Source organism: Silene latifolia, chromosome 5, assembly GCF_048544455.1.
Source record: "Silene latifolia isolate original U9 population chromosome 5, ASM4854445v1, whole genome shotgun sequence".
NCBI lineage: Eukaryota > Viridiplantae > Streptophyta > Magnoliopsida > Caryophyllales > Caryophyllaceae > Silene > Silene latifolia.
In genome coordinates, this window is record NC_133530.1 from 4,625,511 (window position 1) to 4,697,599 (window position 72,089).

Below are 72,089 nucleotides of genomic sequence, written 5' to 3' on the forward strand. Positions count from 1 at the left end.
CCTAATAATAATATAATAATATCTCTAATATAATATCTTATATATTCTCTAATATATAGTTCGATCTACTTGTTTCTACTTTCTTGTTTTCCTAGATTCTTGCCTTTGCTTAAAATATACTATATGTCCACTACCAGCTCCTAGTGTTTTCTTTTTTGGTTGTTTTTTGTTTTTGTTTTTGTTTTGCCGAGGAACAAATGCTAATAAACTAGTGTATTATTGTCTAACGTCTCCTACAATTGTGTCTCCCCAACTTGGTCCACTAGGCATAATTTTTTCCTAGTGATAATAATAAATATTAGTCCATAGTATGGATCGGAATACTTTTTATGAGTGCTCAAATAAAGTATGAGCCCCTTGGCTATATGACGGTGATTAGTAATCATGTTTCTTTTATGTCATTTTTTTTATCGAATATCCGATTTTTTCCACGATATTTTAATACACACTTTAGAGTTAACTACTTCATACAAAGTACTCCCTCAATTTTTCTATTTTCATCCAATTTGCTTTATGGTGAACTTTGCCTGTAAATAAGGAGAATAAAAACAATTTATTTATAAAACTAAAACATTTACGATTAATATCAAGAAATCTATTAAGAAAAAAATTCTACAAAAAAAAAAGTAATATATAGATGTCGAAAAAGACGGTCAATAAAGCAAATGGGGTAAAAATAGAAAAATGGAAGGAGTATTAAATTTAAGCTATTTTTCAAGTTTCAGCCACCGTTTTGATTTTAAATTTAGTAAAACAAAGCCAATTTAAGTCTGAATTCTCATAGGAATTAAGAAATAGAGACTAGGGAGTACATGATTACATGAAGTTTCATTGTATAAAATTACACTTCTTAAGAATAACAGTGGTAAGTAAAGTATAGCAAGCAATATTAATTATTATCACCAAATATATTGAAAATGATTACATGACTAACCGGTTCATCACTTACAACCATAAAACCGGTTCATCACTTAAACACCATGATGGCGGAAACACTCAAACACCATAAAACCGGTTCATTACTTACCGGAAATTTAAATGAAATAATTATATATACAAGTTGGAATGTAGATACCCAATCACAAATTTTCGACTCTTTCCGACTTTGCCCATCTCATGTCACACACACAACCAACACAAAATTAAATCTAACTCAAATCTCAACCCCGACCGACCACCCCCTCCTCCATGAATCCCGTGAATGGCCAGGAGGGAGTAACAAGGATTCGTTTTGTAGAGAAAATTACAAGTATAGTAATCTACTTGATTGTCTTCTCTTCGTCTTTCGCAATTATGATCTCCATTTCCTATCAAAAGAGTAAATTAATTAATTATAATTTCCAATATCTTCCAAAGATTATGGCATAACACAATGTATAAATATATGTAATAAGTGATCTAATGACTAGGATTACTGAAGAAGAGAAGAGATTGAAATTATAAAGATTATATAATTACAGAAGAATGATATAAAAGTGAAAGAATGGGCTAAATGAGTTACCTCTTCGTTCGCTGGTGTTTGATATTGCTTTTCCGGACTTATACCAGGAATTAATTTGGAAATCACCCAATGTAATATGGACTTGTTTACCGCGATTCCAATGAGTGAACACATGACGAAGATAACTATGGCCGCCCATAAGGAACTGTGTTGTATTACCGTGTAGATGCCGGTCATAAAAGCTAACAAGGTGGCATATAAGGACTGCATTAGTATGTACATACTACGATCAATCAATACTCGAGCCACGTTAGGATTATTAGAATCCATAACCATAGACCATATCAAGCAAAAGAGGACTAATATGGAAGTACACATTGCATATACATCAGCCAGTAAAAATACTAAGAAAGATACTTTCTTTGCGAGAACTGCTTCCCCGGTATCACTGTTGATGCCACCAGGAAGAGTGAATCCTGCCGCGAATGTAATTGTTGCTAAAAGTGCAGCAACAACTGAAAGGGTGTTTCTCATTTGGTCCAAATTAGTCCCTTGTTGAAGAAATTTTGTATTCAGGTTTGGATCCACATTAATTAGCTTGCACATTTTAGCCTACAAGTTGTATCAAACATCGTCATTTTCCTATCAATAATATAGTATATTTATGATATGTAATCCGATAATAGCCCATGGCGCATTTTAAGGTTTTTGGACAAGTTTTAAATCGTAGCATTTAAAAGAAACTTTTAGTTTTGAACTTCAAAACTTAATCACAAATCCAATTTTTGGACAAGTTTTAAATCGTAACCAATTTTTTTTCATCAAAAAGTGAACACAGAAAATAAGTTGTTAAAACATACCCAATCTTCATTTTCCTTGCAAAGCGAGGCGAGTAAATTCATGGCAGTTTTGCCATTATTGTCTTTGATTGTCCGCTGGACTTCATCGTCAAGTAAAAGTGCCTTAGCGAAATTCATATCCTTTCTCTGTAGTGCACGGTGTAATGGTGTTGCACCGTCAATATCAATGTTGTTCTTAAGCTCTGCTATCGACGAATTTTCAAGAAAAGAACGGTAAGCATTGATAGTAGGCAGCTTAATGTGGTGTAACGGGGTATCACTTGCATCGCGACATAGAATTTGTAGGTTTTGACAGTGATCAACAAAGGTAAGAACAGCATCGACTTCCTCTCTTTTACATGCATTAATCCAATCGAAGTCTTCTTTTTCTATGACAGAAGGGTCGCTCAACATATTAATTAGCCAAGGAACGTCATTGCGTTTGGCATATTCAAGGGCCGTCTTTCCTTCATTATCTTTCAAGTTGAGAATCCACCAGTATTTGTTAAGCAACATTCGGCATGTTTTCTCTGCGCTCGTGATAAACTTATATCAGTTCTTTTTCCAAACAAAGCAAGAAGGCCAGCTGGCCAGGTACATGAACCATTTTTATACTCCCTCCCATCCGGACCAAAGGTAACATGGACTCACTTTTCTTCTCACAAAAAGTAAGTCAATGTTACCTTTGGTCTTGATGGGAGGGAGTACACGCTAATGTATAAAAGTAAACAAACGTACCTGGAACAGCAGATAAATAATGAAGCACAGTGGTTCCGTCATTGCGACGAAGCATCTTGAACCGAGGCTCATCAATTTTCAAGATCTCATCCAAAACTCTTGGACATCCAAACATGACAGAAAGAAAGAAGGGACTTTCATTCTTATTGTTAAAGACCTGACACAACATTGGATCGATTGACAGGATATCTAATGCAAGTTCTTCATATTTTGCATATAAGGAACAATGTAACGGTGTGTTTCCGCGAATGTTCTTTATTGTCCAAGGAGGGCACTCTGCAGCAGCTACATCGTCTTGGTTTATCTCCTTCACTAAGTTCAATTGTTGCTGATAGCCGCGTATCAAGATTTCCCCTAGTTTCGATTCCTTCTTCCTCGCGGCTAGGTGCAATGGAGTGTCGGCCTTCTTGTTTTCTTTCAAAAAAATCATTTCCTTAAAGATTTTGGTCTTCCCGTCAGCAACATCATCATCTCCGTCTAATAGTATTTTACACGGCTCATCCTTCCCATGCTCGGCCCATATATGAAGTATTGTGAATCCTCTTTCATCAATCTTGTCCAACCATTTTCCAAACTTTTTGAATAGCAACCTCACTACATTCTCTGTTATTACATAATAACAAATGTTAAGAGACTTGGACATGTAGGAATCCCACATTTTTAAAAATGATTGGCTAATGAGGAACTATAAATACTGATATAGAATTCATTTACACTTTTTCCCCTCTATTTTCGTACTTTCCGACTCTATTTGAGTCGGTTTTATATGTCCTTGCTTGCATTTTTGTGCCCCGAGCCCCTTGACTATGACATTGTGCCCTCCTTGTAGGAATTGAGGCGGGAACGGCAGAATTGAAGCAAGAAGACGGGTTGATTAGATTAAGTATGAAAGAAGGAGGAAAATGAGCTGAGTTATAGTCCCAGCCAATAGGGCGGCAGCCGGTCAACCGGCTGGGAGCCCAAATGTATACAACTCAACTCATTTTGGTGAAGTTACAAAAGACTCCCAGCCGGTCATAAGACCGGCAGCCGGCTACCCTGCTGGGAAAACGAGAGATGTGAAGAAATGATGCAGAGTTACAGGAACTTCTCAGCCGGTCATAAGACCAGCAGCCGGGCACTCGGCTGGGAGCACCCATGAAGGCTTGGAAGTCAACAAGAAGAAGAGGAAGTCAATGCACTCTCAGTCGGTCATAAGACCGTGAGTTGTTACTGGCTGGGAGTACGTTTCCGCGTTTTGAAACCCATTTGTAACTTCACCCTAATTATGGTGCAACCTATAAAATACCCCATCCCTTAACCATTTGTAGACACAACCCTAGACTTATAATTTCCTTACCAAGTTTGAATCTCTCCTAACTAGTTTACTAATTTTTCCCTATTTAGAACAAGATAATTATATCATTATTAGTGCTAGTATTTGGGTTGTAAGAAGATTGAAGATTTCTCCTTTCTTATTTCAATCCAAGTTCCTTTCTTTGCTATTGAATTGGTATAATTTCTCTCCTTAGTTTCATTTGTTTACCTTTGTTTTCTCTTAAAGTTTTGTTTAGTTGTTTAGGCTAGAATTCTTCTTTTTGTTGTTTTTCTCTCTCTTGTTGATCTTTTCCTTGTTCACCATTGTTGTTTACACCCAAAGATTGAATCTTTGAGTTTCTTGTGTTAAAGATTGAGTCTTTGGGTTTCTTGTGTTAAAGTTTATGTCTTTTGGTTCAATCCTTATCCATCTTAGATTAATTTGTCTTTCCTCATAATTTTTGTTGGTTTATTGCATGATTAATACTCCCTCCAATCCAATCCAAACTACCCACTTGCTTTTGGGTGGTCTTTGAGGCGCACTTTGACTTGCGTTTTTCTTTCTTTGTAAATAATTTTTTTTTTTTTTGCAAAAAATATAATTTATGAAGATATTTTCATAATACAACTAAATATGTAAATTTTATCGTTCAAAGTTTTATATTTTTCTATGAATTAACTGTCAAACTTTTCAAAGTTTGACCTCTAAAAAGCAAGTGGGTAATTTGGATTGGATTGGAGGTAGTAGTAGAATTTATTCTCCCATCATGTTTATGCTTAAAGAATCTATCTTTACTAATTATTTTGTCTTAATAACCATGATTAGTGAGTAGTCTTTTAACTAGGACTCGATTATCCCCGACATGAGTTTCCTACTTGGTTAAGACCCATTTAATTGGTCATTTTAGGTGGTGGTAAAGGAAAATTAAGAGGATTGAATTGAGTTATTGACTTGTTGGAATTTTCTTCTTGTCCTTGACCTTGACCATTGGTGAGAATCAATTAGGTGGAGGATGGTGTGATTTTGGCATGTCTTTTGTTAACCTTGGTTGAGACCGAAAGGGAGAACACCCCTAATTTTGGGTTTGAAATCGATCCTCGAGAGAGGCAGTGGGATGACTCGGATTTGAGACGGGAGCATAATGAATCTAAGTCTAGTTTTAGCCACCCTTGATATAATGCATGATTTTGGGGGAGTCGAAACTCGGAATTAGGTACCCGACCTTCGAACCCTATAGGGGGGTTTTGAAACGTTTACTAGTGTCCACTCACGAGACCGAAAGGAAGGTGTTTGGCGAATTAGAGCCGTCATCCTCTTTAACACTACCTAATCGACCACTTAGTGGAAAATTAACCTTGTAGGAGCAATTGTTGGAGGAGAAGTCGGGTCCTAGACTTTCCTTAATATTGATTGCATCATTTTCATTCACTTGCTTAATTTCCATTTTTAGTTCATTTGCATTTTATTTTATTTAGTTTAGTTGTTTAGTCAAAAACCCTTCTCATTTATTATCGACTTAGCTAAACAAGAGACTAAAAACAATTAGTAATCTTCCTAGCTCCTCGTGGGATCGACCCTCAATTTTGCACGACGACAACCGTGCACCTGCGAGGTTGAATTTGAAACCATCAAATACTCCTCGGATTTTTTTCCGATTTCTTTTAAATATAGATTTTTTATTATTTACTAGGATCCACGATAACGAACGCTCCCGGAGCGATTGGTAAGTTTCTTGTTCCACTTCGGATAATAGACAAAGGTAGATGTAATAATGTTCATAGCAATATGTTTCTATAATTCTATTTCATTGTTCTACTAAACAACAACCCCACCATCACCACATTAAACTACTAATCATTTCCAACCACCACCACCTTCTTCCATCCCAATCACCACCCACAACCACGAACACGTCACCTGTCTAATCTTCACTTTCCGGCCACCACCATCCTCCCCTTACCAAGTAAGAACGCTTAACGTCGACCACACAAACACCACCCAAAACTCGGGCCCTACACCTAAACCACTGATCAACGACTACTAAACCACCATATGTACCCCGATTAATTACATCGGGCCCCGACAATTTTACAGAATAAGGGTTTAGGGTTCGATTTCTTGCCTGAGGTGAAATTAAGGTAGTAATTTTGGGAGCAATTTCTTGCATGAGGTGAGTTAAGGTAGTAATTTTAGTAAATTGTTTTAAAACGGAGTAAGTTTAGCAAAAACGTTCATGGCTTTCAACCTAGTGAAATAGTAGAGGGAACACCATTATACACCAACTTATAGAGTACACCGGTAAAACACAAAATCTTCTCATTGAAGAGCGATATCCGTAACAAGCTTGTGACGGATATCATTTTCTCTCACAAAATACCCACAAGAGGTGAGTGGGGAAGCACATGGGAACGTGGCACCTTGTCCCCTCTCCCTTTTTGTAAGAGGTTTTCAGCTTAATCCGATATTGGGTGCAAAATGTAAACTGAGCAATTATTTTGGGGGTAAAATATTAAAAAAATTTAACGTGGGAGTAAATGTAAAAAAGTGGATTAAGCGTGGGTGTAATTGATAATTTACTCTAAAATAAAATCACGAAAAAATTGAGGAGATCTAGAATTTAATGACCCTAGAACGTGCCTGCCATTGACTTTCACTGTTGAATAAATTGAGGAGATCTAGAATTTAATAATTTAGGATCTTAGATCTAAGTTAATCCAAAGCTACCTCCTTTTTTGCTGATCAAACATACATCACAAATTTTTGTTTAAACGACAATAATCGACTTAAATTTAAAATGAATCAAGTATGAAAGACGAGGCAAAATGAAGATTACTAAGGAAGAGAAGGTCACGCACCTGAGCAATTATTGGTAGCAAAACTGAATGGCGAGGTGTAATTTTCCAAGTTATCACTATAAATAGAATTGGCAGGGAGAGGAGCCATCAAGATTTTCTCCGAAACACGAGTATTGAAACCATTCTTGAGAGCATAGTAGAGCGGGGTGTGACCATAGTTATCAACCACGGTGCAGTTAACAAATTCCGGATCCGTTAACAATATCTCCATCGCACATTTCTCCTGCTCCTCAAATATCTCCTTAACGACTTTTATCAAGATCGTGTGCAATGCTGTCATTTTCTTGGAATTCAACCGCAACCACGGCTTCTCATCCTGCGATGACCACGAAACTGACTCGTACAATTCCCTAACAACCTTGACTAGCTCATAGTCTATATTCAAAGCCGCAATACCGAGCATGTTTTCATCATTATTTAGGTTGTCGGGCTGCAACAGGAGTTGTTTTACAACATCTCGAGGCACAATATTAATAGCTTCCCTCAAGAACTTGACTTTCTTGGCAATCACGCCATAGTAGAGGATGTTTCGACCACCGTCGGGTACAGTGACGAGGTAGTCGGGGGGGTTCACGGCGATTATTTTTTTAAGATACTCCACATTTCCAGCGATACCTGCATCCCTCATTTCCCGAAACATCCTCACCCTCAGCCTCTATCGATCAACTCCTCCTTTTTATTCGAAATTAAACTGGTGTTTAATTTGTTTGTTTGTCTGATTTTTTGTCAACTTTTTGCTTCATTTTCCTACAAGTCCTACACTAATATATACGAAGTACTGTATTATCACCACTTGCCTCTATCGATCAACTCCTCATTTGGTTGTCTATTATTAATTTTTAATAAAAATATATAATTACTTGCATTATTGTTTTTGTCAGGAAACAGCCAAGATGTTTTACTAGTCGTCTTTTTTCATTTATTTCCGGTCGTAATAAAAAAATATATTCATTGCTTGCAGCCTCGTATTTCTCATTCATCGTCATTCTTTAAAACATTTATACGTAATTGTTTTTCATTTAAAAAAAAAAACGTATATAACAAGTTTCCATAAGTCTCTCTTAAAATGAATATATTAATTTCAAAATTAAAACAGATCCTATAATATCTTATGTAGAAAGATAAGATAAATAGTTTGTGTAGTTTGATATGATAAAGGTATTCTACTTGTTTTTTTATATCTTATTTAGCCATCTTTCAATTTAAGAAGCCGAATATGCTCGTCCTAAACAATAATTTCTGAAGAATTTATTTGTCAACTCTTTGCTTCGTCGTTCTCCATTAAGTTACCGCTTGCCAACTACTACCTCCTCATTCATCGCTGTATTATTGATTTTGTCAGGAAACAACTTTAAGATGGTACTACTCTTCTACAGTTCTACCCATTCCTTTTATTTATTCCCGGTCGTAATAAAAAAAAATATCTTCTACACTTGTTAGTTGTTATACTCATTCATCCTCATTCTTTAATTATGTACGTAACTGTTTGGAATCCGGGCTCTGTAATAATTTATAGGGGCGAAGCCAGAATCTAATATATAGGGTAGCGAAGTTTTTATAACATTTCTTTAATTTATTGAAAGAAACGCAAATAAATACGAAGTATAATTTTTTTATAATAATCATAGTATATTCCAATTTGAGAAGACTACTTATTTTCGCGCTTATTGCTTTGAGGTGTTTTTTTTGCTGAGCCCTAGGGCCCTAGTAGTTTAGGACCTATTAATGAAGGATTCGTATACGATTAAGTGTTACTAACAGAAGTGACACAATTTGTAATTTTTAACCAAAAAAAATTTAAACGTCCTTATTATCCATCGTTTGTGAGTGATTGGCACTACTACAAAATGACTCTATTGCAATACGTCAAAAATGTTGCATAAGACTTCTAAAATGTTGCTTTATGGTTTAAGCAACAGTTTTAAGTATGCTGCTTAAAGTCTCGTTGCAATAGCTCATTGCAACATTTTTTGCAACATTTTCTACTCAAATGCAACATTTTTTGAAAATGTTGCTTTTATTTCCTTTATGCAACACTTATTTTGAGAAGCTATTGCAACACTTTCAATATATAAATGCAACACTTTTCTCATTCCCTCCAAAATTTCGCAACACTTATTCCAATCATAGCAACACTTTTTTTTTCCAAATGACCGAGTAAGGCAACATTATTTTGGTTGTATCGTAACACTTTTGTTTTTATCAAAGATGACACTATTCTAGACCTAATGCAACTTTTTTATTTATATTGAAAATACAAATATTTTTATACCACTTTTTAACACTACAAATATTATCTGCACAGACATGATTGAACCAAAAGAAATTATTAATTGATCCACCAAAACCATATGTTTTTTATAACATCCAAAAATCAATCCATGTTCCGTAATACAACAATACAAATTGTCATAAAGAAAACAAGCTAAATATTCAATATCCAACATAATTCAAAAAATATTTGAAAAAATATTGGGATATATAAAAGAACTAAACATTCTGCCAGTTTAAGCCTTCGTTGAATCCCAATTCCATCTTCAGTTGCATCCAAATTTCAAATGCTGCATTAATAGGTAATCCAAAATGAGACCTATGACAAAAGAAAGAATGTCTGTAAATCACCATTGAATATGACATAATTACCATACATGTTAAATATTTCTTAAAAGAAGTAAATGAGCATAAAAACAATGAAAAACACACTTGAATTTTTTATATGGACATAGTGGCTTACATTGAACAACAAAAGTCACGGTTTATGCCCCAAAAAAAGATGCCCATGAGACCGATAAATCAGTTAATCTCGATGAAAAGGCCTAAGGCAAGCTTTAACTTGAATTAACTATGGTCTCTATTTGGTTCTAAACGATTATGCTATAATAATTAACATCAAGCCAATTCAAAATAGCTTATATCAGAGTATGATACAATAATTAATCTAGCATAAATTACCAACTACTTTCATCTAACCAGAACTTCTTTAACTTCTTTTATCTTACCTGCTAAAGACACATTAGTACTAACTACTTTTAATGGACTCAAATTTAACTACAATGGTTCTAGAGAAGATGACACTATCAAGTACTATTAGAAGCACGGACCTTTGTACCCAGCAACTTTCACAAGTATCCAACAACATTTCCTACTACCAACTACCATAACATGTACAATGGGAGTAGAGAAGAAGAGTAAATTTTAGAATAACTTCCAATGCTAAACAACATAAGTAAAGGAAAGACATACCTTTCATATAAATATTGTTTTACGATTTCTGGAGGTAACTTCTCAAGAAGCTTATGCAAAATATCTTGGGTCATGTTTTCTCTCTCCGCATCAAGCTCTCTTTGATTTGTTTCTAACTCTGTCATCTTTTTTAAATGTTCTTCTTCCAACTGTTTATGCTTCTCATTAATTCTAGAATCCATATCTTCTCTTATATCCTTGATTAAACTAGCATTGAGTGACTCCACAATCTCTCCAGGAACCACATAAGATGTATTTCCATTCACCGCTTTCAACTTCTTATTGGAGACACCCCTCCCATATAATCTACAAAACCCGTCATACCCCTTGCCCATAACTCCGAAATAAGCATCTGAAGGGCCACTTCCATCTTCTAGGGCTACATAGTGTTTCATATCCTCCTACAATTAGAATTAAAATCAAAATAGGACTATAAAATATAGGGTCAATTCCATCTTTTGGGGCTACATAATGTTCCATATCCAATATCAGGCAAGCATGTACAACACTTTGCTCTATGAAAGTAGCCTATTAAAATATAGTAGATCACAACATCTACCCTAATGATGAGCTAGTAAGGTGAAAGTTTTTGATAAAGCTTGCATTCACTTTCAGAACTCGGAAGGTAAAAAAAAATAACAAAGTGTTGATGCTTGTATATTCACACCGCAACCTTTAGTACAATTTTCGCACAATGTGTTTGTTACAGTAAACAAATACAGACCAATCAATCATAAATGTCCCCCTAGTAATTAATTAGTAAGTGTGATATACTACTAAAATGGGATGGATTTTGAATGGATGTTTGTTGAATGTTGATGCTTGTATAAAACTACCCATAATGGTGGGACGACTAGTTGGATTTATAGTGGCCTGGAGACGAGGAGGCCGAAAACGATTCAAGAATGAGCAATGAACCTTAGCAATGGCGGTTAATGATGATCTTTGAAGATAATAGGGAGGAAGGGAAGAGTCAGAATGACTGATTAAGGGAGGAGGAAAGACTAAATGGACTTCAATATTACTTTATTAACATATTAACTTACAATTTTTTTGGCAGTATCATCATACGAATCATTATATTTCTTCCCCTCATTCCGCTTACGAGTTCGCTCGAACACTTCAGCTAGAGAAGGTGCCTCCTTAGTCGGATGTTCATTTCTCTGTGAATGCAAGTACCAATTAAATATCGCCCATAGATACTTCATTTTTTTGAGACAACAATTGTATTTTTAGTAAAAACATTTACCATTTTCTAACGTACAACTCCAAAGCTCTTCGCACCAATAGTGTGCATATTCCTTTGGGATAGGCGGTGGTCTTTGTTACGTGAGCAGGAAGATTTGCTTCTCTAAAACTACCAGAAAGATTCGCTTCTGGAACCATTTATTTCAAAAGTTTTATGAGGTCATCAAAAGCTACATTACTAATTCCATGAAGTGTCTTATATAAAAATAGTCGAATAATGAAAGAAAGTTTAGAAAAATTTTTGCATCCTGGGAACAGCTCTTGTTTACCATCCTCTACCAACCTATAAAATTTTTTAGCTTCATCATTTGGGCCATTTTGCCCGTTAGTCGAACCTTCAAAAATATTTCTAAATGTATCGGTTAATAACTCATCGGTACCATCGGGAAATCTTAACCCCTCATCTTCTGTTCGAGTAGTGAACTCATTTGTCAGTGGTTTCTCACCATGAAAGATCCACAAATAATAATCCTCGACAAAACCATATGCTTTAAGGTGGTCAAAAACTTCATGTCTTCTTAACCAAAATCGATTTTTACACCGCTTACATGGACACCTTATTTGACCCCTACAACGACCTTCGAAAATGATGCATTAAGGAATTCAACAACTCCAGATTCATACTTTGGTAATCGTCGAGGTAAATACATCCAACTTCTATTCGTTTCCATTTTCCGATCGCGAATTCTGGAATAAATTTATATTTGATTTGAAGAGAAATATGAAAAACCCATTATAAGAAACAATAATTTACAATTCGTCTATTATAGTAAATAACATGCAGTATATTTCTAATCCCAAGAACTGTTAAACAAAAGGACAATGAAAAGTGAAATAGAAGTAAATGAATCAAAACTAAATTATGTTATGACTTCCGACAAATCAATGTTACCTTTAGTTGAGTTTATTAATTAACTAAACATGCTTAACTAATTAAAACTACGTTAATTCACTTAGGACCTTGCGATTTTTTTTCAGCTATGTCTCTTGCACATAATAAAACAGGAGCAAGAGGGGTATCATTTTGTTAAGATAATATTTAGCCCATGACACAAGGTAGGCCAAGTGATCCCAAATCAAGCCAAAAAGAAATGGATTTCAGAAGCTCAGAACAGTTCTGAGAATTACATCAGAAATGGGGCAACTTCATTGCATCATATCTTGAGCTACACTAAGTCATTCTTTATGTTCTTTATATTTTTGGAAACCTTGGAATATTAGCGAAACCTGAGAGGTGGAATCATACTCATATCTTATGTGTATCTCGAGTTATGGCCTTTGCAAACAGACCCTGCAGGAGAATGCTATACGGCACAATTCTGACCTGAACTTACTCAAACCTAGATATCTCTCAATTCATGCCATGTTCTTGAATGGTTCCAATTGGAGAGTGTAGACAACTCATCTAGATTTGATTTGGCATATGGGTCACTTCCTGGTTCATATTTAGTAAAAAGTTATGGTGCCTTAAATTTGTCACTGCGTGCTGAAATGTACAGCAGAATTTCAGCCTGACCTATCAGCACTAAAATCAACATATCTATCAAACCAGGCAACATATCAGGGTAATTCTTTTTGGAGGTGGTAGCTAATTCATGTAGCTTTCATTTGGTACTAGTGGGGCATTCTAAATCATCCTAAGGAGCAAGTTATGGCGTTTGCAAGAAGGGTCTGATTCAAACATGCTACTGAACTAGTCTGTTTTGGCACTGTTTAGAGGAATGTCGTTTTTGTCTTCCTAAATGTTTTAAGTGGCCTGCTCATGAATGAATATTGTTAAAGTAGGGAAATGGGATAATCTAAATCAAGAGCAAGCATTCATATAGAGGCCTTACTCTACTCGACAATTGAAATACACAACTCAATGTTAAAGTAGTCTCTCAATTCACAAACTCTCAAATCAACATAAACACAAATTATGATGAATAGCAAACAACAAAAAATTTAATAGGAAATAATAATGAATAGCAAAAAAATAAGTCGACGAAACAGAAAAACGAAATGATCGGGATTGAATCATCATACCTGAGACAATTAGGAAGCTTGCAAAATCGAACAGAGCAGCACAATCAAAGGCGGTCGCTTCAGAGTGAGAATCGATAACAAATACTCCCTCCATTCAACTCCACTTTACATGTATTCCATTTCCGTCCATTCAACTCCACTTTACAGGTTTCCTTATTTGGCTAAAAAAATGACAATTCTATCCTTATTGAAAATCTTTATTTACAAAAAATGTCACCCAAACCCCACACTAACCCACCATAAAACCCCACCTTTATGTTTTTTTAATATTTTTAACCTCTTCTTTTTCTTTCCCCATGTACTTTTAATACTTTTTTTAATCCGCTCCTTAATATCCGTGTAAAAACCAAAGTTGTAAAGTGGAGTTGAATGGAGGGAGTAAGAATTAATATGGTAGTAGACGATTGTTGAAGATGAAGATGATTATCGATGACGATGATGATATAAAATTCTTTAGAATACTTTGAGGAAGCAAAAGGGTTTTGACGGTTGGTTTCTAAAAATTATTACTCCGTGATAAGTTTTTTTCCTCTAATTTCCATCAAGCCCTAATAATTTAGATTTGGTTCTAAATTTTTTATTTTTGATTTTTCACTAACCCGGCTAAAATTTCGTTTCTAAATATTTTGAATATACTAAAAATTTGTTTTTCTCTAATTTTTTTAAAAAACTTTTGTTATTACTTAGTCTAATTAATAACCTATGCGACATATATTAAAAAGTGTTGCTAATACATCCATTAAATGCAACACTTAAAAAATAATGTTGCTATATATAGTGATAAAATGCAACAATTATATAAAAGTGTTGCATATTAATGTAAAATGCAACATTTCTTTTATAAGTGTTGCTTGGTTGATATCTTTACAATAAATTGCAACAAAAAAAATATATGTTACATGCAAAATGTTGCAACAAAGCCATTTTGTAGTAGTGTGGAAAGGAAGTACTCCCTCCATACCACACCAATGGTAACATTGAGAATCTTGGCACTATTTATGGTCGTAGGGAATCTTCGATATTATTCTTAATCTATAAGACAAAATATAGTCATGTGAGATCTTGTTTGATTTATCGTCATGTATGCTATAAGAATATTAAATTTTTATAATTTTTAATAATGTGTAACTGAAGATATTCACGTTGCAAAACGTGTCTCGACAAGTGTGAAAAGTCTCAATGTTACCATTGGTGTGGTATGGAGGGAGTAATTAACAAGTACTATTTCTTCTTCCTTCAACTAAGTTTTTAATTGTTTTTTTTTTCAAGATAAAGCATGGAATAATAAATAAAATAAGTTAAGCTAAGAATGTTTTTATTCTAAACGCATCATCCAAAATAAGTAAAGGATCAAAACGTACAATACTTGCCTTGTTTTTCTCATCCAAAGTGATATTGTCCGAATCATCTTTCTCTTGAATCTGTAGAAATTAACATGTGACAACTTGACAATAAAGGATTAGCCATTAAACTGATAGATGAACCGACTCAACCAAAACCTTAAGGTGATGGTTGAGGCCGCACCGGTTCCCCCGTACCGTGTGCTGGGTTTCCACTTCGAGTTTTTGAGGAGTTTTGAGGTTGCCAGGATTTGGACCCGTGACATTTGGTCACACTGGCTCTGATACCATGATAGATGAACCAACTCAACCAAAACCTTAAGGTGATGGTTGAGGCCCAACTATTATAAATATTCCTATTATAAACCAGTTCAACTTGACTAGAGTAGGCTTGTGACGGATATGTCATGTTTTCAATGAGAATTTGTGTGTTCACTTTTATGTTAAGGTGTAAAGATGTGTTCGTTTTTGTGTGTGGTATAATTACTTTTGTCATAGGGAAGAGTGAGATGCATGCCACTTTCCTTTTTTTGCAGTCTTGTTATTGGGTGAGAGAATAGAAGTCCCACTAATATTCCTTGGAAAATTAAACAAGTCCCAGATGCAAGCTAGAACGTCAAATATAAAGAAAAAAGCAAAATTAAAATTTACTAGAACGACAAATAAAAAAAATGGAGGGAGTAGTAAATAGAAAAACATTTGATTGATATTAGGATTCTGAAATCCAAGCAAATAAAACCAGACTGTTATTTTTTAGTGAATATCTTATTTTTCTGCCAAGTCATGATTACTTAACGGGAAGTTAACAAGAGTTAAGTGTTGAGGTCCTTAACGGAAAATTCATATAGTTTAGGTCCTTGATGGACAAAAATATGATAGTTGAGGTCTTTGTCTTATACATTACTCACCCCCCAACTACTTACTTCACTGTGCATTTTACAGTGTTATTAGAATTTGTGTAAAATTTGGCTTAATTTGTCATACATTCGAACTGATCTAATCCATACACGATCTACATAAACGAATCGCAAACTAATGTTTTTATTATTACGATTAAGAAACAAAAAGTAGTGACTTTTAGACGATTTATACTTACTACGGGACTGAAACAAATTAGAAGTAAAAAATAGGTTCACGTAGGACAAACAACGACTAAACACCAAAGTCATTTGAGTGGCCGAGAAACTTACCGTGAACCAATTTTTGGCAAAAAAAAGACTTGGATAACGACTACAAATATTTTTGTTAGATTTTTTTTTTTAAAAAGATTGATTTATTTTTTTTGGGTTAGAAACAAACTTAAATTAGTAGCGTGTGAATTACAATTTTGTCCTTGACAGTTTATGGTAACATAAAAAAGGAAAAAGAGTGTTGTTTTTCTTCTTAAGTAAGACTAAGTTTACAATAGGTCTTGGTATAGACGGGTGGGGCGAACAGACGGGTAAAGACCTCTAATAAAATGGGTAGAGGGGACAAGGTGGGGCACCCCATGTGCTTCCCACTTTATGGCAAATGGGTATTTTGTGAGAAATGATATCCGTTTACATAGGTATAGACGGATAGTCCCTCTCTATAATGAGAATTTGTCTTTAATGGGGTACCAAGATGGGTACCACCGTACCAGCGACAGTAAAAAGCAAATTCTCAACTAAAAGTAGAGATAAAGGCAACTCTACTGTAGAAAAACCTTAAGACCTGTAAATAGTATTGTGTGTGTAAAAGTGGGTCCTATTTATTGTTGTTGAGATTTTTAATGAGTATGAAGGATAAAGTGGAAGAAATAAAAGAGTCTAAGTTGAGTCTTTAGGATAAAATAATATTATTTTCTTGTTCATAAGACTTATATTGAATATGTGGATAAACGTAGTCTAAGGCCATAGGTGAAGCTTTCACCTTGACAGTATTCATAAATGAATGGTACGTGTAGCTTTATTTGGAGAGTTAAGCAAAAGAATTGAAAAAACAAACAGTTACTGCAAAATGGATCCGGCGTTGAAGGAAGCAGCAATAAGCGGAGATGTGGAATTCCTGAAAGAAGCATTTTCCAAACAACCTTTGGAGTACTTCCTCACTCAAACTCCGAAAGGCCAAGACGAAGACACGATTTGTGGGAACATCTTCCACTTAGCCACATGGAACGACAAAGTAGAGTTTATCAGGGAAGCTATGACTTTACTACCCAAAGACATACAAAAACGGCTTCTTTTCCAAGCGGAGCTGGGGAGCTGGTTCCCGCTCCACGCTGCTGCTGCTGCTTGTAAGCGCAAGAGCAACGACATAGTCGTGCTTATGAAACAAATGTATGCATCATTTTCATTGTCGTACGAGGATGAAGATGGTCTCGTCAAGCCGTGGTTGGCGTTGACTGCAGACAAGAGGACGCCGTTGCACTTGGCTTTGGCATGTAAGAATAAGAAATGTGCGATGGAGATACTGACTATGGATACTGAGTTTGAGAGCTGCACCATTGTTGATAGTCACGGTAACACTCCGCTATACTATGCACTCAAGACTGGGTGCAGTCTTGTTGCTGAGACCATCTTGATGTCTCCCTTATATTATTGATCCACTTATATCCGAATCCAATCTGATCTAACTTTTTTTGAAAAATTTAGTCTTGAAATAATGTCAACTTTTAATTTTGAATGAATTCTGGATTATGCTGCCAAACTGCCAATCAGGTAAGGATAAGTTGCCAAATTTTGAATATGTCTATGCCTGTCTAACTGTTAAATTCCAACAACGGTTCTGGATCCACCGCAAACGGAGGAGAAAGAGTCCACAACGCAGCCAAGAGGGTTCCACTCTAAAACCAATTGGTAGTAGAGGGAGTAGCCCCTTGCCTTATAAAGTGGTAATTCTTCTCCTCTTTTATCAATGTGGGACTTTGGGTTTCTTCACACTCCCTCACTCACATGAGACACACTTTTCACACCAGTCTGGACAAATTCAACTGAGCAACTTTGTTGTAAACTTGGCCCAGTATCAACTCAGATCGGACAAATTCAACTGAGCAACTTTGCTCGTCCGTCTGCAAACTTTGGCCCATAAAACCCAGGTCTTTAGACATGGGCTCACGATACCATGTAAAATTAGAAGAACAGAGGAGGAAGTAGGCAATGTAATTGCTTATTATTCAACGTTAGGCTAGGGATTACATATATACATAGTTCGTATGATCTCGAATCTTCAATATTAGGAAAACTACCTCTAAGAATTATCCTACGCAATATTATGTACCACAATTACAAGATATGGAAATTATACTATATCATACAATATCTTGACAATATTCTTTCACTAACTAAATGAAGAATGTGAAAGATAGATGTTGTATTGAGGTTCTTTGTTCGAGAAATGTCACGATTGGTTGGACAAGATGTATGACGATGGATCCACTATACTTCATAAATGGGCAGAGGATGGGGAAGCAAGGCTATGTAAGCTAGTTTTAGAAGGCGGCCATGTTGGTGAAGCAAGAGCCAAAATCTTTAAACGTTTGGTTTTCGTTAAAGAAAATATGATGCAGAACACACCATTGCACATAGCTGCGAGGAAGAAGGATTCAGAACTAGCACAACTCATTATACGTGGTTATCAACAGCAACAAGTGAGTACAGGTGAGGATGAAATCCAAGAGTTAGTTTCTGTAGAATGCCCTCCTTGGAGATTACAGAACCGTCATGGAAACACGCCATTACATATCGCCTTGATTAAAACGTCAAAACATGAACAACTTGCACTAGAGATCCTTTCAGTTGATCCAACTTTGTGTAAGATTCGCAACAACCGTGGTGAAAGTCCCTTCTTTCTCCGCCACTTCAGGTTGTGCTCAAGTCGTGGATGCAATCATGAAAATTGAGGAGCCTCGTTTCCAAATGCTTCGGCGCAATGATGGAGCTACTGTGCTTCATGGTTTATCCTCATGTCCAGGTACAATTATATAACTTTAAAATGAAAACTAATAACCTAAAAGAGCGAAAATTTTTAGTGCAGATAAATACATTAGGTTGTGTATAAAAATGGTTCATCGGTATTGAACTATTGATGTTTCGTTTAGAATTGGGTGATTGTTTTCGTGGATTGAGTAAATTCTTCGGATTAAGATAATAAACTCATGATGAATGCAGAGGAAATCGGTCGAAGGTTGCTAGAAAAATACCGTGGATCATCAATTTGCGAGATGATTCGGGAAAGACGACCTTAGCCTATGCCAAACAAGCAAACGCACTTTGGCTAGTAAGTTTTTGAACAACCCTTCTCTTATACAAAAAGAAGAATTTGATTGGATTGAAGCTTGTAAACGAGAAGAGACCTATCTTTGTTCTTGCCTTCATCGACCACCATGGGGACCTACAACAGCTTGTCGCAAAGAAAATGACACCCCTCTTCACCACATCAAACTACCCACGTATAAATATTACGTTAACTTCCTCAAAATTCCATCGATAGCAGAGCTTAAGAACACAACTGATCATGAAGGTGCTACTCCTTTGCACCGTGCCCTGGAGAGAAAGGATATGCTTCTTGCAAAGGTACTACTACTTGATGATGAGGTCGAGCGCATCATTCCGCACCATTATGGCAGGACTAGTATGGACTTACTCGCCAGGCTTTGCAAGGAAAATGACGACTGGGTATGTTTAAACAACTTAATTTCTGTGATTTCTCGAGTAAAAAAAAAAGGCCCCATTAAACATGTTGTAGGCGGGTTTTAACGCTCTTGAAACGAATTGCAGGAGAAAATGTGCAAGCAAATAAAAGTGAATCCATATCTCAAAACATCATATATTCAACCGAGAACTAATTTAGATCAAATACGAAACACGCTCTTGTTGTTCTTTGCACTTTTAGCAACAATAACATTCGCAGCAGGATTCACTCTTCCTGGTGGACTTGTGATAACTCTGGAGAAGCAATTCTTGCAAAAAGAGCAGGTTTCTTAGTATTTTTACTGGCGGATGTATATGCAATGTGTACTTCCATGTTGGTCCTGTTTTGCTTGGTTTGGTCTATGGTTTCTGAACCCGACATGGCTAGATTATTGGTTGATCGTAGTGTGTACATACTAATGCAGTCTTTATATGCTACCTTGTTAGCGTTTATGACCGGCGTCTACATTGTAATAGCACACCGTTCCTTATGGGCAGCCATACTTGTCTTCGTCATGTGTTCAGTCATTGGAATTGCCAAAAATCGGACCATTTTACATAGTGTAATTGCCAAGTTAATTCCCTCGCAAATAGAGAAGAAAATCAAGATCAAATCCGGTTGCTCGAAGAGGTAAGAATTATGTTATTAAAATACATTTACTCTGTTTGAATTTCTAGAAAGCTTAAATTTATAAAGGTGAAACAATGATTTTTTTTAGTTTTCTTAATCGTATTTGTACTACTTTCGGGGAAGTGTTGATGTCCCTTTAATGTAAAGGAATGCATCAAGTATTGCAGAGTAAATCGATTTTGAGACGTTGATATCGTACTCCAAATCGATCTCGGCTTGATGAACTCGTCTACAAACCCTGGCAAACGGCAGTGGGAATCATTCAATTTATGTATTGAGTATGGTTTTTCGTCTTTAATTTAAGGCGGAAAATAAATATGACCGAGAAATACTATCAGACTTCGCGAATTAGAGCTTTTTTCTTAAGTCATAAAAGTCTTTTTGTTCATATTATTTCTCTTCTTTGGATCCATTTTATTAATATAATTCCTTACTTTTTTTTCTAGATATGCAATCATAATTTTGAACAACGTATAAATTGAAATGGAGTGAGCAAATGCTAGATAAAATCGCAAAGGTAACATTTTTATTTTCGAAAATGGCAATTTGTAATTTTTTCACATTTAAATTGACTCACCTAGAAAAAATGTTCAAGATCCGCCAGACTGCCACTGTTTGACTTGACACATACTTATGTATGAAACTAAATTATAAACTACTATTATTGAACAAAAAAAAGGAAATCATTATAATAATTTAATAAAAATTATAAAATGAAATTCATTAATTTTAAGAGCTAAAAAACATTTTCATCAACATAAATATCTCATGACATCTTCTATTAATTTGTTTTGAGATCAATTTTTTTCTCATACAATGATATAAAATACGAAAACTTACGGTGCCAATTTAAAAGTTTATAAGTAATACAATAAAATGTAAAACTTCTATATATACCGCGCATACGCGAGATCTACACCAGTATCATATCATTAGGAGTGGTAGACGTACAATACCAGCCTTTGTTTTTTTTTTTTTTTTTCAGTCAGATGCATTGTTGTCAGAATCGCGATTCGATCCAACGATTTTACGATTTTACGATCCAAAAATGCTTGACCGATCCTGGATTCTACGATTCTATCATAGTTGTAGAATCTTACGATCCTATTAATTTGAAAATTTCTAGAGATGGGATCATAATACGATCATACGATTTTACGCTCCTACGATCCAATTTCATAATAAAAAAAATTAATATATATTTTTATATAGTGACACCGTAAAACCCAAATTTCGTGTAAGTTGTTCATAGAATGATACTAAAATCATTAATTACCAATATTTTATGAATAAATATTAATAAATAAGTGTTTTGATTTTCAATTATACGTTTTACCAAATAAAAAAGTATATTTAATGAATTTGTAGAATCTTGCGATTCTACGATCCGATTCTACCGATTCGATCCTACCCTCGCCCATCGATCCAAAGTAGAATCCCGATCCTGAAAACATTGGTCAGATGGAAAGAGTTACATTTCAGTGGTACAACTCACTATAAGTTATACCAAAGTAATGCAAAACATAAAATCAAATTACATAAAACTAAATTATACTCCCTCCTATTCACAATAAACTTCCCTATTATCTTGTGGAGCATTCTTGACCTGAGTCCATGCCTAATAGACTTCGAGCCTGTCACCATGCAATTGCATTATCAGAACATACCTGGACAAGAAGATAAACTATGAATTACAGTAGTTCCATCATTGCGACGGAGCATGTGGAAACTGTAAGGTTTATGAAAGGTTAATTGTTATTGATAAATATTCAAGCAATACAACGTATCCTTATATACTACAATTACATCGAAGCACAAGAAACGTATCTAGAATATTTACCCTAAATCTAAACTTGTAAACTAAGGTAATTACACAAGATATGGAAATAACATAAGAAGGAAACTAATATACAAGAAATATTATACGAGGAAATATGGAAAACGAGATTATATGGCAATATTCCTAACATGCCCCCGCAAGACGGACGACCCAAGGGAGAGACCGATCTTGGACAGCAATGAAACAAAACGTGGTGACGGAAGCGGCTTAGTTAGAGCATCAGCAAGCTGATCAGTACCAGAAATATGCTGAACGCGAAGTTGTCCTTGATTTACTTGTTCACGAACAAAATGAAATGCAAGGGCCAAATGTTTCATCCGAGAATGAAAAACGGGATTAGCAGAATAGTGAGTAGCACTTAGGTTGTCACAGTAGATAACCGGTGGAGCAGAAAATGGAACTTGAAGTTCAGTGAGTAGCGAGCGAAGCCAAGTTAACTCGGTAGGTGGTAGCAACGGCTAAACTCGGCCTCAGTGGAAGAACAAGCTATAGCTCGTTGCTTTTTCGAGGCCCAAGATATAGCATTACGTCCCAAGTATGTAATGTAACCAGTTGTTGAGATGTATGAGTCACGATCCCCAGCCAAATCAGCATCGCAATAAGCGTGTAGTCGAGGAGGCGAGGAACGATATAATTGAAGACCAACATGAGATGTACCATTCAAATAACGAAGAAGACGTTTGAGAGCACTCCAATGGAGCTCGGTTGGACGTTGCATAAACTGAGCAAGTCGATTGACAGAGAACGCAATGTCGGGACGAGTAAATGAGAGATATTGTAGACTGCCCAGAATAGCACGGTAAGCAGTAACATTCGAGAGAGCAGGACTCCCATCGTTGTGCAAGGGAGGGTGGACAGCTAAAGGTGTGTTAGCTGGTTTCGACTCAAGCATATTGTGGTTGTGCAATAAATCATGGATGTATTTTGATTGTGTCAAAAGAAGACCATGGGGGTTGGGGGTGACTTCTACACCTAAAAAATAAGACAAATTACCCAAATCTTTGAGGGCAAAACGAGATGCCAGTGAGGTGATAAATGAGGAGACATGACGTGGGTCTGAGCCGGTGACAATTATGTTATCGACATAGACAAGTAAAAAGGGGTGTGTGGACGGTGTCGTGTATAAGAATAGAGACGGGTCGGCCGAGTGAGGCCGTGAAGCCAAGACCGAATAGGTGTTGCTTGATTGTCGTGTACCAGTGCTCGTGGAGCTTGTTTAAGTCCGTAAATTGCTTTGTTTAATTTAGAGACATGTGTGGGGTGTTCGGGACTAGTGAAGCCCGGTGGTTGTGACATGTAAACTTCGTCTGAAAGATTACCTTGCAAAAAAGCATTATTAATGTCTAGTTGGCGTAAACACCAACCTTTCGTGAGAGCTAGAGATAGGAGAGCACGCATCGTAGCCGGTTTGACAACGGGACTGAAAGTCTCGGAGTAATCAACGCCGGCACGTTGTAGGAAACCTTTAGCAACCAAGCGAGCTTTGTACTTATCTATAGTATTATCGGGTTTGTATTTGATACGATAAATCCACTTACACCCAATAACATTGTAGGATGGGTTGTGAGGAACCAGTGTCCAAGTATTATTGTTTTGAAGAGCATTATGTTCAGCGGTCATTGCAGCGCGCCATAGGGGATCAATTAGAGCTTGTTTTGTGGTGTTTGGTAGGCGGGAGGGTGGGAGAAGGGTTGCTAGTTTGGCATACTTGGGATTGGGTTTGCGAATGTTGTTGGTGAGGCGAGTAACAGCGCGGGGAGGTGGTGGTGGTGGGGGTGGTGGTGGTGGTGGTGGTGGAGGAGGGGTAGGGGAAGTAGTAGTAGGTGAGGCAGGGGGGTTTGTGTTTGCAGGGGTGGTGGGTGAGGTAGGGGAATGAGAAACAGGGGTCGAGGGTTGCGGGGTGGACTGTCTAGGCGAAGTGGGTGGTGTAGGAGGTGTGGGGTCTGGGGCGTGGTTGTGGGTGGCAGCAGACGCGGGTTCAAGAGACTCGTGGAACCAGGAGGTGACGGGTATGTGAGCAGCGGATGTGGAGGTGCTTAGGACAAGAGTAGGATATGGGAAACAATTTTCAACAAATTTAACATGTCTGGATATAAAAATCTTGTGGGTAGTGGGATCGAGACAATAAAATGCACTTTGAGTCGGAGAATATCCAACAAAAACGCATGGTTTGGGACGAGGTTCCAATTTATGTGAAGTATAGGGCGAAGCCGGGGTAGCAAAGACATCCAAAACTTGAAGCTTAGCATAATTGGGTTGTTGGCCAAACAGACGATCATATGGAGAAGTGTTTTGTAAGGTAGCAGTAGGTAAGCGGTTGATGAGATAAACAGCTGTAGAAAAGGCATGTGTCCAGAACGTGGGTGGGAGCCGTGAGTGGGTAAGGAGGGACAAGCCGGTTTCAACTATGTGACGGTGACGTCGTTCAGCGTACCCATTTAATTCGGGGGTGTGAGGCGGAGTAGTTAAATGACCGATACCATCATCACTTAGAGTATGGGCCATTTTAATGTACTCACCTCCATTATCGGAGAATAATTGTAAGATGGGTCTTTTAAAAAAAATTTCAACAAGTTTCTTAAATCGAACAAAGACAGCTGTAGCATCGGATTTCAACTTAAGCGGATATAGCCAGACATATTTGGTAAAGTGATCAACAAAAATAATATAATATTTGAAATTGTCATACGACACAATAGGAGAAGACCATAAGTCGGTGAAAATTAAATCTAATGGAGCTTTAGATAATAAGGTGGAATTAGAAAATTCAAGTTTGTGGCTCTTGTGTATATTGCAAGAGTTACAAAAATCAACTAAATTGCTTGGAATTGAAATAGAAAATTTATTAATTAACTGTCGTAATATTTTTGCCGAAGGATGTCCAAGACGATGATGCCAACCATAGTCTTTAGAGAGCCGGCTAGTGTAAGCGATCGGTGTGGGAGGATGCCATTCATAGACTCCACCATTAGACGTCCCGCTTATGAGAATCCGATGAGTTTGAAGGTCCTTTATAGAAAAAGAGTTTTGTGAGAATTCAAAATAAGCATTGTTATCATGACAAAATTGAGAGACAGACAATATGTTTCGTGAAATTTATGGAACAAACAAGACATGGTTAAAAAATAATTTAGAGGAAGTAGAAGCGGAAGCTGTGAACGAACCTATATGGGAGATGGGTAAAGCATAGCCGTCACCTATCACAAGTTCATCACTACCATCATAGGGGTTGTGTAAAGCAAGGTTGGCAAGATCATTGGTGATGTGATGGGTGGCTCCACTGTCGACAAGCCAAGGACGTGAGGGGTCCGAATGGGAGGCTTGGGTGGTTTCTGTGTGGGCTTGTGGTGGAGGGCGATTTTTGCGAGCTTGTGGGAAGGCATTCGAGGGAGGAAACACAACATCGGGATAATCGCGTTTAAATTTGTAGCAACTCGAGATGACATGTCCAATTGCTCGGCAGTATTGACACTTGCCCTTGAATAGGGCAGGGGTGTAGTTGTCGGCAACAGGAGGTGGGGCAGTGGAGGTGGAGGCGCGGTTTTGGTGGGGTGTGTAGCTACGGGTGGTGGCTCGAAGAGCTTGAGCAGGGTGAGCCGAGGCAGGGAAATGAGAGGGTTTGGTGAGATTTTTGCGAGTGAGGTCAAAATTTATGAGCTTTTCGTGTAGGGCATCGAACGAAATAGGGTCATCTCGAGCGTTGATTGCATCAATAATTGGTTTATAGGTTTCATAGTCTAAGCCTCGAATGATCTCAGCTATGATATCGTCATTGTCCATAGGCTTTCCTAGGATGGCTAGTTTGTCAGTGCAAGACTTTATGGAGTGCATATAGTCGGTGATGGATTGGGTGGATTCTTTTGAGATTGATTTAAGACGGTCTTTCACTTGTAAGATGTGACCACGAGTTGATTTGGCATAGGTGTTGGTGAGGATGGTCCAGACATCGTGTGAGGTGGGAGCTCTCATGACAAGGGCATGGGTTTCCGGGGTTAAAGTGCCAAGTAAGGCACCTTTGATAAGTTGATCCTGGCGTTTCCAAGTGTAAAACGCAGGGTTGGTAGCGGTGGCGGTTTTCTCTGTGTCAGAGGAAGAGGTGATGGTTTCGGGTGGGCAGGGGTGGGAACCGTCGAGGTATTTGAGAAGATCGTACCCAGTGAGGAACGATGCAACTTGGTCTTGCCATTGCATAAACGTCAATGGAGTGAGCTTATCGACCATAGATAGGTTAACGAGGTAGAGTGGGACACTAGGTTCATGGGTGTTTTTGATAGTATTGCTCGACATGGCTAGGGTTTGCGAGGGCGTTTTTGAGTTGTTTAGGATCGTGGGGCGATTGATACCATGTAAGGTTTATGAAAGGTTAATTGTTATTGATAAATATTCAAGCAATACAACGTATCCTTATATACTACAATTACATCGAAGCACAAGAAACGTATCTAGAATATTTACCCTAAATCTAAACTTGTAAACTAAGGTAATTACACAAGATATGGAAATAACATAAGAAGGAAACTAATATACAAGAAATATTATACGAGGAAATATGGAAAACGAGATTATATGGCAATATTCCTAACATAAACGAGGCTCCTCAATTCTTAGAATCTCATCGACAGCTCGTGCACAACCTGATCTGACAGCAAGAAAGAAAGGACTTTCGCCCTTGTTGTTGCGAATCTTACACGACGTTGAATCAATTGACAAGATCTCTAGTGCAAGTTCTTCATGTTTTGAAGTTTTATACAAAGCAGAATGCAATGGTGTGTTCCCATGTATATTCTTTGTATTCCAAGGACAGCATTCTGCTGCGACTAACTCTTGGTTTTCATCATCCAATTATTGAAGTTTGACGTTAAAAGTTTCTATAACATTTCAAATAAGACGGTCTTACGTGTGATATAGTACACAAAGTAATCTTTGTCTGGAATTTAAGGTTCAATCAGTTCACTGTTGCAATTCCAGATACAATGTTAAAAGTTCCCATTGCAGGAGAAAATGTGCAAGCTAATCAAAGTGAATCCATATCTTAAAACATCATATATTCAGGCGGGAAGCAATTTGGAACAAATACGAAACACCCTTTCTGTTGTTGCTGCACTTTTGGCAACAATAACATTCGCAGCAGGATTCACTCTTCCTGGTGGACTAGACAGTAACTCTGGAGAAGCAATTCTTGCAAAGAGAGCAGGTTTCTTAGTATTTTTACTGGCGGATGTATATGCTATGTGTACGTCCATGTTGGTCTTGTTACGCTTGGTTTGGTCTATGGTTTGAACCCAACATGGCTCGGCTATTGGTTGATCGAAGTGTGCTCTTGTTAATGCATTCTCTATATGGAACCTTAGTAGCATTTATGGCAGGCATCTACACCGCAATAAATCACAGTGCTTTATGGGCAGCCATAGTTATCTTTGTCATGTTTTCAATTATTGGAGTTGCAGCAAATCGGACCGTTTTGCTTAAGGTGATTGTCAAGTTAGTTCCCATTTTGCTACAAAAAAGAGAGAAGCCGGATAGAATGCGGTTACTCGAAGAGGTAAGAAAATGTTACAAAAACATTCATTTTAATTTCTAGATAACTTGATTAGTTGATTTTATGATTAGTTGGCTTTATGAAAGTGAAAAACAGTTATTTATTTCTTTTCTTCATTGTCATGTGAAAATTTAAAACAATTCATCTAAACATATAGAGTTGTGTTGATGATGATAAAATACATTGCTTTTCTTCTCTAATTGTCTTAATTCGAATATGTCACTTTTAGGGAAGTGCTGGTGCATCTTCAACGGAGAACATTGACTCATCTAAAGTAAAGTAAACCCGGCCGTGTTAAAGAAATTTCAAGTAATCTCATCCAATCTAAGGGAGCTATAGACGAGCAAAGATCCTCTCCATTTCTTTTGGGAAGTCTATTTTCCTCTCACAATATAATTTAATATTGTTATTTTAATTTTATTTGCTTTTACCTTTATTTTTTATACTAAAATTAGGTCCCTTAAATCGTTGCAAGATGAAATCTAGACCATTTATAGAAAATGGCCTCTCCATTTCTTTTAGAAAATTGAGAGAATCCTAATTGACTATAGACAGTGTTGGTGCTATTTCATTTTTCATATAAAGTAAAAAATATGTATCCTTTGTATGTTACACTAAACGCGGGGTCTATACTAGGGATGGCAGTGGGTCGGGGACCCGACCCAGACCCTGAGGGTCGGACCCTAACGGGTCGGGTATGAGTCTCATTTTTTCAGACCCAATGGGTATGGGTCTTAAGAAAATATTTGGTCCGGTCCGGTCTAAGTTATGAGACCCATACCCGACCCTTAGACCCTTTATTAAAGAAAAAAAATCAAAATTACAACTTTTCTGAATTCGTACTGGCAGACTGTAGAAACCCAACTAAAATCTCTTACTCTTCCCTCATCCCATAAAGTGATAAAACCCAACCAAACTCTTCTGACAATACCACCACTCCACCACTCACACAAGAAAACCACCACCACAACACTGATACGCGACTGACAACCACCTCTCTAATAGCCGGCGACCGACAACCACCATTAACGGCAGATTAATAAACTCATAATGTTAAAGTAGTATGATTTTTTTTTTATATTATAGACCCCATAGCTGTTAATCTTGTTACTAAAATGGCTGAAACTCGTACCCACGGGTAGACCCAGACCCTACCCTTACCCATAGGGTCCGGGTATGGGTCCTCAAATTTTAGACCCTTGCGGGTCTGGGTCGGGTACGGGTCCAAAGGAAAAATCTCGGGTCGGGTTCGGGTCAGGCGGACCCCACCTGCACCCTACCCATTGCCATCCCTAGTCTATACCCACTTATAAAAGGTGGGTAATTTTGATATGTTAAATTCGCCATAATAGTTGGCGGTCTATATATTTTGTGTACATATTACCTTATACTGCTTTCAATTATATTAGGTTTAAACCCGTGAAATTTACGGGTCTACTTTATATGTTTTAATATGGTATCTTTGTAATTTAAAGCTCCTATTACTACTTTTTATTATTATTACTTTTAAATGATGATAACATTCATTTTATGATCTGAATTTTATTTGTAATATAGTTACTTTTATATTAATTTTACGTTGATAAATTTCAACTTTGTTTTTTTTTTTTACAAATGAATGGTCTTACAATCTGAGATCCTCTCAGGTATTGAAATCGTTTCAAAGTGAGAAATCATCTTAGGTCCTCCAGGAAGATAATTATTGTGTCCTCCCCAACCAATAAGAAGCTTTCATAGCTATTTAAAAGTAATAAATATAAAGCTAAATATAAAATAAATATAGTCATGAAGGGTTCTGATTGGTTAGAGGACAATTTCCCTCCTGGAGGATATAAGAATTTTTCAAGATTATTGTTTAGAGTTACTAAATTAACATACGTATTTCCATTGCAAAGTACTCCCTCCGCACACCTATGTTTACTCCATTTCAATAAAATACTCGTTACATATATTAGAGAAATGGGGTGAACACTTATGTGCAGAGGGAGTATAAAACTATAAAGGGATATTCTATATGGTATCCCTCAAGTTTTCGACTTTCTACATGGTTACCCTTACACTTATTAAAACATACATAATACCCCTAATTGTTGTCATTATCACTAAATATATCCCTAAACTTTATTTTCCGTCAATTAAACTCAGTTTTAGGCGTTAAGTGATTACTCGAAAAATTAAGCTGGTATGCTCCTACCAACATGTCTTTCCCCTTGCATACTTTTCGCCAATACACTCTTTTTCGCCAATACCAGCTAGTGTCGCCAATACCAACATGTCTATCTTAGTTTAAATTAAGACGGCGAACCCTTTTTTCAAAGGGAATAATTAGACATCTATCTCTTAGTTTATGTTTACTCTTGTGAATACTCTTTTGATATTTGTGAATTATTGGATGATTAATGATGACATCGAGTTACATATTGAAAAAGAAAATAACCTAACTGCATAAATTGATACATTGGTACAAAATTATAGTTAGTTAAAATGAAAAACTTACAAGAATACAACTTCTTGGTATGGTAGGCTTGAAAGAGTAATAATGGTTCCCCATGGAAGAGGACATCCTCTTAGATAAGAGAGTGTTAAGACGATGGTCAATTCTCTTCAATGTGGATGTTCTAAGAAATCAACTACGACATCGTGTTGGTACGGCAAGGTAGTTTGAAACTTGTCGATTGGTATTTTGATTTTGATATGGACAAGAAGTAGCGGCATTGGCGTTTTTGATATGTTGATTCCACGCAGCATTTGGATCTCGGGTTGAGAACACGGTCCACGTACCAGTCGAGTTCTCGTACCTACTGTGTGTCATCCGCTTGAACGCTTGAATATTCTCGTTCTTTCTAATGTCCGTTGGATCAATATCGATTACAAATATGTCCCCGTAAGGTCTCACTGAATGTAAAAAGTGCGGCAAAGAAATGGGATCAACGGAAACACCAGCAAGATCTGCAACGACGACAATGCTCTTTCCATCCGGGCTGAAAAAGGGGTGGTTTATATGACCCGAAATATCATTTCCACTAGTTAAAACTCTTACCCATACATTTTTATCATTTGCCTTGACAATAAATGCTCCGTAGTAACCCGGGTCTAGATCATTGTCTTTCTCAGGAGCATCTTTAGGCTTGTCTCGAGTTGACGAGAATACTATCCAGTCTCCACTAGGAGACCAATGGCAATGTGTGTCGATCCAATTGCCTTCGGTTAGCCTTGTTATTTTTCCGTCTCCAAACTCACCTACTTCCGCGTCCTCCATTATGTATAGGTTCTTGTAAGGTTTATCTCCACCGTGGCCTCGTGTTGATCTGTATACTAATTTTGTCCCTGTGAGACATATGGAGTAGTTCATGTGTGAATTTTGGTTGGCCCATTAACGCTTTCGGTAAAGAACCTCATATTAATCGGTTTATCCACGACTTTAGGGCTGGGCCCCTGTCCAAAACCGGAATCGTCAAAAATCTCGGACCGGATTATAAAAATTCCGGGCTGGGACCGGATCTGACCGGACCGTTTGGACCGGAATTAATTTTACATAACCTTTTCAAATTCCGGTCCATAAATCCGGACCGGTTGGACCGGATTAAGTAGGCATTGTATTTTTAATTAATATTTTAAGGAAAAAATAAAATATAAATAATTTCGGCCCCGTTCCGTTAGATTTCGGTCCAGACCGGTCCATTTTTCCGGTCTGACCGGATGTTACCCACCCCTAATCCACGTGTAAGTATCGAACAACAGAAGTTTTTGGTTGAGATACTCCTAAAGGTAAAAAAGAATAATGTTGAGTAAAAGAACCAATAATGTCATAAATATTTACCTTCTGGATTTGTGGATGGAAATGCATTGTTGAACTTTTCGGTTAATTCCTTACGCAGTAGCGTGCCATCGGAAACCTTAAGGATGGCACATATGTCAACGGTCGCCCTGGTGTCGAACGAAGGTCCCACGCATACATAAAGTATATCCTTCTTTGGATTCTGATTCCATACCGTTGAGAAAACACTATTTGCGTGTTGTTGCTACAAAACACGCAAATAGTTATGACGAAATTCATAACTTTGTATATATCTTTCTCGGTGCATGTTAAAAAATTACTCCATATACATGTAAACAATTTACTAAGACGGATCAAATACAGAGTTGTAACGAAATAAATTTGTAGGTATGGTGGTGGTTGTACCTCAAAACGAATATTCAATCCGGTATTATCAGCTACCCACACTTTCTTGAACTCATTGTCTACAAAGGCAAGCTTGGAGCCATCAGCACTAAACGTCGGAAAAGCTCCCGACACTCGGAATAATCCAATATCTGATTTTGGACATTGAAGCTTGCTAAAGGTTTTCTCAATATTATTCTCATGGCTCTGCATACAACGGCAAATTCAAGATTTATAGTTAGAAGAATGAATGATACGAGTAGTTACAAGAGATACGAACCTGATCGAGTTTGTTGCTTCTGCAACGATGATATCCAATGCGGGTTTCTCCACCCATGTCCGCTATAACAAACGGGTTAAAATGGTCGGCATCTGGTCTGATACCTCTGGTTATTTCAATGGGCGGCCGTGTTCCAGAAAAATCGAATATTTCAATATGTCGATATTGAGGCTCTTTTGCAGTTTCATCAGAGGACGACTCCAATTTTGGACGGATAGTTACTACGGACACAGTGTTGGAGTTGATAGCTACTGGAGTTACGGCATCAATACCATCTGGAGTAACTCTACGAACCATTGTGAAACATCCGATCATTTGAGCTCGAAATACAGCCCAAAATTTGCCAACTTTCCGATGAAAAAAGATGACATTGTCACTACCCCATGTTGGCCATCCAGCATCCGTGATGAATAATTTCCGATTGAAAGGCTCCTTGATATTCATGATATATATATCGGTCTTCATGCTTTCGATCTCTCCATTCCAACCTCCCCTGTTCTGGAATGATGCCATTGCTACCCTTTTTCTATCTGGTGACACCGAGGGGCTTAAATCCGCTTCAGCTGTACAAATACGAACAACATTAACTAGAGTCTTCCGCAATAGGCCCTTAGAACCAAATTCAAACACATGGACATCGGCAAGAAAAATTGTCTACTGCAAAATCACAATGAGGTTTCATCAATCTTAATTTTTGTTTTCGATAATGGGTGCGCTCTTGGAGTGTTGTGCACACACCTAGACCTGGCAAACGGGCCAATCGGGTCGGGTTCGAATTGGGCTAGTTCGGGTCGGGTCATTTCAGGTTAGGGGTCTATTACGGGTTTGTTTCGGGGCAAGCGGGTCGGCTTATTTCAGGTCAGGTCATTTTCGGGTTAATGATTAAGATAAAAAAGGCATTTCAAGTCTTCTGGGCTCAATTAAAGTTAAAGTTAGAAAGATTTTTGGGTACATCGGGTGTACAAGATTATCGTTCACCCTAACCAATGATAAACCTTTAACCATATTCCATTTAGATTTTGCTTTATTATTTATAGAAAGTGTTGGTAATTCTAATAATCTGATTAGCTCAGGTGTACGATGACGTGGTACACCCGGTGTACCCAAGAATTTTTCAGTAAGTTATGTTTTGTCGGTCATTTTCGGGTCGGGCCTGGTCAATTTGGGATTCGGGTGTCATTCGGGTGCAACAGTTCGGGTTAATATCGGGTCTCGGGCCAGTCTTTTCGGGTCAGGTTGATTTTGCCCATGTAATAATCAAGAATGTCAGAAAATAATAATCAATAACCAATAACACGAATTCCATGATACGATAATCAATAAGACAAATTCTTATATGAAAATGTAAGATAATAATCAAGAAGTAATATAAGAAAATTAAAGGGTAAGATAAGTGACTTGCTTGGTGGAGTCAAGCGCTGAGTTTGTCCATCCTTGAGGTTCGTTCTATAAACAGAAGTCCAAGGCTGCCGACGACGATCAGCCGGATCTTTGGTGGTCACGTACACAAGATAACAATCGTCACCATCAATGCAAATGCACCCACTGTCTTCCATGCGTACCTTATCATACGTGCCATACAACTTGGCGAAATTGAAGATTCTCACTGGTTTTACAGCAGAGTGTATGGCTATATGAAGCGTTTCTAGATTGTCAGTTCGCTCTGAGACCATAATCATGCCCGAAACAGCTTCTTTGTCTACGCCTTCTGCGATCAAATGTGGATGGGTGAAAATAGTCTTCAAAGCTGCAGGAGAAAGTGAATGGCCATTGTAATTATACGACTCTCCGTCTGTCATCAGGAGTTCATCATCATTTTCGGAAGTTGGAGAGATTTTGCAAGAGTATATGTCGAGTGGAACTGGTGGACGATAACTTGTGAAGAACGCAATGCTACCTCGTCTTTCTTCCTAATATTGGAAACACACAATCAAAATGTTATTCCGGTTGATAAAAACTATTTTCTCCCCTATAACTAGAAGTGTAACCAAGGCAACCAATGCTCGAGTTCAAATCAATAAGGTCGAGATCGGCACTGAATCTTGAGGCTCAGTCTTAGTGAAACTAAAAAATTTAACGTTTGAGCACTTCTTGAAAGGGATTTGCTTGAACTTCAACCCCCCCCCCCCCCCCCGGAGATCTCACCCTGGTTTTTATATACTACACTCCGCCATTGCGGGCTATTTTATGATATAATTGTAAATACAAAAGTACTCCCTCCTATTCTCTAACGAGTAATAGGTAAGATAAGGGATTCAACTATGAGTCTTTTTACAGATAAGGGACTCAACTTTTAAATAGTACAGTTAAGGGACTCAAAGGTTAAAACTAACGGAATGCCCACATTCATTGACAAAAAACGTTTACAGTCAGTTACATAATTGCCAAATAAATCCTTCCTGTCCTAAATATATGTTTCCTTAGAGACAAAACGTATACAATACAAAATCAAGCCCGAGTTAATATAAGTTTTAATAAATGAAATTAGTAAACATCTATGAACAATCAAGCTTAAAAAAAAACGAAATTGACTAATAATCATACTTCATCCATAGTTTTGGCTTACTGCTAAAACTATGGTTAACCCTTACAAATTTAATACATGGATTTTTGTATATTTGATTATAAAGCACATATAATTATTGTTAAATAAAAAAGATTGTTACTTAAGAAGAGAGAAATTTAAAGAAATCCCCATCCTGACAACTCCATATAAAATAAGGGATTCATGTAAAGAACAATTGAAATAGATTAATATCATAAGAGAAAACTTAAATTGAACAATTAATTAGGAGAAATTAGTATCACTTACTTAGCTGATTCGCCAGAAAAGATTAATCTTTTCTATGATTTGTTTCAATTTTTTGGATGCCCTGATTTTTGAGTTTGGAGAAGATTGAGTGGGACCAGAGGGTTTTGTGTAGAATATCAGTTTAGGTTTGATCTAAGTTCTAGAATTAAATTAATTTTTTTTCTTTTTTTAATGCACTTGCAGAGTTGCAGCATTTAGTCACATTGGCGCCAATTTTTTTGTGGGCATACCATGGATTACACATTATAAGATAACGGCGTTATAACAAGTCCTCTAACTGTACTATTTGAAAGTTGAGTCCCTTATGTGTAAAAAATCCATAGTTGAATCCCTTATCTTACCTATTACTCATTCTCTAACATCTTCCATATTTCTTAAAACAACAAATTCACTAAAATCTTTCACTTTCCTTATTTATCTATAATTTGTTGTTCTTATAACTTTTGAACCCCACATTTTCTCTCTTACTTTCATTTTTTCCATTTTCCTAACATATTTCACTCCTCTTAAAAACACCCCAAAAAACAATGTAGAAGAAAATAAAGAATAGGAGGGAGTAATATACTCCCTATAACTTAAACAAATATAAATAAAGAAACCAAAAATGGAAACATTTAAAGCTATTTTTATGGAAGAAAGGGTAAAGGTGGTTGCCTATCTCAATTTCCCATGAAAATAGCTTTAATTATTTCCATTTTAGGGTTTCTTAACATACATGTGTCTAGTGGGCACATGATAGTAAAACCCTGTTTAAAATTGTATAGTTAGGCATTTAAGGTATTTCTAGAGCATGTTATAGAGTTTAGGGGTATCTTGTGTGTTTCTGAAAACCCAAAGATATATCATAAATTCGAATAAACACAGGGGTGCATCATAGAAACATCCTATTTTTTTTAGGGCCCGTCTCATTATAGACGGCCACTATTCGTCTATAATTATAGACGGATAGTGGCCCTCTCACAAAATTAAAGTGGGAGGGCAAGTGAGGATATCCGTTTCCCACCCACTTACACGGCCTACTTTCATTTGTGTGAGGGACACTATCCGTCTTCATAATAAATATTTTCCTAGTGGCAATATATTCTTTTAATAAAAACCCGTCCAACTCCTGTTCCACTTTGGATAACTTGGAATCCCAAGCTTCATTGAGAAATTTAAATTCAAAATTGAATTCAAGATGATCACTAAACATCTTTATTGAATTGGATATGAAATTGAATATAAATATTTAAATGAGTAAAATTGAAACCATAAAAATGGAATCATCAATTTCACAATTCTAAACACCAACTAAAGTCTATTTCAATTCCTTTTCACCCCCAAAAAAGAAAGAAATAGTAGTACAAATGCAATCAAAGTCAAAGTTAAGTTGTATATTTCGTAATTACTCCATCCGTTCCGGTCATTTATCTACTTTTGATTTTGGCACAAAGACTAAGAAGAGGATATGAGACCATTTATGGGTGATGCTATTGAATGACAAATGAACAATAATTGATATAGATAACTAAATTACCCTTCAAAAATATTCACAATACGGAAATGTAAACAAATTAATGAAACAACCATAAATGAAATTGACAAATAAATGATCGGACAGGGGAGTAATACATTTCCTAACCACAAATTTTCATTTGTGACGGATTATATTGTCACAAGCTTATGACGGGTCAGATAAAACCCACTTGGGGAGATAAAGACAAGTCATTCGTGATTTTTTAGGCACTCTTACTTTTGTCTTATCTACCCAACTGGATAATACTTGACCCGTCACAAGGGACACTTATCCCATACTAACATATACACGTAATAAAGAGCAATGATATGAGTGATATATAATGGATAGCAAAGAAGAAAGGAGGCCTTGCACCTTAATGACGATAAACCTAAAAATTAAATATATAAAGTTTCGAAAATATTGAGATTACCTGAAGAACATCTTCAGTGAGGATTGAAATATCCATGGCACTATGGCAGTCATATGAAAGTGAGTAAGAGATTTATTCAGGAAGAGAAGAAACGGAGATTTTCGAATTCCAAGTAATTCCTTGTTTCGTTTGTAAATAGGCAAGGATTGTCTTAAAAGGCTAGGTATAAGCGGTTCATATACTTGAGTCAGTCACCAAGTCTCCCTTGTCATTAGACCTGTTAAACGGGTTGAGTTGCTCGGGTCCCGGATCGAGTTAAATGGGTCAGGTTAGGATATAGGCCGGGTCGAATACATGTCATACGGGTTACGGGTCGGGTTAGATTCAGAATACGGATCAAGAAATAATTTTAACGTCTTTTTATTTTAATTAAAAAATATTTTTTTAAAAAAAGGTAAAACATATTTAAAACTAATATTTTAGTCACATTCAACGTTTTATTTAATAAACACTCCCTCCTACTCTTGATAACCTTTTATATGAGTGACACATGATTTAAGGGTTTGATTAAAATAAGCATAAAGTATTATTTTGGGTTGAGGTAATTGGAGAGAGGAATGTATTCTGGGGTATTGTTGTGGGATGAAATGATTAAAATACGTATAAAGTATGGTTATTGTGTGGTATTGTTGTGTGGTGAGATGATTAAAATAAGTATAAAACTTTAGCAAAAAAAGGGGGAATGTTATTTAGAATAAAAGAGAGTATTTTATTACTCGTATTAAATATTATAAAAGTGATTTAAAATTGACTTTTTAGTTGGGTTTATAATTTTAAGTAATAAAAACATAATTTTTTAACTATTTTTTCAAATATAAAATATAAATATTAATGTTTTAATAAAATTTATGATTTACTTTTGACGCAACGGGTCGACACGTTTGGGTCGGGTCTCGACCCTAAAATAACGACTCATGTCGGGTTCGGATCAAACGGGATCGCGGGTCAAAAATAACGGGTTTGCAACCCTAAAAAAACGAGTCGGGCGGGTCGGGGTTTCGGGTCGGGTCGAGTTTTGACAGGTCTACTTGTGATAGAGCTGGCAAAACGGCTCGCCAGGCTGGGTTTGGGTCGGATCAATTCGGGTCGGGTCAGTTCGGGTCTCTCATATTATCCGGTTATTTCGGGTTGGTTCGGGTCATTTGGGTTTCGGATATATGGTCGGGTCATTTTTTGGGTCAAGCGGGTCGAGTTATTTCCGGTTCGGGTCATTTTCGGGTCAACGATTAAGACAGAAAAAAGTACGTTAAGTGTTATTACCTATTTTTACTTCAGATTTGATAATTAATTCTTTATTTCTAACATTAATAATATTAATTGTGCTCTTAAATTAGCCATTTTAAGTCTATTTTGTTCAATTAGAGTTCTATTTTGTCGGGTCGTTCTCGAGTCGGGTGGTTTCGGATCTGGTGAGTTCCGAGTCAACAAAGTTCGGGTCGGATCGGTTCGGGTTTCGGGTCAAAGCCGAGGGTTGCAGTTTGGGTCAATCTCGAGTCTAGGGTCAGCCTTTTCGGGTCGTGTCAATCGGGTCGGGTTGGCTTTGCCAGGTCTGCTTGTGACAGACATATATGTCTGTTTTGTTTTATCTATCCACATAGATAGTACTTAACCCGCGACACGCTTGCGATGGATATGGCAGTTACAAATGTGAATTTGTTTCCGTCCCATGTCACTTCCACCCCTTTCAAACACCATGAAAATTACTCTTTAGCTGCAAGTACAAATCGTCTAATAGTCACTGCTTTTCGTTTCTTAGGGCTTGTTTGGATTGAGGGTAATAGGAGGGGAATGAATAGGGGAGTAATATGTGAGGTGTATTTCCCATGTTTGGTATGCGGGTAATTATTCATCTTCTGGAATTATTACCCTTGTGCAGAGATAATACATTACCCACCATCCGCCCTGGGTAATGATTAAGGGAGTAAAACATCTACTCAGTAATCATTACTCTTATGTCAAACATATCACCAAGAAACTCATTACCTCACTAATTAATTCCCCAGTAATTATCGCTCAATAAAACTTACCCCCTTAATAATTCCATGGATTCCAAACAAACCCTTAATTGTAATAATAATAATAATAAAAAGTTTGCAATACCGGTATGGATTAGCACAGTTTGGATGAATGACAAATTAAGCCAATTTTTTCATATCACAAGTACTCCGTAATAAATACAATGTAAAAGGTACGTTGAATTAGTTGAGCGTTAAAGATTGTTAAGTAATAAGTACTCCTAATTTAGTATGTGGTCCTTGTTATTTGGACAAAGGAGTACTTTTATGTTTGATTATGTAAATGATAGAAACGGGTGAAGGAATAGTAGAGCACATTATTGAGGGAAATGTTTGGTGCAAGTAGAATTAGATCTGGCAAACAATTGGTCTCCCTTGTGACGGGTTACCATTTGTGGCGGATATTTTATGAGTTAAAATGGTAATAAAATGGGTTAGTGGAAAATGGGACCACATAAATAGTGTTTTAGAGAGAGAAAAAATGGGTACTTTGTGAGGTAAAATGGTATCCGTCACTCAAAAGTGACGGATATATGCAGTCAAAAACAAGAATTTGTGTCTGGCAAAATGGGGTGAAGGAATAGTAGAGCACATTATTGAGGGAAATGTTTGGTGCAAGTAGAATTAGATCTGGCAAAATGGGTCAAACTCGAGTAACCCGATCTGATAAGGCTAACTTGAGATCCAAACTTGCTTAACCTGAATATGACTCAAAATTCGAATTACCCCGATCCGTCCCGGACCCGACCCAAACCCTGTCTGATCCAATGTTGACCCGTCCGAGATGACCCGATCTAAAAAGACCTGACTCGTAATTGACCAAATCCAAATTGACTTAAAGTGACCTAAAAAGAGCCGAAATGACAAGTTTCATTTGTTACCACCATCCCTAATAAATACTCCCTCTGATTCCGACCAAAGGTAACATAAGAGAAAATGGAGTATTTAAGAAAAAGGTGGGCCATGTAACTGGGGTTAATTGTGGGTTGGTGGTGGGTAATGTAATGACATTTTGTATAAATATCAAATGAGTATAACGATAAATTAGTAATGTTGTGGGCTAAATAAGGAATTTACCTTTTAGTTTGCATCGATTCTTATGCATGAGAACACAATCTAGGTGATCAATCTAAATTGATAAAACACAAATCAAAGAGTTCACACATCTATCCAATACTTTTATTACTTGGGTTAAAGTTGTCTATATCAACATTAACCTAACTCATACCCTACATAGACAAATCATTTAAAGTGACGGCCATTGGTTTGGATATAAAATGACGAGTTAACCAAGTTGTTCCGGGCGTAATTCCGGAACAGGATTATGACCACTTAAGCTTGTAGAATGACGTCGTTTTGCTTGTCTCTTCCTTTCGCTCTCTCCTATAAAAATGAACAAACTGAGGGCTCGGTTTGGTACCGAGCGTACTCACTCCGACGCTCAAGTCAATAAACTTAAAGAGATAAGTTGTGTGTTAACTTGGCAAAGTATATTGTAGAGAGATAAGGGAGTTTTATACCAGATTAAGATGTTTTCTGATAGTTTTCGATCCTTTTCTCAATGAGAGAAGTGAAGTATTTATAGGCTTTCACCTTTTGTCAAATAGTGGCCAAGTGGCCAAGTGGCTAGCAGGTGAAAAGACTATCTTACCCTCGGCCGAGGGACCCATGTCGGGCCGGCAGGCCTGGTTGACTCCATGCCGAGAGGACTGGATGTGAGTACGCGGATATGCCTCTCGGCCGGCTAGTTGCCGAGACCGAGACCCAAGTGACAGGCCGACATCCCGTGTCGGTTATGCTGTCTAATACGTTGACTTGCTGTCTTTTGGCTTTGACCTTGCTTAATATGTTGACTCGGTCAGCGGGTGCAGAATATGCCCCATCACAAGTGTCTACTCTAAACTAGAGATTTGCAACGTATGCGTTATTATAATACGATTATAAACGAGTGAGAAAAGTAGAACCGGAGTTCAATAATTTAAATTCTACGACGCCACCGCCTTCTTGAAGATATGACACCTCTAAGTTTAAACAAGATTTTTCATGGAAAAAACAAAATGACAATTGATCTAGGGGCGCGGATAATGATGTTTTTGTAGCTCACTGTAGTGATTGTGGTTCCTTGTTGAAATTACTCCAACTACAACTTGACAGAATTCCTACGGTATATACTACAAATAAGTGAGACAAAGATAATTCAATGAAAGTATTATGAAACTTTTATGACTAATCTTGCCATTTTTATCGTTGTCAAGACGACTATGACCTTATTTGATAAACGATATATAAATAGTCTTTTTAGCGTGTTGAAGACTCAAACACATGATTACATGAAGTTTCATAGTACTTCTTATGGATAGCCGTTGTAAGTAACAAGCAATATTTACAACAATATATTGAAAATGATTACATGAAGTTCATTATAATTCAAAGCCATAGTGGCGGAAACACTCAAACACCATAAAAACCGGTTCATCACTTACAGTTACAACCAAGGAAATTTAAATGAAATGATTATTTATACAAGTTGGAATGTAGATACCCAATCACAAATTTTCGACTTATTCCGACTTTGTCCATCTCATGTCATACACACAACAAACAGAAAATTAAACCTAACTCAAATCTCAACCCCAACCGACCACCCCCTCCTCCATGAATCCAGTGAATGGGAGGGAGTAACAAGGATTCGTTTTGTAGACACAATTACAAGTACAGTAATCTACTTGTTTGTCTTCTCTTCGTCTTTCGCAATTATGATCTCCATTTCCTGTCAAAAGAGTAATTAATTAATTATGATTTCCAATATCTTCCAAAGATTATGGCATAACACAATGTATAAATCTATGTAATAAGTGATCTAATGACTAGGATTACCGAAGAAGAGAAGAGATTGAAAATCATACTTAAGAATGGGCTAAATGAGTTACCTCTTGGTTCGCCGGTGTTCGATATTGCTTTTCTCGACTTGTAGCAGGAATTAATTTGGAAATCACCCAATGTAAAATGGACTTATTTACCGCGATTCCAATGAATGAACACATGACGAAGATAACTATGGTTGCCCATAAGGAACTGTGATGTATTACCGTGTAGATGCCAGTCATAAAAGCTAACAAGGTTGCATATAAGGACTGCATTAGTATGAACATACTACGGTCGACCAATAATCGAGCCACGTCAGGTTCAGAATCCATAACCATAGACCATATCAAGCAAAAGAGGACTAATATGGAAGTACACATTGCATATACATCAGCCAGTAAAAATACTAAGAAAGCTCCTTTCTTTGCGAGAACTGCTTCCCCGGTATTACTGTTGATGCCACCAGGAAGAGTAAATCCTGCCGCGAATGTAATTGTTGCTAACAGCGCTGCAACAACTGAGAGGGTGTTTCTCATTTGGTCCAAATTGGTCCGTTGGTTAATAAATGATGTATTCAGGTTTGGATTCAAATTAATTTGCTTGCACATTTTGTCCTACAAGTTGTATCAAACATTGTCATTTTCCTTTGAATAATATTTTATATTTTTTTTCATGAAAAAGTAAACATAGAAATTAAGTTGTTTAAACATACCCAATCTTCATTTTCCTCGCAAAGCGTGGCGAGTAAATTCATGGCAGTTATGCCATCATTGTCTTTGATTGTCCGGTGGACTTCATCGTCAAGTAGAAGTGCCTTAGCCAAATCTATATCCTTTCTCTCGAGTGCACGGTGCAAAGCAGTAGCACCGTCATGATCAGTTATATTCTTAAGCTCTGCAACCGACGGATTATTGAGGAAATTAACGTATTCTTTAACAGTGGGTAGTTTGATGTGATGAAGAGGAGTGTCATTTTTTTGTCGACAAGCCTTTTGTAGGTCCTGACAATTGTCAACGAACGCAAGAACGGCAAAGGTCTCTTCTCGTTTACAAGCTTCAAGCCAATCAAATTCTTCTTTTTTTATACGAGAAGGGTTGTTGAGCAATTTTACTAGCCAATGAGCGTTTGATTTCTTGGCATAGTCTAATGCCGTCTTTCCCGAATCATCTCGCAAATTGATGATCCACCAGTATTTTTCTAGCAACCTTCGACCAGTTTCCTCTGCATTCATGATGTGTTTATCTTAATCCGAAGAATTTACTCAATCCACGAAAACAATCACCCAATTCTAAACGAAACATCAATAGTTCAATACCGATGAACCATTTTTATACACAACCTAATGTATTTATCTGCAATAAAAATCGCTCTTTTAGGTTATTAGTTTTCATTCTAAAGTTACGTAATTGTACCTGGACATGAGGATAAACCATGAAGCACAGTAGTTCCATCATTGCGCCGAAGCATTTGGAAACGAGGCTCCTCAATTTTCATGATTGCATCCACAACTTGAGCACAACCTGAAGTGGCAGCAAGAAAGAAGGGACTTTCACCACTGTTGTTGTGAATCTTACACAAAGTTGGATCAATTGAAAGGATCTCTAGTGCAAGTTGTTCATGTTTTGACGTTTTATCCAAGGCGATATGTAATGGCGTGTTTCCATGACGGTTCTGTAATCTCCAAGGAGGGCATTCTACAGCAACTAACTCTTGGATTTCACCCTCACCTGCACTCACTTGTTGCTGTTGATAACCACGTATAATGATTTGTGCTAGTTCTGAATCCTTCTTCCCCGCAGCTATGTGCAATGGTGTGTTCTGAATCTCATTTTCTTTAACGAAAACCATACGTTTAAAGATTTTGGCTCTTGCTTCACCAACATTATTGCCGCCTTCTAAAAGTAGCTTACATGGCCTTGCTTCCCCATCCTCTGCCCATCTATGGAGTATTGTGAATCCTTCGTCATCGATCTTGTCCAACCAATCGGGATATTTCTCGAACAGCAACCTCAATACAACATCTATTTTTCACATTCTTCATTTAGTTAGACAGGCAGAGACACACAAACATGATTCACTTACTTATTAAATAAGTGATCCATAATCCAGAATTCATTCAAAATTAAAAGTTGACATACATTTCAAGACTAAATTTTTCAAAAAAAGTTTGATCAGATTGGATTTGGATATAAGTGGATCAATAATGGTTTTGTTTCAAGTTTTTCAACAATGTAGTTCGATATAGGTTCTTAAACAGTGGATCGTGAATGAGGTAGGATCTGATATTTTTGCTACGGATCGATTCAGTTTCGGCCTTAATAATTTACCGATAGCTACTTTAGCTAGTACCTACAACCAGTTGAGTATGAGGAAAGAGTAATGACCTGAGCAACCGGCGGCACAAGTAAAAGGCGTCAAGAAATATCCTAAGGCGAAAATAGAAGATGAAGATAAGGAAGACATCAAGATGCGCTCAGCAACTTGACTGCACCCATTCTTGAGTGCATAGTATAGCGGAGTGTTACCGTCACTATCAACAATGGTGCAGCTCTCGAACTCAGTATCCATAGACAGTATCTCACTCGCACATTCCTCATTCTGACATTTCAAAGCCAAGTGCAACGGCGTCCTCTTGTTTAGATTCACCGCCAACCACGGCTTGACGAGACCATCTTCATCCTCGTACGACAATGAAAATGATGCATACATTTGTTTCATAAGCACGACTATGCCTTTGCTATTCCACTTACAAGCAGCTGTGTGGAGCGGGCTGCAGTTCCAATTGCCATCCAGTTGGAAAAGAAGCCGTTTTTGTATGTCTTTGGGTAGTAAAGTCATGGCTTCCCTGATAAACTCTTCTTTCTCGTTCCATGCGGCCAAGTGGAAGATGTTCCCAGTAATCGAGTAGCCGTCGCCTCTCGGAGATTGAGCGAGGAAGTACTCCAAAGGTTGTTTGGAAAATGCTTCTTTCAGGAATTCGACATCTCCGCTTATTGCTGCTTTCTTCAACGCCGGATCCATTTTGCAGTAACTGTTTTTTCTTAGTGTTTGTTTTTTCAATTCTTTTGCTTAACTCTCCAAATAAAGCTACACGTACCATTCATTTATGAATACTGTCAAGGCTTCACCTGTGACTGTGGCCTTAATTAAGAAGAAAAACAACACTCTTTTTCCTTTTTTATGTTACGATAAACTGTCAAGGACAAAATTGTAATTCACACGCTACTAATTTAAGTTTGTTTCTAACCCCACAAAAAAAAAAAAAAAAAAAAAAATCTTTTTTTAAAAAAATCTAACAAAAATATTTGTAGTCGTTATCCAAGTCTTTTTTTGCCAAAAATTGGTTCACGATAAGTTTCTCGGTCACTCAGCGACTTTGGTGTTTAGTCGTAGGACTTGAACCTATTTTTTACTTCTAATTTGTTTCAGTCCGGTAGTAAGTATAAATCGTCTAAAAGTCACTACTTTTTGTTTCTTAATCGTAATAATAAAAACATTAGTTTGCGATTCGTTTATGTAGATCGAGTATGGATTAGATCAGTTCGAATGTATGACAAATTAAGCCAAATTTTACACAAATTCTAATAACACTGTAAAATGCACAGTGAAGTAGTTGGGGTTTAAAGATTGTTCCTTGTTAGTATGTGGTCCTTATTATTTTGGACGAAGAAGTGTGTATTTTGTTGACAATGTCAACTAACATCAAATGATAGAAACGTATGAAGGAATAGTAGAACCAACAGCTCATTGTGGAAAATGATTGCTGCAATTATAGTCTTCTAGCGGCTGTTCACACACAAAGACTTTGGCTGTAAATTCTTTCCTTAAATGATTTCTTAACATGTGTTTATTGGGCAAATGATAGAAAAACCCCAAAAAGAAACACCCATTTTCAAACGAAACATGAACACCGGTTAACAATTTGGATCAATTGAGAGGATCTCTAGTGCAAGTTCTTCATGTTTTCCTAATGCATACAAGGCGCAATGTAATGGTGTATTCCCGAACTTTTTTCTTAAATGGGGTTTAAATATAAAATATTTACAAAAATGGGGTTCATTTCAAACTATTTCCAAGGAATGGGTCCACGTCATCACAAAGAACGGATTTTTAAATTTTTTTAATAAAACTCAACATCTCGCTGTCTCACACAGCGAGTAGTGATCAATGGCTTCGCTCCCTAACATGCTTGCTTCATCCTCTTCATTCTCCTTGCTTCTTCCACCAATTCACGAAGTACAACCACCATTATCTTCCTCTCACTCCCCTTATCAAATACACGCGTTTGTTTGAGTTATTACCTTCGTAGTTTGCAGATTAAATAACCCGCAACATTGCCGCTCGCAAAACTATTTCTGTGTTTTCGGTTTCGAGGCTGGGTATGTTAAGTTAATAAACAAAGTAAAATTTGCTACGGTTCACTTTTGGCTACGGTTCACAACCGTAGCCTTTTCTTCCCCACTTAAAGCTACCTCCTGATTTGTTACGTTTGTACAACCGTAGCCTTAGGTCCATTTTAACCGTGGCCGTATGTCATTTTTGTACTAGTGTTCGTCCTCCGTGGAACCCAAGCCCCAGCTAAAAAGCGTACCCAAGCCACTATTCATGTAGAAGAGGGTCAATCCAGTCGAGAACCCGTAGTTCCTTCGGTGGAAGAACATCCATCGGTAATCTTTTCTGAGTTTAAACAACGGAATGCTTTTGTGACTTTGATGAGTCGACCTATGAGACCGGCCCTTCGTGTGAATCCTGACATTTTGGAGACCTTGGGGGTTAAGAGAGACATAGAGCATATCTTTGAGATTTTAGGGATGCAGGGTCTTTACCACCTTAGCTTCGCAAGAAGTCTTACCCACACCTGACCTTGGAGTTTTTGAGTTCTTTTGTGTATGATGAGAAGGGGGAAATCGTGTCCTTCCGCCTTATGAATGAGGATCATGAACTGACCTTGGATGAGTTTACCGTTCACCTTGGCCTAGAGACGGAGAAGAAAAGGTATATTAAGGATGTAGCGAAGAATAGTGGGGCACCCCTTTACCTACCTTATGTGACTGGCCGACCCGCTCCCAGTGCTAGTGCTATATTGATCAATGATGTTCAATACGTCACCCTCCGCATGTTTCTTAGGATGATGACTTGCCTTTTGTTTTCGAGAGATGATGTGAGCAAGCTGAATTCCCACGAGGTTATGTTGTTAATGTCGTACCTTAACATTTACCGGAGAGAACCTTTTTACTACAGTGCACCGGGGGTTGTGTGCTCTAGTTTGGACCTTATGGCACGGTCGTCGAACCGTCTCATCTCTTGTGGGGCTATAGCGACCCGTCTAGCTCAGAGACTGACTGACTTTGAGGCTCCACCAGCATCGGGTACTGAGTTGTTTGAGTCCGTCCCTACGATGGATGAGAGGTATTGGCGTCATAATATGTGGCTTAGGATTTTGGATGATGGGTCGTATGCGTGGAGAGTGAGGGGATCTAAGTAGATGGTACTTCCCGTCCCGGAGCACCTACCCGTGGTTGACCATTTGCCAGAGTTTGACACAGGGAGTGGTGAGCCTAGGCCCGCTATTCAGACTTACAAAACACAAAAAGAATGACTTTAACTAGGGTTAAGACTTAAAAAGAAGAAGAAAAATTGTTTGCTTACCGTAAGAATCGAACTCACTTAAGAAGAAGAAGAAAAATTTGTTTGCTTACCGTAAGAATCGAACTCGGGGCTCCTAATAAGAAGGGGCTCCTAATAAGAAGAAAAACAAGCCCCCAAAGTTCAATCAACCACTGGCCTCAATGGCCTTCATGATATTTAGCAACGTCAGTTTTTAGATATTCCAAATTTATTTGTCAGAGTAGATTTTGGGCCCCAAAACAATTTGGGCCCATGTTCTTAGAACCTTCTGAACGTGCTAATGGACATGTCTGGATCTTAATCAAAGGTAACATTCAATTTTTGATGGTCAAACTTTAAAAACTTTAATCAAGAATATCGTCCAAATTTGTTATGAAAAAGTCTTTCATAAAATTTTATTTTATGAGATTTTACTACCTAAAAGTAAGTTTTACCTTTGATCTGAATCGAAGGAAAAAGTCGCTATACTATCAAATACGGCATAGACTTATCCGCTATAAATAACTTGACCTCGAATTATCATTTGATATTTTGAACATTAAAAAAACATTCGAATTATAGAATTCCAAACAACTATGGAATGATATGTCTCACGCCAAGTATTGATAAAATATAATCCAAACCAAATATAATGTTGCTGTACACAGTATGGTACGTAAATAGTCTCTTATTTTTCACCTTAATTTAAACAAAAAAACTCAATCATTAAGTAACGCTTGTATGATTCCCAGTACTACCAGAGTAATAAGGATAAATCAAGAGTATGATCATATCTTCTCTAGCGTCAATTTACTCTCTTTTCTCGGCGTTATCTTCTTCTGCTGTAAATGCACCAGCTTTTCCCTGAAAGTGGCAATTCAATTAAAACAAGTACTCGTAGAAGAGAAAAATCAAACATAAAACATACTCCCGCTTGTATGATTCCCAGTACTACCAAAGTAACCGTGGCCAACAAAAAAAGTTATGTCACCTCAAGAAACTTATGCTATCAGAAAGTTAAAATATATGTTTCGGCAGTATTTTCTTACCTCTTCGAGCAAACGCATTTGATCTAGCTTTTCTCTATATGCAGCAGGTACTAACATGGCAATCACCTTATGCAAAATGGTCCTATTTGCCGTGATTCCAATGATTGAACACATGACGAAGATCACAATGGCTGCCCACAAGGAAGTGTGTTCTATTACAACATAGATGCCAGTCATAAACACTAACAAGGTGGCATATAAAGACTGCATTAGTATGAATACACTTCGGTCGACCAATAAGCAAGCCATGTCAGGTTCAGAAACCATAGACCATACCAAGCAGAACAGGACCAACATGGAAGTACACATAGCATATGCATCCGCAAGTAAAAATACTAAGAAAGCTGCTTTCTTTCCAAGAAGGGCTTGTCCATTGTCACTGTTAATCCCGCCAGGTAGAGTGAATCCTGCTGCAAATGTTATTGTCGCTAAAAGTGCTGCAATAACAGAGAGAGTGGTTCTCATTTGCTCCATATTCGTCCCAGGAAGAATATATGTTGTTCTTAGGTATGGATTCACTTTGATTTCTTTGCACATTTTCTCCTACAAGTAGTTGTTTCAAATTCAACGATCATAGATAAATTGAGATAAGACATCATTACTTTCGTGCAAATAATACAGTATATATCATGGAGTAATAAGTGTAAAATTGAATGCTTTTGCACGATCACGTTTTGGTGTTATAAGGTTATATGATAAAACAATTGGGATTTCGGTTCCTGTTTCAATCTAAAACAATTGGAGTATTATTATTTATTTATTTTTTTCTGAATTTTAACTTGACCCGTCACAATGAGAATTTATGAAATTAGTTTGAAACAAGCCCCAAAACTCAATTATTTTGTCAAATAAGCTTATAACACCAAAAAAAATTCTTTTTTTAATGTTAAAAAAAGTATGTTGTGTTATGAGCCAAGTATATGGTGATTCTACAATTGCACATAACATAAGGTGACAAGGAGCTTCACAAGAGAGTCTCCGACGTGAAACCACTTAAAATGCTTACATACGGAGTATGTAAGTTTGATGTTAGGGTGCAAACTTATGTCCCACATCGGTAAAATAAAGATGAAATTTCATCTTAAGTGTCTACAAAATATATAATAGTACGAGGCCTTTTGGGAAGGAGCCCAAGAGTAAATCCGTGAGGGCTTGGCCCAAAGCGGACAATATCGTACTATTATGGACAGTAGACACAATGCAGCAGAGGCCCAACGCGGCATATTCAGGCTCCCGCACAACATTTGACACCATCCTTTTTAAGTTAATAGAGTTAGTTAAACATACCCAATCCTTATTAACTTTACAAAGCTTGGCAAGCAAGTCCATGGAGGTAGTACCAGCATGGTTTCTGATCATCCGCTTTACCCTATCATCAATGAGAAGTGCCTTAGCAAAATTAATATCTTGTCTCTGTAATGCACGATGCAACGGTGTTGCACCATCATGATCTGTTGTATTCTTAAGCTCTGCAATGGACGGAATTTGAAGGAAATTAATGTAATCTTTGTAAGTGGCTAGTTTTGCGTGGTGCAGAGGAGTATCATTTTTTATGAAAAAAGGCCTTAGGTCGTCGCAGTTACGAGCAAAGGTAATAACAGCGTCATTTTCTTCTCTGTTCCATGCTTCAATCCAATCAAAGCCTTGTTTTTGTATAAGCGATGGGTTTGTCAATAAATTTAGTAGCCAAGGAGCATTTTCTTGTTTGGCATAGTCAAGGGCTGTATTTCCTTGAACATCTTGCAGGTCGATGATCCACCAGAATTTCTCAAGCAACATTCGGACGGTTTTCTCTGCATTCAAGATAAATGTATCTTAACTAAATGAATTAAATCAAAAAATGAAAAGAAACACTCGTTTATAATCTTAAACGAAACATGAAGGCAGACTGACATTTTCAAATAATAATTCTTGTCCAATATAAAATTGAAAATATGTACCCGAGCAAGAGGATAAACTATGAAGCACAGTACTTCCATCATTGCGACGAAGCATGTTAAAATGCGGCTCCTCAATTTTTATAATCCTATGCACAGCTTCATCACAGCCGGACCTGACAGCAAGAAACAAGGGACTTTCACCCCTATTGTTGCAAATGGTACACAAGAGAGGAGAGGTTGACAAAATCTGTAGTGCAAGTTTTTGGGTTGACGTAGAATGCAAGGCCAAATGCAATGGTGTATTTCCATCATCGTCGAAACAACCACCATATTTTTCCCACAGCAACCTCACTATATTACCTGTTTTTACAAACATTAGAAGCTTAGACATCTAGTGAATCCAACATTTTTTATGCTTATCAAACGCCAGCTGAAGGAACTACACTTTTACTAAATAAGAAAGTTATTAATAATTTAAGGAACTTGCTAAATCCATCACACACTATTACTAAATCCTACACAAAATCTACACTTTTTCCGACTTTGCCCCTCCTATTTTATACACACAAATGACCCTTAAAAGAGAGAAGAAGAGCGCTGTCGACTGCTTCAAATTCATGGTGTCAGGGACGCCGCTTTAAAGCACGAACGACGTATCCAATTTGACTAGAAATGAAAACTGGATCATTATTTTACTGATGCAATCTACGTCACACAACCAATTTTAGGAGACACACAAGTATTAGTGTATTACACAACTGACGCAAGTATATCTCGACGACGACATGCCTTGACGCCGCCACTATCTTATATCCCCACAAATTTATCTTCAATCTTTTTTTATAAAAAGTTTTTTTTATTTAAAGAATTTTACGATAAAAATTCTTTGACATTTTATGATAAGAAGTTGCGGTTAAAAATAGAGTATGTTATTAGTAAAAAATCTCCCTTACTGAGTGATGGGGCATATTCTGCACCCGCTGACCAAGTCAACATATTGACCAAGGTCAGAGCTAAAAGACAACAAGTCAAAAGAAAACGGCATAACCGACAAAGTCTGTCGGCCTGTCACTTGGGTCTCGGCTCGGCAACTAGCCGGCCGAGAGGCATATCCGTGTACTCGCATCCAGTCCCCTCGGCATGGAGTCAACCAGGCCTACCGGCCTGTCATGGGTCCCTCGGCCGAGGGTAAGACAGTCTTTCCACCTGCTACGCCACTTGGCCACTACGTGACAAAAGGTGAAAGTCTATAAATACCCCACATCTCTCATTGAGAAATAAACTGGAAAATCTGGTATAAAACTCCCTTATCTCTCTACAATATACTTTGCCAAGTTAAACATACAACTTATCTCTCTAAGTTTACTGACTTGAGCGTCGGAGTGAGTACGCTCGGCCCCAAGCCGAGCCCTCAGTTTTTCATCCTTACAGGAAAGAGTGAAAGGAAGAGACAAGCAACGACATCATTCTACAAGCTCAAGTGGTCACAATCTTGCTCCGGAATTACACCCGGAACAGTATATAATTTACACATGTATACAACAATCAATTAACCTAAACGCGCTAATTACCAAACACTTCTACTAAATCTGGTAATTGTAATATACTAGTCAAACATGTCAATCAAATCTGTCATTTGTAATCTGCTTGACCATTCTGCTTCTACTAAATTTAATCTGCTGAGTATCAAAGATGACCTAATTCTGCTAATTATAATATGTTGGTCAAATCTTCTACGGAGTAATAAAATATATCATCTATAGTTTGCTTTTACAAGTGAAATTAATCTACTAATTACTAAATAGGGTCTAACTATACTATCCTCGCTCTAGTTGGGTTTTTACTTTTGTCATCCTACTTAACACACTTAAGGGTCATATATCCAAGCTAAAGTATAACGTAAATTTCTTCTATATCTCTTAATTATACTCATTTTCCTTTATTCATAGGTTTACTTTGAAGGGACCGCGGTACATCACATGTAGCAGCGGAAGACAGAAACGCGGTCCTCCCGAGACCTATTGCATTTAAAAACTTGTAAAAACTGGGAAGAGACACATACTTTATGTGTAGACAATAAATTGGTCTAACCCCGAAAATACGGAGTCTCTAGTGTATCCACACCGGTAGATAGACTAACGTTCTCAACCCTTGAGACGACCTCGGAATAATATAGAGAAACTTTTTCTCACTTTTATTGTAAGTATGAGAGAAGACGGGATCGGAACTCTTTCCGATTGTCCTTGCGTGTCTCTAAATGGCAACGGCTTCTTGCTATTTATAGTGTAAGAATGCTTGGTCATTAAGTTTCTTCACATGAAAAACTTTGCTAAGCAATCAACAATGAAAAGCCACGTAGCAAAGCTTTGATAAACATTGATTCAATCATATTTATCCAAAAGGACGTGTAAATCAGCTTAATGCCAATCTGATTCGTTTCGATCCGTCTCTCATACAAACGTCTTTCCGATATTAACTATATTTCCGTGTTAGCGGACAATATAAAAATATGTCGTCGAGATTATTTAATTAATTATCTCATAATAAATTAAATAACCGTAAACGTTAAATATCACACCGTAAGTGTGTGACCACATAGGTTCATCGCTAAACCGGTAATATATAATCTCATTAACTATTAATCGAGGTTGACGTCTAACAACACTCCCTGACGGCCGGATAGCGTGAATACCAATATTCACTGTACTCGAACCTGGTAAAGGATACTGTATTTATTTCCCTCCATCGTTCCAACTTCGGATCGTCTTAGGGTATGGTTTGACTGTCAAACCCCACGAGACGACCACTATGTTACATGTCGATCACTATTGGTCGGGAATGACTTTAAGAAACTCCTTTCTTAAATCATTCGTCTACCCTGGCCAAGGTTTTGATATGACCAATAAGATTAATGACAACATAGAGTTCAAACTCATTACCTTGAGCTGACGGATTCCATCTTGACTCACCACTAATTACATAGGTACTTAATTATACCCAATGACCATTCAACTAGCATTTTTACACACTAGGTGTCCGGTATCTAAGTACAATAAGTAGTCTATTAACTACAATGATGATCTCACGTCAAAGGATAAAATATACAATTACTCCTTAAGAGAATTTCCACATTGACAGTGCATTGGTAATAATAACCATTTGGGAAATCTCATTGTTGATCACGTTCAATAATCATATCTCCATATGCATTATTTATATTATAACTTAATGAATGAGATCCATTAATACTCATCCTATGAGTAATGTTATCAATATATTGGTCTATCCGGATGATCATAGTCCCGTTCTGATGATCCAACAACCAAGAACACTTTTATACTAAACTCTATAATACTCGACTCTCATTATCATAATCTCCATTATGATGTCAAATATACCAGTTTAATCAAGGACTTATCATCGTATTAATACCTTAATAAGATAATAAGAAAAAGCCATCTAATTATTAATCTCCATTAATAATTACACTGTATGAAATTTGTTTAAAAACGTTTCATAACGATTGCTCTGGGCATAGTTCCAACAATCTCCCACTTGACCTAGAGGCAATCGGTCATGAACCTTGATCCTTGATCCCACTTGCGCTTGTCAAACTCCTTTGATAAAAGCGCCTTAGTGAAAGGATCTGCATCATTTCTTTCCCTTATGCCTGATGAATTTGAACATCTCCATGCTCGAACATTTCACTCATCAGGTGAAATTTCCGAAGAGCATGTTTAGATCGTTGGTAGGCCCTTGGCTCTTTAGCCTGTGCAATAACTCCTTATTGACACACAATAGAGGAACACCTTCCTCCACTGAAGGAACAACACCAAGTTCAATTAAGAACTTTCTTATCCAAACGGCTTCCTTAGCAGCATCACATACGGCTAAGTACTTTACTTCGGTTACTGAGTCAGCTACTTTAGCTTTTATGGAATTCTTCCAACTCACTGCTCACCATTTAAGGTGAAAACATAGCTAGAGATAGACTTGCTATCATCCTTATCCGATGCAAAACTAGCATCAGTACAACTAAACACTTTTAGCTTACAATCTCCAAAAATGAGGAATTGGTCCTTAGTCCTTCTCAAGTACTCAAGGATGGGTTTCACCACATTTCAATGTTCCTCACCCAGATAGCTTGATGCCTACTCGCTACTCCTAGCGGGTAAGCCACATCAGGCCTCGTACAACATCACATATGAGTGTACAAAGATTGGGAGAGCCCAAGCAGCTTCCTGAATCTATCTCCATAGATTCTTATTCCAAGAATATAAGCCGCTTCTCCCATATATCCTTTATGGAGAACTGTTTAGATAGCGAAATCTTTCTCTCTTGCATGGCTAGCACATCATTTCCTATTAGCAATATGTCAGCCACATATAGCACTAAGAAAATTACTGTACTCCCACTAGCCTTCTTTGAGAAATCTTAGTCGGAAAGAAAACAATCCATAAGAACATAATCATACATCATCATGATATGGACTTCTTCATAATGATATATAAGAATTTTAAAACATGCATGAGCCCCCTGGTTGTCAGGTCGCTTCTCATCATAATTAAAATTCATCTGATTTTATCTTATAAAATCATTTCAGGCTCTACACTACATAGTCCCCTGGTTGTCAGGTCGTACCTATCAGTGTAGCTGAGTTTATCCACTCTAGTGACAGAAAATTAATAAATGTCATACCCTCTGGGTTGTCCAGACTAAAAGTACAAGATTAGTTAACTTTTCTTCACCCCCGTATCATATACAATAGACAATATTATTATATCTCCGAACTACAAGCCCCCTGGTTGTCAGGTCGTTTCTTGTAAACGAAAATAAAATAATTTTATTGTCTACCTGAGTGGCAACCTTTGACAAAATATCTCATATTTTATCAATTAAAAACTCAATAATCTTTAACTGGTCAAGTTTTAATGTCACTCAAACAATTTGAATAACAGAAGTGCTTATATCAAATATTAGCACTAACAATTATATCTAATATAACTGTCGTACACAGTTATCGCATAACCGTAGTACTTCATGTTTTATGTGTCATTTAAACAATTTAATAACACACTTGGCTATATCTAATATAACCCAACTGATAAGATTGACCCTTATATCCCATACAAGAGTCGGCTCCTATCACCATATACTTTGCATGCTAAATAACAATCATAAGCTTTAAAACAGCTTACCCACTCATATGTTACTCAAACATTACAATGACATTATATTACCAATAAATGATCAAAACGTAATGCTTAAAACAATGATTAGCACTAAAGTGGAAATGCCTTTTATATCCACATAATAGACCAAAGCTAATTACGCATGCATGTAATAGTTTTGTTACTCAACGAATTGCGAGAACTATTCTCGCGAGATCCGAATTTACAAAAAGTAAATGCAAAATTGGCTCTGATACCAATTGAAGGGACCGCGGTACATCACATGTAGCAGCGGAAGACAGAAACGCGGTCCTCCTGAGACCTATTGCATTTAAAAACTTGTAAAAACTGGGAAGAGACACATACTTTATGTGTAGACAATAAATTGGTCTAACCCCGAAAATACGGAGTCTCTAGTGTATCCACACCGGTAGATAGACTAACGTTCTCAACCCTTGAGACGACCTCGGAATAATATAGAGAAAATACTTTTTCTCACTTTTATTGTAAGTATGAGAGTAGACGGGATCGGAACTCTTTCCGATTGTCCTTGCGTGTCTCTAAATGGCAACGGCTTCTTGCTATTTATAGTGTAAGAATGCTTGGTCATTAAGTTTCTTCACATGAAAAACTTTGCTAAGCAATCAACAATGAAAAGCCACGTAGCAAAGCTTTGATAAACATTGATTCAATCATGTTTATCCAAAAGGACGTGTAAATCAGCTTAATGCCAATCTGATTCGTTTCGATCCGTCTCTCATACAAACGTCTTTCCGATATTAACTATATTTTCGTGTTAGCGGACAATATAAAAATATGTCGTCGAGATTATTTAATTAATTATCTCATAATAAATTAAATAACCGTAAACGTTAAATATCACACCGTAAGTGTGTGACCACATAGGTTCATCGCTAAACCGGTAATAATTAATCTCATTAACTATTAATCGAGGTTGGCGTCTAACAACACTCCCCGGCGGCCGGATAGCGTGAATACCAATATTCACTTTACTCGAACCTGGTAAAGGATACTGTATTTATTTCCCTCCATCGTTCCAACTCCGGATCGTCCTAGGGTATGGTTTGACTGTCAAACCCCACCAGACGACCACTATGTTACATGTCGATCACTATTGGTCGGGAATGACTTTAAGAAACTCCTTTCTTAAATCATTCGTCTACCCTGGCCAAGGTTTTGATATGACCAATAAGATTAATGACAACATAGAGTTCAAACTCATTACCTTGAGTGATTTGATTCCATCTTGACTCACCACTAATTACATAGGTACTTAATTATACCCAATGACCATTCAACTAGCATTTTTACACACTAGGTGTCCGGTATCTAAGTACAATAAGTAGTCTATTAACTACAATGATGATCTCAGGTCAAAGGATAAAATATACAATTACTCCTTAAGAGAATTTCCACATTGACAGTGCATTGGTAATAATAACCATTTGGGAAATCTCATTGTTGATCACGTTCAATAATCATATCTCCATATGCATTATTTATATTATAACTTAATGAATGAGATCCATTAATACTCATCCTATGAGTAATGTTATCAATATATTGGTCTATCCGGATGATCATAGTCCCGTTCTGATGATCCAACAACCAAGAACACTTTTAGACTAAACTCTATAATACTCGACTCTCATTATCATAATCTCCATTAATAATTACACTGTATGAAATTTGTTCAAAAATGTTTCATAACGATTGCTCTGGGGCATAGTTCCAACATACTTGACCGTGGTCTAACATTTAAAAATAATTTTTCATTCATAACCCATTTTAAGACGAGTATAATTGTTTTAATCTTAAGACGGGGTGAGTAGTATAAATAAGACAAAAGTAACGGTGGCTTAACTGGTATACGTGATCTGCAGACTATCACGTACACTCGACGGTTTACCCAGTGCACACCAAAGGTAGCTGCTGCGGGTTCCCTCGTCCCAAAAAAAAAAAAAAAAAAAAAAAAAAAAAAAAAAAAAAAAAAAAAAAAAAAAGGAATAGTAGTGACCTGTGCAATTATTAGTAGCAAGACTAAGAAGCAAGGAGGGATCTGAGGAGCCGACAATAGAAGTGAAAGGGAGGGAAGACTTCAAGATGTTCTCAGCAACAAGATTCATACCCTTTTTGAGCGCATAGTATAGCGGGGTGTTACCATCTTTATCAGGAATGGTGCAGCTCACTAGTTCGGAATCAATCAACAGTATCTCCATCACACATTCCTCATTATCCTTGTTATATTTCCCCAAAGCGAGGTTCAACGGCGTCTCATTATTAGTAGTTAACGCTAACCACGGCTTGAGATGATCCTCGTCATCATCATCCCACGACAATGATTCGTACATTTCTCTAATACACTTGACGGCCGAGATGTCGGTATTTAAAGCTGCTGCGTGAAGCAGATTATACAAATCTGACGTTAGGGTTTGGACGAGGAGTTGTTTTAGGGTATTTTTAGGCAGAATATTTATAGCTTCTTTCATAAACTCAAACTTGCGTTCACCTGCAGCTATGTCTATGATGGACCTTCCCACGTCGTTTAGAGCGATGAAGTATTCGGAACGTTGTACGGCCACTGCTTCTCTTAGAAACCCTACATCTCCATCCCAAGCCGCTCTCTCCAACTCCCGATCCATCTCCATTCGATCTTCTTTTTTTTATGTGTGATTGATTATGTGTATTTGTGAAGGGAAGGTATATATGTGGGAGAGTTTGTTGATGTGAATTGTTTGTATTTGATTGTTGTTTTTTTGTACCTCACTTTATAAGCAACTACACTACCTATTTATAGACATATTGTGTCGGTGGTTTCATATCATGACAGGCCTTCCTCTTATACTCCTACATCTCCTGCACTATATGAAGACAATGAAGTGGAGTATCATTTTCTTTTATTGTTTTAAATATTGTTTTAACACTATTACTCGTCTACCTAACCCATTTTTTTTAATATCTGTCGTACCTCATAAAAATTTGTCTTACACTGGCCGACGAGCCAATTTTGAAGTCAATGGGGACAAAAACTTTCAACCTAAAAGAAAGGGTAATAGTAAAATGTAACCTCGAAAACATAGAAAAAAAAACTAACACTAGTGGGACGGACAAAATTTTGTTTTAACAATATTATGTACAATTACATGTTAGGTCTCTCACATCAAAGAAAGAAAAAAGTGTAATCTACTTTATAAATCAGGGAGATACTTCTTCCATTGTCAATTGGTTGGGATGTATCTCATTGGACTTATAAAGTGGAAAATCTCTCCTCCTCGGCAGCTGCGGTCCAGACCCATGTGCGATCTTAACAACCGCTAATCGTCTACCTAATCATTTTTTAAATTAAATTTCTAGTCGTAATAAAATATTGCCTACTATGTGATCTTAACAACTACTAATCGTCTACCTAATCATTTTTTAAATTTCTAGTCGTAATAAAATGTTGTCTACTATGTTTGGATAACGGTTTATCCTAACTTGGTAAGGAGTTATTCTAACTTAATTAGATATCTTTTGTTCGAACTCTTGGAATATAGTACTATAGTAGTATTAAAATTCATAAAAGAGAGTTTTACCATTAATAGTCTTATCCGACTCAAATTCAGAGTAAACCGGATAATACAACTATCGATCCATCTGCATTCTAATTTGTTTATGAAAGGTTCCAAGAGGTCTAACATGTGTCTAAGGTCAGTCAACAGGCAATCAATTGATCCCTAACAGGGCGGGTATTACACTTCTTTCGTCCCGATTATTTGTTGTTCTATTATATTTTGGGCTGTGTTAGTTAATTGTTATCCTTTCTATTTTAGAAATGCATGCGTTTGATGACTTTATTCACGGATTTGCTAGATTTTTGTAGTATTTCACGCATTTCTAGGCAATAAGGGAGATTGAGTGAAGGTCGGAACCTATTGTAAGAAAGGAAGCTAAGAGTTGAAACCTTTTTAAGCTTTATGGGTGTATCGACTTCAGGCAAAGTGCAATTTGATGTCGTAGAGTGTTGCTTTTTACTCCTAATTTGATCATACACACTCAATTTAGTTCACTTGTTATTTAATAATATTAACTCATTTCTCTTTACTTGGTCTTTATAATGGCAAAATTAAAAGACAAGAATTAATTGAACGAGAGAGAGCAATATAATTGATCATTATTGAATGGAATGGATATCGAATCTTTCCCAACTCTTCTAGCCTTGCATTTCATGGTATTATTCTCCGACTACTTGATAACCACATTATCACTCTACTAATTTGACCAAAAACCCTTAATTTGACCCCACTTTTGAAGCATTTATATGCTAAATACCTTTACTCTATGATCAATTTGCATTTATGGACGCATTTCTAGGCAATAAGGGAGATTGAGTGAAGGTCGGAACCTATTGCAAGAATGGAAGCGAAGAGTTGAAACCTTTTTATGCTTTATGGGTGTATCGACTTCTGGCAAGGTGCAACTTGATGTCATGATAGTCCTGGATGGTCTTCTTGACCTCATCATCAAGTACAAGTGCCTTAACGAAATCTATATCCTCTCTCTCCAGTGCGCGGTGTAACGGAGTTGCACCATCTTCATTTGTCATGTTTTTAAGCTCGGTGATCGCTGGATTTTTAAGGAAATTAAGATAATCTTTGTAAGACGGTAATTTGATGTGATGTAAAGGGCTATCATTTTTTAGGCGACAAGCCCATTGAAGGTCTTCGCATGTTTCGACAAAGGCAATAACAGCGACGTTCTCTTCTCTTTTACAAGCTCCGATAAAATCAAAGTCTTCTTTATGGATAAGAGAAGGTTTGGTCAATAAATTTACTAGCCAACGAACATTTGCTTGTTTCGCATAGTCGAGTGCTGTCTTTCCATGTTCATCACGCAAGTTAATCATCCACCAATATTTTTCTAGCAACATTGTGCCAGTTTTCTCTGCGTTCATGATAAAATTAATTAGATCGTAGAATCGTAAGAACCTACAAATTAACTAAAATACATAATTGTGTTATCAGAATATGTTGAAACCTCGTGCTTAAATCTCAAAATACTATTATCTTAGCATCTGCCTACTATTCTCGTTTATAGTAGATTTCTATATTAAAGTAATATACAATATTTTAGTAACTGAAAAAATTGAAATGTTAATAATGTAGGATCCGGTCGTATAGTCGTAGGTGTAATACTACGGATTTTATTAAGCTAAGTACTCGACCGAGTAGAGCCTACTCGGCCGAGTAGTGCTAAGTGTATGTTCTGTTTAGCTTCTGCCGAGGAATACTCGGCCGAGTAGTGCTAAGTGTATGTTCTGTTTAGCTCCTGCCGAGGAATACTCGGCCGAGTATGATGAATACTCGACCGAGTAGAGGATACTCGGCCGAGTATACTCTATACTCGACCGAGTATCCGGTCTGGCGAGTAATATTTCAGGGGTTTGATTCGGAAGTAATTAGAACGATATATATTTCGCTAAGCAGTTTCTTAAACATAATTTACAAAACATAATCATCGTACGACGCTCTAATCACTCCGAATCTCTCCTCTGTGCGGGTGGATAATCGTAGCAATTGCATTCGATCCTTTATTCCTCAGTCGGTAAGTCTTTGTCCCCATGGTTGTTGATGATTATTCTAGGGTTTGTCTTCGATTATGAATTTGAGGGAAATGGGGTTTTGCATATAGTGTTTGCGTTATGTGATTGTTGATTATCATTGATGTAGGTGACGATGTGGTAATTGTTATGCATATTGTATGATTGATTGCAGCATAGCGGATTGCGAAAAGGTAGGGTTTCCCTACTCAGTTCTGTTTAATTAATTTGAGATGTTGTGATTGTACTGTGTATAATTGTTGTCATCTGCTGATCATCAGAGGATGGGTGTTCTGGTGGCGGTGTTGGTGTGGTGATGTTGTGACGGTTGTGGTGTTGTGACAGCTGTAATGCTGTGTGTGATTGTGGTGGAGTCACTTGCGGGAGTGGCTTCACACCCTAGTTCGCCCTCCGTGGAACCCGTCACGGGAGGGGATGTGCACATTAAGGGACAGGGATTTTTAGTCGCTCGTTGATGAGCTGGACTTGGTGGGATGGGCTGCGGTCACCCACTGGCGGCGTGGATTACCTGTTGTGATGGGTAATCTGGCAGGGCTACACACTTCGGTGTGTAGTCGGTTATTATGTGAGATCGGGAGACCGGAGAGTGTGGATGATCAGCCGGTTGCATCGTTTGTTTGTCTTACATTGATTGAACTGTACTGACTCCGTTGTTGTTGTTTTATAAAACCTGCGGTGATCCATTCGGGGATGGTGAGCAGATTGTGACAGGTAATGCAGATGTTTAGCTATGGGACAGTTATGGGAGTCATCACTCGAGTCTAGCTTCCGCCGTCAAGAGACTTAGCTTGCATTATTTGTAATTAATAGATATTTTATCGTTATGCTTTGGTTTGGTTTTGGAGATATGTAATCGCTAATTATTTATACTTTAATAAAGGTTGTTTGGAATTGGTAACTTTGATATACTAACCTCGGGAAACCGAGATGGTAACAACTTTTCATGCTAGGGTAATCCTTGGTAAGGAACTTTGGTATGAGGAGGTGTTACAGTAGGATTGGATTAAGATACTACTTTATAAAAATTGGACACAAGTTGAATCGTAAGATCCTATAAAATTAGGATCCTACTTTGGATCGGGATCGATCACCACTTTTTGGATCGTAGAATCGTAAGATCTTACGATCTGGATCAGGAGTTTAACAACAATGGCTACAACTTATCTTATCGAGAACGAAATTTTTATCATCAAAAAAACCTAGAAGCAAAGCTTAAATATGGAACTACATTGAAAATTTGAAATAGGAAAGAAAATAAGAGATTATATCTAAGTAGGTGAAATATTTTAGGCGAAAAAACTTTGAGATTGTCTCTATTCATTTAGTATATAGGGTATTATCTCTAGAATATATCATATATTATATTTAGTAATCGCCGGAAACGTCTTGGCACATATTCTTTCAAAGTTATCATTCTCTCTACCAAGAAAAAAATATAAAAAACTAATAAACTAACATTTAATATTTTATTTACGATTAAAGTCTCACGTCTATATAACTATAATGGTTTACAAAAACATTATTCTTCCATCAACTTGTGTGTTTTTTTTTTTTTGTGAACTCTTTGCTAGTTTGCTTAACACAAGTATAGTAAAGTATACAAAATCTCATTTGTGACGGCATGTATCCGTCACTTTGGAGTGACGGATACCATTTTCCCTCACAAATGACCCAAATAGAGGAGAGAGGGAAGCACATGGGGGTGCCCCCACCTTATCCCCTCTATCCGTTTTGTGAGTGACATTATCCGTCACTTGCTCCGACCCGTCTTCATCAAGACTAATTGAGTAAAGTATTACTCCATTTATCCCGGTCATTTGTTGTTCTATTTCATTTTCTGGTGTCTCAGTCAATTAATGTTCTTTCTATTCTAAGAATGAATTTAATGAGCAATTTTATCATTCACATTCAATTTATTTCACTTGTCATTTAGTAAATTTTTTTTCTTTTAATTTGTCAACTCTAATTTGTTCCATACTCCTACCTAAAACTCCTGCACTATATACTACTATGCCCACTACTACCTCTTCATTCATTTTCTTTTATCGTTTTAAAAAGGAAAAATGAGTTGGTGTTGCCGGGTGACATCCAATCTCGGCGCCACCCTCTCACAATCTCACATGCAATAAGTGGAGACAAGGTGACCCGCTATCACCTTATTTATTTATTCTCTGTGCTGAGGCGTTATCTAATCTTATGAGACGGGCAGTCGAAGCCAATTCGCTCCATGGGATCCGTATAGCAAGGAGTGCTCCCGCTCTATCTCATTTGCTTTTTGCTGATGATAGTATATTATTTGCTTGAGCTACGTTGGAAGAGGCGGATATTATTAATAATGTTTTACGTCAATATGAATCGGCCTCGGGGCAGCTGGTCAGCCTGGAGAAAACTACGGTTTCGTTCAGCCATGGTAAAAGACTACAGGGTTGGCGCGGAACAGAGAACAAGGGTGGTGGAAAGACTCGGGGTGGGGGAAGTGGAGGAGCAGAAACGTTACTTGGGTTTGCCTACTGTAATTAGGAGGTCGAAAAAAGGCATTACGGATATCATTCGAGACAAGTTATGTAAAAGACTACAGGGTTGGCGCGGAAAATTATTGTCTAGGGCGGGTAAGGAAGTTCTTATAAAGGCGGTGGCCAATTCTCTTCCTACCTATGTTGTGAGTGTTTTCAAAATTCCGGCCAATTTTTTGACGAACTTCGATCAATGATATTGCGGTTCTGGTGGGCTCATGAAGAGGGAAGGAGAGGCATATTCTGGGTTGCGTGGAAGAAGCTGTGTAAGCCGAAGGGAAGTGGGGGCATAGGTTTCCGTGATTTTAAATTATTTAATCTCGCTCTTCTAGCTAAACAAGCATGGCGGTTATTGACTTGTCCGGATAGTTTGTGGGCGCGGATGATGAAGACGAAGTATTACCCGGAGAGTGACTTCCTTGGAGCGGCCTTGGGGCATAACCCCAGTTATGCTTGGCGTAGTATAATGGAGGCTCGTGGAGTGTTGGAGAAGGGTTTGAGGCGTAGGATAGGGGACGGGAGCCACACATGGGTTTGGGGAGATGCTTGGGTGCCGAGTACACAGTCGGGGAGTATAATTTCACCTTGCCCGGATAGCCACGAGAGATGTTGGTGGCGAGCCTTATTACGGAAAATCAGACATGGGACGTGGAGCGCATTGATATGCTTTTTCTGCCATTTGAGCGAGATCGTATCACTAATATACGATTGAGTCCGAATAAGCCACAGGATAGATGGTACTTGAGTGGGGAGCGAGATGAGGTCTATACGGTGAAGTCAGCATACCGATTGTTGGCGGGAGAGTGGTTAGACATGGCGGAGCAGTCGGATTCGACCAATATAAGATGGCTATGGAACAAGCTTTGGAAAGTACCGGTCTGGCCACGCGAAAAACTCTTCTTCCGGCAACTGTGTAATGATGCTCTAGCAACAAAGGCAAACATCGCTACTCGAGTGAAAGGTGAGTCCTCTCTTTGCTCTATATGTAATTTGTCTGACGAGTCTAGTATACATTTGTTTAGGGATTACAGGATGGCGAGATGGATGTGGGAACAGCTGGAGTTACGGTGGGAGGATGGGGAACGGACAAGTGGGGTACGGTGTTGGGTGGAAGAGCGTTGGAGGGATATGAGTGCAGCGGAGTATGACAAGTTTATGTTGGGGTGTTGAACAAACAATTTTGATTGGAAACATCCCAGGGCAATCTTGGAGCATCGAAATAAGGTTGTGTTTGACGAGGTGGAGGTGGAACCCGAGAGGGTTTGTAGGCGGGTTTGGGATGTGCTAAGTGAGGGGAAGGAGGTGGTAGAGAGTGGTTGGAGAGGCCGTGAAAGGACTGGTCGAAGAGGGGATGGGGAGACACTACTACAGATACAGGCTATAACAACGGTCAAAAACCGTTGTTATATAAAAAAGCGGACGTTGTTAAAGCGTCCGTTGTAAAAGGTTATAACAACGGTTGGTTTTCTTAAGCAACCCGTTGTTAAAACTATTAACAACGGTTTTAAGTATAAAAACCCGTTGTGGAAAGTGTGACTCAATTTTGGGGGGAAAGTTATAACAACGGGTTTTAATATACAAAACCGTTGTTATAACTAAAGACAACGGGTTGTTTGTAAATAACCGTTGTTGTTTGTTCTTAAAAAATAAAATAAAAATTAAATTAAATATTACTAGATGCATGCATAATTATGGCCCGTTAGAATTCCGATGCATGCATTATTATCGACATCCTTTGTACATATGAACGGATAATATGGAATGAGAAGGGTTAGTAATAAGATTTGAAGCAGCATTATTGAGAGATATGATGATGATTATGGCACAACTTCCTAACATATATATTAATTAAAAAGCAACTCAACCCACACATTGCTTAGTATAAATACATTGCATTATCTCAACTAACATTTCCATTATCTCAATATATTCATCTCCAAACCCTAACTGCTAAAACAAACTCTACTTAATCTTTCAAAACAAACTCCAAAAACTCCAACAAAATGAATGATTTCATCCTTAAGACTCTTACCATGATCGAGAAGAACAACAACTTCATCTGCCGGTTCCTTCATATTGAGGAAAGTTTCAGGAGCTACCTTGCGGATGCTCGATCCGCACTCAAGCACGCCAAAGAAGATGGCTTGACGGAGCGGCGAGCGATTGCGGCTATATGACGATATAGAATCTGCGAACGGAACCTCCAAATAGCCAAGGAGGAGAGGACGGATTCGATAGAGCAGAATAAGATCCTCTATGAAAATATAAGAATTGCATTTTTATATATGTAATTTTTTTTTTAATTTATGTATTTATAAATATATATATATATATATATATATATATATATATATATATATATATATATATATATATATATATATATATATATATATATTATGTTTATCTTGCTTCTTCATCTTGCTTCTTCATTGTTTTACTAACTAACTAGATTCAAATAACATAATGGTCGATAAAAACACATACATGCAAAAGAAATAAATAGAAAAAGAAAATAATGACGATGAAACTAACAGTGATGGCGAGATTTACCTGATAAATACAGAACATAATAGACGATGAAATCAACAGTGACGGCGAGAAGATAAAGCGACGATGAGAAAGTGAGAAAGAGAGAAAGAGAGTGTGTGTTTTGTGTTTGTTTGTCTGCTGTGTTTGTGTTTGTGTATTAAGGATTGTGTTTTGTGGCTGCAGCAGACTTCTGTTTGTGTGGTTTATAGTATGGAAGGTATTGACAACGGTTATTAAACAACAACCGTTGTGAAATATGTTTTAACAACGGTTGTAAAAAACACCCGTTGTTAAATAAGTTTTAACAACGGGTTTCAAAAATAACCGTTGTGATTACTTTTCACTAACTTTGCGCCAATTTTGCGCCAAATTATTAACAACGGTTGTGCATGTGTGACCCGTTGTTAAAACTAATAACAACGGTTTTATAACCATACCCGTTGTAATTGATTTTAGTAAAATTCGCGCCACACATTCTACAACGTCTATTGTGATTTTCGTGAATAATCGTTGTTAAAGGGCCGTTGTGGTTGCCTGTATTTGTAGTAGTGAGAAGGTGGACGCGTGGAAAGCGGCTCCAAGGGGATATGTGAAGATTAATGTGGACGCGGGTGCGAAGGAGGGCGAAGGGACTAGTGCGGGGATTGTTTGCAGAGGGGAAGGAGGGGAGGTGTTGTGGGGGGGATGGCAACGGTTCGCACGGAGTACTGGGAGCCTAGCATTGCTGAGGCGGTGGCGATGTGGAAGGGTCTTAATGAAGCGAGGGTGAGAGGTCTGCGGAAGGTGTTAATGGAAAGCGACTGTCTACAACTGATTGAGTCTCTAAAGGGCAAGCGGAACAGAAGAAGCATTTTTTCACAAGTTACTGATGATATTTTACTTTTATGTAATTAGTTTGAGTCTGTTTTATGGTCACATACTAGTCGGGTCAACAACTGTGTAACACATTGCTTAGCTCATATTTCTCCTAGAGTCATTGGTAGAACGAAATGGTTGGATGTACTACCGACGACTGCTCAGAATGCTGTACGTTTTGATATTTCAATGTTAGAGTAACACTTTCGGGTGTTTTCTTCAAAAAAAAAAAAATATCAAATGAGCACGGCAATCGGCATAATTTGTGTTGTTTTATAGATTGTTGAATGCATTATTCTTCTCTAATGTACAAGCCGATATACTTTTTGTTGTTATTCCCCTCCTCAAAACGTGGCAAAAATCGTGGAAATCCTAATAATTTTTTTAATTATTGTTAAAACTATAATGAATTATGTAATTATAGTTCCTAAAATACTCTTTTTTACTGATTAATTTAAAATTCAAACTATATGAGAGGGAAATGAAAATATAAGTTACTATAATACCCTCGGTGGCGCCTAATTTAAGTATCACCCGGTGGCGTCATCTCATTTTCCTATTAAATTAGGTTAATAAGGTGACACGTAACTGTTTATCAATTTGGAATGTTTGAATTAGAGCTTAATTGTTTTTTTTGTGTGTAAAGGGAGATATAAGGGTGATTTTGGTGCTAATAGAGTGACAGGATTCGAACGTAGGTCATGAGCAAGGTAGCACAAACACTCCTCTTAACCAGTCGTTCCGCGTCCGACACCGACACTCATCGGACACACGTGGACACGCCTAAATGTGTTGGATACCTATAAACGAGGAATGGGATGTTGAAAGACTGAAAGAGATTGATTAGAGGACGGGTTTGAGAGGGAAATGAGAATAAGTTATATTCAAAGTCAAATTTTACATTCAATTATTAAATTTAATATCAAATACATTTACAAAAATAAAATTATACGTTAATTATACCTATAAAATATATATTATTTTAAATTTAACTAATGTGTTCCGTATCCTAAAATATATATTATATTAAATTTAACTAATGCTTGGCCTGGCCCGGCCTTGGCCCACCGCTGGCTCTGGCCTGGCCCGGGTCCTAAAATTCCAGCCCGGCCCGCCATTTTAGCAATAATAATAAAAAAAATAAAAAAAATTGGTAAGGCTCGCCAGCCCAGCCCGCCCTTGTCCCGCCTCGGGCCCTGGCCCGGGTCAAGCATATCCCAGCCCGGCTCGGCCAAGCCCGCCACTCCCCCGGCCTAGCCCGGGTCTGACCAGGAGAACCCGGCCCACTCCCTGGCCAGCTCGGCCTGGCCCTAGCCCGACCTGAATATAGGTCTACCTCTCATAACTTTACCAACTAAGTAGTTGACATCTATGACAGTTAATTAATTGAAATTGAATGTTGGGAATTCGTGATTATCAAATGTGTTAATGGACAGGTCAAATTTCACTTTCATAGACGAGACAAGTTGGTTTAAAATAAATTTCAAACAAGTCTATAATGATTAACATGACAACACAAAATCCCATTTGTGACGGCACGTATCCGTCACTTTATAATGACGGATACCATTTTTCCTCACAAATGACCCAAATAGAGGAGAGAAGGAAGCATATGGGGGTGCCCCCACCTTGTCCCCCTATCCGTTTTGTGAGTGATATTATCCGTCACTTATTCCGATCCGTCTTCAACAAGACTAATTGACATGACAAATTAAGGCGTGAAGTTATCACGTTGATGAAGTTACAATAATGATATGGATAACATGATACTCCACAAAAGTCACACCTAATCAAGGATTTTTAAATGTCTATGATTTGTGAGACTTGGAAAATGTCAAGAAATCATATTAGTCAAAAACTTAAATTGATGGTTAGAGGTTTAAGATCGATTTTATATTCTAACACGCCTTCTCACATGAATGTCTATTGGGCTTGAAGTGTAGACATACCTACTGCTTTATATTTTCACTTTAGAAATTGAGGGAAGTGAGATTTAAACCCGTGACCTTTTAGTCATATGACTCTGATACTATGTTAATAAGCCATCTCGAACAAAAGCTTAAACTGATGGTTGGAGGCCCAAAATACTCTAACAGAAAATTATATTACCTTCCCTTAGCTTGGGGAATGAAAATTCAAATATATAACCTATTGTCACGATATCCCAGTATAATCATTAAGTTAAGACCTTTTTTTATATGAAAAACCTCAATATATAAAAAAACAATGTAGATTACCCCGTAAATCAACGTAATATTTGTTTATTACGACCAAGAAACATAAAAAAATGACTAGCAAGTAGTGCAAATGCAAAAACAATTACAAGTGTCGTGGCCCGTTGTAGACGATTATAAAAATACGGAATAAAGAATTAGGAATTGGTACTTGGTAGTTCATTTTATGGACTATACAAATATATAACCAGTTGTATATGTTGCATGGTGTATAATCTGAACTTTGTGATAAAGTATACGAGCTGTCAAAGAATATGAGATTTATTAGAAAGTATTGAGAGCTCATCCATTTACACATTAAAAACATGAATTTTGAATTAACTTAGAAAGAATACATATAAACTCGGATTCTTATACTTTAATTGTACAATACTTATAATATAATTTGATGTATAATCCTATTTGTGCTTGGCAGTTCACATAACATATTATATAGTGTAGGAGCATTATATTATGCAAAGAGTTGACAAAAATAAAACAACCAACTAGTTCAACCTTAATTAAGGAAGAAGAAGTAATTAAAATTGTTACAAGAGTTGTAAATGGATCCAGCGTTGGAGGTAGCGGCTACAAGCGGAGATGTCGGTTTCCTGAAAGAGGCATTTTCAAAACAACCGTCGGAGTACTTCCTTACTCAAGCCCCGAAAGGCGAAGATGACGGGCTAGGTGGGAACATCTTTCACCTGGCCTCATGGAACGACGAAGAGGAGTTTATCAGGGAAGCTATGAATATATTACCGAAAGATATTCTAAAACAGCTTCTTTTCCAAGTCGACGGGGTTTTCAACATGACCCCGCTCCATGCTGCTGCTGTGAAGAGTGATTGTAGTTACAACATCGTCATGCTTATGAAGGGAGTGTACGAGTCATTGTCGTTTGAGGAGCAAGATGGTCTCGTCAAGCCGTGGTTGGCGTTGACTGCAGAGAATATGACGGCGTTGCACCAGGCTATGAAAGGTGAGAATGAGAATGAAAATGAGAATGAGAAATGTGCGATTGAGATATTGTTAATGGATCTCGAGTTTGTGAGTTGCACCATTGTTGATGAATATGGTAACACGCCGCTCTTCTATGCTCTTAAGAATGGGTTCAATGGTGTTTCTGAGATGATTTTGATGTCTCCATTAGCGTCTTCTGCTCCGTCTTCCATCTTCTGCTCCAACGATATCTTGACTCCTTTTGGTTATGCCTCCGTTTGCTCAGGTCATTACTCTTCCCTCTTTTTTGTTATCCAAATACGGAGTACTGTACTATTTTGCTCGATCTCGGTCATTTGTTTACTTTTTACAAAGTATATTTATTGTGAGGGTAATTTAATTGAACTTTTCAAAAAACAAAAAAAAAAAATTAATTGAAGGTAAACAAATATTAAAAGCAAATATAGTACTCCTATATATATCTTCTATTCTTCTTTAATTGTCCGCATCTAAATTCAGATTCAAGGGATTCAAAATTTTAACAGACGGATTTCAACAGTTGTTTCCGAATCTGTGGATTTCGATAAAATTCAACCTAAGTCCCTTTTCCTTTATTGCCGATGTTGGGTGTCACGGAGTGATACCGAGTCTTCATTGAAGCCTCTCATATACCCTTAGATAGGGATGTGTGTTGGGCCGGAACGGTCCAAGAAGCGGGCCGGATGAGTGCTCACAGCCAGACACATCACTAAATGTGGATCGGGTTGGGCCAGTTTTGTCTAGCCCCGAGTCCGGCCCACTGAGTAGCGGAGTAGCGAAACAGTGCCCGATCGGGCTGAACCTTCATATACTTTTTTCATTAGTGTTTGGACTGGGCCGGGCGGAGGAAATTGCGGCACTAGCCCGCCCCGAGGATGACACTAACTGGGCGGGCTGACATTAGTACTGGCCGGACTGCTAGATGTCGGCCCACGAAGTAGAACTGAGTCGGACAACCCGCTACTTTTAACCGCTCTACCCTTAGACACGACAATTGTTTATGATTCATTAGTCATTATCTGTCTCATTTATTAATTTGTTTATCCACAACTTGTTTAATTATTTGAAAATCAAGTGGTAATAAAAAGTCAACTTAACACTTTTTTTTTTAACTAATGCTGGAAAACAACTTTATCCCCTATACAAGCGATGCAATTTAGTTCGAATATACTTTTTTTTTTTAATTATTATTTGTTTGGATTGAGATCTAGAACTAGAACACAAATAACATTATACCTCCAGTGGTACAATAGCATCATACAACCAAGTTCTATCTTATCGAGCTTATGTGTAATTTTATTGAGCTTTCTTAAAGTTAAGTTTTTTATGTTTAAGTGAGTGAATTCAGAAATTTTATGGTATAGCTCGACTTCTTTAAAACAAAACTCGAAAACTTTATTATATAGCTCGGATTTTAGAACATACAACTGGGTACAACTGGTTGTAGGATCTATTAACTGGAACTAGAAGGACAAGGAGGAGAGAAAAAAAGAGGGATTTAATTTCCTTTGTTTGGTTACAATTAGGGATGGCAATGGGTAGGGTCTGGGTAGGGTCCGCCTAGACCCGGACCCGACCCGAGATTTTTCCTTTGGACCCGTACCCGACCCAGACCCGCAAGGGTCTAAAATTTGAGGACCCATACCCGGACCCTATGGGTAAGGGTAGGGTCTGGGTCTACCCATGGTCCGAGTTTGACCACTTTAGTAACAAGATTAACAGTTATGGGGTCTATAATATTAAAAAAAAAATTCATACTACTTTAACATTATGAGTTTATTAATCTGTCGTTAATGGTGGTTGTCGGTCGCTGGCTATTAGAAAGGTGGTTGTCAGTCGCGTATCAGTGCTATGGTGGTGGTTTTCTTGTGTCAGTGGTGGAGTGGTGGTATTGTCAGAAGAGTTTGGTTGGGTTTTATCAC

The 72,089-nt window shown here is 37.5% G+C and overlaps 5 protein-coding genes and 1 pseudogene across 5 annotated transcripts; 1 reads left to right on the forward strand and 5 right to left on the reverse strand.

Annotated features, from left to right (window-relative positions):
- Window positions 1-1,211: 1,211 nt before the first annotated feature.
- Window positions 1,212-2,804, reverse strand: LOC141655818 (protein ACCELERATED CELL DEATH 6-like). Its single transcript, XM_074462856.1, has 3 exons — window positions 2,302-2,804; window positions 1,502-2,053; window positions 1,212-1,307 (listed from the first exon to the last, which is right to left on the reverse strand). The coding sequence occupies exons 1-3, from the start codon at window positions 2,794-2,796 to the stop codon at window positions 1,260-1,262; spliced, it is 1,095 nt and encodes a 364-aa protein (XP_074318957.1). The 5' UTR covers window positions 2,797-2,804; the 3' UTR covers window positions 1,212-1,259.
- A 155-nt stretch (window positions 2,805-2,959) lies between these two features.
- On the reverse strand, window positions 2,960-7,798 carry LOC141654701 (uncharacterized). The gene is made up of 2 exons (XM_074461822.1): window positions 7,171-7,798; window positions 2,960-3,621 (listed from the first exon to the last, which is right to left on the reverse strand). The coding sequence occupies exons 1-2, from the start codon at window positions 7,796-7,798 to the stop codon at window positions 2,960-2,962; spliced, it is 1,290 nt and encodes a 429-aa protein (XP_074317923.1).
- An 11,348-nt stretch (window positions 7,799-19,146) lies between these two features.
- On the forward strand, window positions 19,147-20,365 carry LOC141654702 (uncharacterized; annotated as a pseudogene).
- Window positions 20,366-30,108: 9,743 nt separating this feature from the next.
- Window positions 30,109-32,817, reverse strand: LOC141655819 (uncharacterized). The gene is made up of 4 exons (XM_074462857.1): window positions 32,131-32,817; window positions 31,872-32,057; window positions 31,509-31,710; window positions 30,109-31,015 (listed from the first exon to the last, which is right to left on the reverse strand). Exons 1-4 carry the CDS (start codon window positions 32,641-32,643, stop codon window positions 30,315-30,317), a joined length of 1,602 nt encoding a protein of 533 aa, XP_074318958.1. The 5' UTR covers window positions 32,644-32,817; the 3' UTR covers window positions 30,109-30,314.
- Window positions 32,818-41,607: 8,790 nt separating this feature from the next.
- LOC141654703 (protein ACCELERATED CELL DEATH 6-like) lies at window positions 41,608-44,877 on the reverse strand. Its single transcript, XM_074461824.1, has 5 exons — window positions 44,135-44,877; window positions 43,163-43,771; window positions 42,463-42,971; window positions 41,975-42,364; window positions 41,608-41,655 (listed from the first exon to the last, which is right to left on the reverse strand). The coding sequence occupies exons 1-5, from the start codon at window positions 44,769-44,771 to the stop codon at window positions 41,608-41,610; spliced, it is 2,193 nt and encodes a 730-aa protein (XP_074317925.1). The 5' UTR covers window positions 44,772-44,877.
- Window positions 44,878-48,358: 3,481 nt separating this feature from the next.
- On the reverse strand, window positions 48,359-50,677 carry LOC141654704 (protein ACCELERATED CELL DEATH 6-like). The gene is made up of 3 exons (XM_074461825.1): window positions 50,347-50,677; window positions 49,694-50,220; window positions 48,359-48,949 (listed from the first exon to the last, which is right to left on the reverse strand). Exons 1-3 carry the CDS (start codon window positions 50,675-50,677, stop codon window positions 48,359-48,361), a joined length of 1,449 nt encoding a protein of 482 aa, XP_074317926.1.
- Window positions 50,678-72,089: the final 21,412 nt, after the last annotated feature.

What these genes read in the sequence shown, in the direction of transcription:
- LOC141655819 (XM_074462857.1), bottom strand. Translation starts at nt 32,643, where the DNA reads ATGGCATCATTCCAGAACAGGGGAGGTTGGAATGGAGAGATCGAAAGC. An exon ending in GAAGCAACAAACTCGATCAG is followed by an intron (nt 32,058 to 32,130) that starts GTTCGTATCTCT and finishes CGTTGTATGCAG; the next exon opens with AGCCATGAGAATAATATTGA. An exon ending in GATTGAATATTCGTTTTGAG is followed by an intron (nt 31,711 to 31,871) that starts GTACAACCACCA and finishes CGTGTTTTGTAG; the next exon opens with CAACAACACGCAAATAGTGT.
- LOC141655818 (XM_074462856.1), bottom strand. Translation starts at nt 2,796, where the DNA reads ATGTTGCTTAACAAATACTGGTGGATTCTCAACTTGAAAGATAATGAA. An exon ending in GCAAGGAAAATGAAGATTGG is followed by an intron (nt 2,054 to 2,301) that starts GTATGTTTTAAC and finishes TACAACTTGTAG; the next exon opens with GCTAAAATGTGCAAGCTAAT. An exon ending in AAACACCAGCGAACGAAGAG is followed by an intron (nt 1,308 to 1,501) that starts GTAACTCATTTA and finishes CTCTTTTGATAG; the next exon opens with GAAATGGAGATCATAATTGC.
- LOC141654701 (XM_074461822.1), bottom strand. Translation starts at nt 7,798, where the DNA reads ATGAGGGATGCAGGTATCGCTGGAAATGTGGAGTATCTTAAAAAAATA. An exon ending in TGCTACCAATAATTGCTCAG is followed by an intron (nt 3,622 to 7,170) that starts GTGCGTGACCTT and finishes ATGTAATAACAG; the next exon opens with AGAATGTAGTGAGGTTGCTA.
- LOC141654704 (XM_074461825.1), bottom strand. Translation starts at nt 50,677, where the DNA reads ATGTCTAAGCTTCTAATGTTTGTAAAAACAGGTAATATAGTGAGGTTG. An exon ending in TAGTTTATCCTCTTGCTCGG is followed by an intron (nt 50,221 to 50,346) that starts GTACATATTTTC and finishes CATTTAGTTAAG; the next exon opens with ATACATTTATCTTGAATGCA. An exon ending in GTAAAGTTAATAAGGATTGG is followed by an intron (nt 48,950 to 49,693) that starts GTATGTTTAACT and finishes AACTACTTGTAG; the next exon opens with GAGAAAATGTGCAAAGAAAT.
- LOC141654703 (XM_074461824.1), bottom strand. Translation starts at nt 44,771, where the DNA reads ATGGATCCGGCGTTGAAGAAAGCAGCAATAAGCGGAGATGTCGAATTC. An exon ending in GCGAGGAAAATGAAGATTGG is followed by an intron (nt 42,365 to 42,462) that starts GTATGTTTAAAC and finishes TACAACTTGTAG; the next exon opens with GACAAAATGTGCAAGCAAAT. An exon ending in TTATGACTGGCATCTACACG is followed by an intron (nt 41,656 to 41,974) that starts GTAATACATCAC and finishes CTCTTTTGACAG; the next exon opens with GAAATGGAGATCATAATTGC.